This window comes from Salmo salar, chromosome ssa03 (genome assembly GCF_905237065.1).
Source record: "Salmo salar chromosome ssa03, Ssal_v3.1, whole genome shotgun sequence".
Lineage (NCBI taxonomy): Eukaryota > Metazoa > Chordata > Actinopteri > Salmoniformes > Salmonidae > Salmo > Salmo salar.
Window position 1 is genome coordinate 37,584,111 of NC_059444.1, and position 52,893 is coordinate 37,637,003.

At 43.2% G+C, this 52,893-nt stretch overlaps 2 protein-coding genes and 1 non-coding gene across 6 annotated transcripts; 1 reads left to right on the forward strand and 2 right to left on the reverse strand.

Moving 5' to 3' along the window:
* Window positions 1–9,473: 9,473 nt before the first annotated feature.
* Window positions 9,474–30,106, reverse strand: si:ch211-91p5.3 (uncharacterized). 3 transcript variants are annotated; one of them, XM_014191521.2, is made up of 13 exons: window positions 29,757–30,106; window positions 19,542–19,676; window positions 19,305–19,433; window positions 19,082–19,234; window positions 18,824–19,009; window positions 18,269–18,425; window positions 17,477–17,584; window positions 16,905–17,114; window positions 16,603–16,737; window positions 16,356–16,499; window positions 15,655–16,202; window positions 15,302–15,445; window positions 15,132–15,203 (listed from the first exon to the last, which is right to left on the reverse strand). In XM_014191521.2, exons 1-11 carry the CDS (start codon window positions 29,964–29,966, stop codon window positions 15,751–15,753), a joined length of 2,019 nt encoding a protein of 672 aa, XP_014046996.2. In that variant the 5' UTR covers window positions 29,967–30,106; the 3' UTR covers window positions 15,132–15,203; window positions 15,302–15,445; window positions 15,655–15,750. The 3 variants fall into 3 exon arrangements, with proteins under 3 accessions (XP_045570768.1, XP_014046996.2, XP_014047000.2); XM_014191525.2 differs by having other exon boundaries at window positions 29,744–30,106; XM_045714812.1 differs by lacking the exons at window positions 16,356–16,499; window positions 16,603–16,737; window positions 16,905–17,114; ... (5 more) ...; window positions 19,542–19,676; window positions 29,757–30,106 and adding exons at window positions 9,474–9,987; window positions 10,158–10,295; window positions 10,368–10,462; ... (3 more) ...; window positions 14,336–14,485; window positions 14,698–14,910 and having other exon boundaries at window positions 15,066–15,203; window positions 15,655–15,949.
* Window positions 30,107–34,453: 4,347 nt separating this feature from the next.
* LOC106600186 (uncharacterized protein CXorf38 homolog) lies at window positions 34,454–37,873 on the reverse strand. 2 transcript variants are annotated; one of them, XM_014191517.2, is made up of 6 exons: window positions 37,501–37,873; window positions 35,951–36,085; window positions 35,680–35,802; window positions 35,523–35,597; window positions 35,211–35,351; window positions 34,454–35,130 (listed from the first exon to the last, which is right to left on the reverse strand). In XM_014191517.2, the coding sequence occupies exons 1-6, from the start codon at window positions 37,702–37,704 to the stop codon at window positions 34,966–34,968; spliced, it is 843 nt and encodes a 280-aa protein (XP_014046992.2). In that variant the 5' UTR covers window positions 37,705–37,873; the 3' UTR covers window positions 34,454–34,965. The 2 variants fall into 2 exon arrangements, with proteins under 2 accessions (XP_014046992.2, XP_014046988.2); XM_014191513.2 differs by having other exon boundaries at window positions 35,448–35,597; window positions 37,501–37,872.
* Window positions 37,874–38,211: 338 nt separating this feature from the next.
* On the forward strand, window positions 38,212–38,323 carry trnal-caa (transfer RNA leucine (anticodon CAA)). The gene is made up of 2 exons: window positions 38,212–38,249; window positions 38,278–38,323. It is a non-coding gene; the product is annotated as a tRNA-Leu (tRNA).
* The last annotated feature ends 14,570 nt before the right edge of the window (window positions 38,324–52,893 follow it).

A 52,893-nucleotide genomic window follows, 5' to 3' on the forward strand; every position in this document is an offset into this window, starting at 1 on the left:
TCGAGTCGTACTACACCGGCTCTGATGCTCGTCGGATGTGGCAGGGCTTGCAAACCATTACAGACTACAAAGGGAAACACAGCTGAGATCTCCCAGTGACATGAGCCTACCAGATGAGCTAAACTACTTCTATGCTCGCTTCGAGGCAAATAACACTGAAACATGCATGAGAGCACCCGCTGTTCCGGAAGACTGTGTGATCACGCTCTCCACAGCTGATGTAAGACCTTTAAACAGGTCAACATTCACAACACCGCACGGCCAGACGGATTACCAGGACGTGTACTGCGAGCATGCGCTGACCAACTGGCAAGTGTCTTCACTGACATTTTCAACCTCTCCCTGTCCGAGTCTGTAATACCAACATGTTTTAAGCAGACCACCATAGTGCCTGTGCCTAAGAACACTAAGGTAACCTGCCTAAATGACTACCGACCCGTAGCACTCACGTCTGTAGCCATGAAGTGCCTTGAAAGGTTGGTCATGGCTCACATCAACCCCATTGTCCAAGAAACCCTAGACCCACTCCAATTTGCATACCGCCCCAACAGATCCACAGATGATGCAATCTCTATTGTACTCCACACTGCCCTTTCCCACCTGGACAAAAGGAACACCTATGTGAGAAGGCTATTCATTGACTATTGCTCAGAGTTCAACACCATAGTGCCCTCAAGGCTCATCAATAAGCTAAGAACCCTGGGACTATACACCTCCAACGGCAACTAGATCCTGGAATTCCTGATGGGCCGCCCCCCAGGTGGTAAGGGTAGGTAACAACACCTCTGCCACGCTAATCCTCAACACAGGGGCCCCTCAGGGGTGCTTGCTCAGTCCCCTCCTGTACTCCCTGTTCACTCATGACTGCACGACTCCAACACCATCATTAAGTTTGCCAATGACACAACAGGGGTAGGCCTGATCACCGACAACGACGAGCCAGCCTATAGGGAGGAGGTCAGAGACCTGGCCGTGTGGTGCCAGGACAACAACCTCTCCCTCAACATGATCAAGACAAAGGAGATGATTGTGGACTACAGGAAAAAGAGCACTGAGCACACCCCCATTCTCATCGACGTGGCTACAGTGGAGCAGGTTGAGAGCTTCATGTTCCTTGGTATCCACATCACCAACAAACTAATATGGTCCAAGTACACCAAGACAGTCGTGAAGAGGGCACGACAAAACCTATTCCCCCTCAGGAGACTGAAAAGATTTGTCATGGGTCCTCAGATCCTCAAAAGGTTCTACAGTTGCACCATTGAGAGCATCCTGACTGGTTTCATCACTGCCTGGTATGGAAACAGTTCGGCCACCAACCGCAAGGCACTACAGAGGGTAGTGCGAACAGCCCAGTACATCACTGGGGTCAAGCTTCCTGCCATCCAGGACCTCTATACCAGGCGGTGTCAAAGGAAGGCCCTAAAAATTGTCAAAGACTCCAGCCACCCTAGTCATAGACTGTTCTCTCTGCTACCGCATGGCACGCGATCCCGGAGCGCCAAGTCTAGGTCCAAGAGGCTTCTAAACAGCTTCTACCACCAAACCATGAGACTCCTGAACACCTAATCAAATTGCTACCCAGACTATTTGCATTGCCCACCACCCCCCCACCCCTCTTTTACACCACGGCTACTCTCTGTTGTTATCATCTTTGCATAGTCACTTTAATAACTACCTACATGTACAGTGAGGGGAAAAAAGTATTTGATCCCTTGCTGATTTGTACATTTGCCTACTGACAAAGAAATGATCAGTCTATAATTTTAATGGTAGGTTTATTTGAACAGTGAGAGACAGAATAACAACCAAAAAATCCAGAAAACCGCATGTCAAAAATGTTATAAATTGATTTGCATTTTAATGAGGGAAATAAGTATTTGACCCCCTCTCAATCATAAAGATTTCTGGCTCACAGGTGTCTTTTATACAGGTAAGGAGCTGGGATTAGGAGCACACTCTTAAAGGGAGTGCTCCTAATCTCAGCTTGTTACCTGTATAAAAGACACCTGTCCACAGAAGCAATCAATCAATCAGATTCCAAACTCTCCACCATGACCAAGACCAAAGAGCTCTCCAAGGATGTCAGGGACAAGATTGTAGACCTACACAAGGCTGGAATGGGCTAAAAGACCATCGCCAAGCAGCTTGGTGAGAAGGTGACAACAGTTGGTGAGATTATTCGCAAATGGAAGAAATACAAAAGAACTGTCAATCTCCCTCCGCCTGGGGCTCCATGCAAGATCTCACCTCGTGGAGTTGCAATGATCATGAGAACGGTGAGGAATCAGCCCAGAACTACACGGGAGGATCTTGTCAATGATTTCAAGGCAGCTGGGACCATAGTCACCAAGAAAATAATTGGTAACACACTACGCCGTGAAGGACTGAAATCCTGCAGTGCCCGCAAGGTCTCCCTGCTCAAGAAAGCACATATACACGCCCGTCTGAAGTTTGCCAATGAACATCTGAATGATTCAGAGGACAACTGGGTGAAAGTGTTGGGGTCAGATGAGACCAAAATGGAGCTCTTTGGCATAAACTCAACTCGCCATGTTTGGAGGAGGAGGAATGCTGTCTATGACCCCAAGAACACCATCCCCACCGTCAAACATGGAGGTGGAAACATTATGCTTTGGGGGTGTTTTTCTGCTAAGGGGACAGGACAACTTCACCGCATCAAAGGGACGATGGACGGGTCCATGTACCATCAAATCTTGGGTGAGAACCTCCTTCCCTCAGCCAGGGCATTGAAAATGGGTCGTGGATGGGTATTCCAGCATGACAATTACCCAAAACACACGGCCAAGGCAACAAATGAGTGGCTCAAGAAGAAGCACATTAAGGTCCTGGAGTGGCCTAGCCAGTCTCCAGACCTTAATCCCATAGAAAATCTGTGGAGGGAGCTGAAGGTTCGAGTTGCCAAACGTCAGCCTTGAAACCTTAATGACTTGGAGAAGATCTGCAAAGAGGAGTGGGACAAAATCCCTCCTGAGATGTGTGCAAACCTGGTGGCCAACTACAAGAAACGTCTGACCTCTGTGATTGCCAACAAGGGTTTGCCACTAAGTCATGTTCTGCAGAGGGGTCAAATACTTATTTCCCTCATTAAAATGCAAATAATTTTATAACATTCTTGACATGCGTTTTTCTGGATTTTTTGTTGTTGTTATTCTGTCTCTCACTGTTCAAATAAACCTACTATTAAAATTATAGACTGATCATTTCTTTGTCAGTGGGCAAACGTACAAAATCAGCAGGGGATCAAATAGTTTTTTCCCTCACTGTATATGTACCTCAACTAACTGGTGCACCCCTGTATATAGTCTTGCTATTGTTATTTTACTGCTGCTATTTAATTACTTGGTACTTTTATTTCTTATTCTTATCCGTATTTTTTTAAATTGCATGTTGGTTAGGGTCTCGTAAGTAAGCATTTCACTGTAAGGTCTGTTGTATTCGGCGCATGTGACTAATCAAATTTGATTTGATTAGTATGCGAGTGTGTGTATCCTTGTGTACAGTCATATACAGTGCATTCGGAAAGCATTCCGACCCCTTGACTTTTTACACATTTTGTACGTTACAGCCTTATTCTAAAATGGAATTAAATAAAAGAATGTCCCTCTCAATCTACGTACAATAGCCCATAATCAAAAATAGGTTTTAAGATATTTTTGCAAATGTATAATAAAAAAATGATCCCATTTACTTAAGTATTCAGAACCTTTACTCAGTACTTTGTTGAAGCACCTTTGGCAGCGATTACAGCCTCAAGTCTTCTTGGGTATGACGCTACAAGCTTGGCACACCTGTATTTGGGGAGTTTCTTGCATTCCTCTCTGCAGTTCCTCTCAAGCTCTGTCAGGTTGGGTGGGGAGTGTTGTTGCACAGCTATTTTCAGGTCTCTCCAGAGATGTTCAATCAGGTTCAAGTCCTGGCTCTGGCTGGGACACAAGGACATACAGAGACTTGTCCCAAAGCCAATCCTGCTTTGTCTTGGCTGTGTGCTTAAGGTCGTTGTCCTGTTGGAAGGTGAACCTTTGCCCCAGTCTGAGGTCCTGAGCGCACTGGAGCAGGATTTCATCAAGGATCTCTGTACTTTGCTTCATTCATCTTTGCCTCAATCCTGACTAGTCTCCCAGTCCCTGCCGCTGAAAACATCCCCACAGCATGATGCTGCCTCCACCATGCTAGGTTTAACTGATTGGCAAGGTGAAAAATCTATAAATGTGCCCTTGAGCAAGGCAATTAATCCTAATGGCTCCAGGGTTATTGATCATAATGGAGAGTGGGGTCATAGCCAGCCATTATGAACGGTAACCCTGGAGCCATAAGGGTTAAGTGCTTTGCTCAAAGGCACATCCATAGATGTTTCACCTTGTCGGCTCGGGGATTCAAACTAGCAACCCCTCTCAGTTACTGGCCCAACGCTCGGCTACCTGCTTAAACCCCATCATCGTTAACCCCTAGGCTTGTGGGCCGATCTGTAATGAGGATCCCCTTAACCTATCACAGGGCAAGATGCAGTCGTTACCCTTTTGTTAATACCTATCCAATCCTTTCAGAGAGTGGGATATGAAGATTATTTTTTTTAAACATTTCTAATTCTCACGTGTGAAATAGGACAAATATTAGTACCCACCAAATTATTACACACACACTTCAAAGCGTTCCTCCATCTGGAACCACAAACGTGCACTTTTGTAAACAACAATAGCATTGTCTCAAAGGCTCAATTAAATGCATATATATATATATATATATATATATATATATATATACACACACACACACACACACACACACACACACACACACACACAAAAATCGTCCCATCTCTGTTGAAAACATACAATTGTTAACTATATTACAAGCACTGTGTGTGTGTGTGGGACGACCTACCACTCCACAGCCTCTCGTCTCTAAGCTGTGTTTTGTCCAGGGGGTGTGTGGTCGGGGGTATGCTGTCAGCAAGGACTATCTGCAGACGTGGACTTAGTGATATGGAGGCTGTTATGTTTGCTGTATTGTGTTGCATTATGGGCTGCTACTTTATTGTGTACTTGTTGATTGTTAATGAAGTGCAGTTATTCTCACAAATGTACAGCTCATAACACTGACTATGAGGCCTTACACGGACTGCTATAACATGGGAGGTAATAGTGCATGTGTTTAGTGAGGAGTAATAGTTGAAGTTAATTTTCCATGTGTAATGAATACTTTTGAAATCATATTTATTCGTGTTCTCAGAATAATACAGTGACTCACCTGAAGTCTCCATCCTTCAGATTCATTCTGAAACTGTGGATTTACACTCGGTTTCAGTAGGGTCATATAAATCAAAAGGTAAAACAAACTGGTGACATTAAAACACACTCAAATGTTGAAAACACTCATTTTGAAAACTCATTCTGAAAGTGCTTTTAGTTCTAATTAGGTATTACTAATCATCTCAGTACAATAGTTCTTAGTCATTTTCAGCAAATGTATAGACCATGCCAAGAGTGTGCAAAGCTATCATCAAGGCAAAGGGTGGCTATTTTGAAGAATCTCAGATAAATAAAATATATTTTCATTTGTTTAACACTTTTTTTGGTTACTACATGATTCCATATGTGTTATTTCATAGTTTTGATGTCTTCACTATTATTCTGCAATGTAGAAAATAGTAAAAATAAAGAAAAACTCTTGAATGAATAGGTGTGTCCAAGCTTTTTAGATACTATAGAGATAACATGATTTGACATCATTTTATCTGTGGCCAATGACCTTGAGCCTTCTTGGATGGGCACTTCTAATGAAATTCTATGGCAGCACCCAAGGGGCTAGAATTTTAGAGCTCTACCCTTAGACTTGTCGGTGACCTAGTGTCCCCATGAGTGACAGAACACTGAGCCAATCACGGTGCAACGCTACGTATTTTCTGCTGGCTTGCCGTGCCCCACCATCGCAGAAAGCACTGAGCTAGGCTGAAACACCTGCATCTTGGAGCTGCCTTACTCAAGAAAACAAAAAAGAGACCATGTTTGTATACAGCTTTATTAACTGCCCTGAATGACGGGTCGCCACTGAACATGGAAGACAATGACCAAAAATATGGCTTAGTTTTCTTTATTTACTTACCCCACATAGGTTATTTCAAATTATTGTTTGGAAGATTTTTGAGTATTAAACCACTTGAGTTTTTCCCCTGTCATAACAGCATAATTATTCCCTGTATGTAAAGACAGACTTCGTGGCGGGCCAGACAGCGGAGCGAGGTGCTCAGTGTGCTATAGGCTTGGGACATAGCAGCAGCCGACCAAAGAGCGACACACAAGTGGTTTTGGAAAGAGAAAAAGATCCACCGCAATCAGATGCTATGCGAGAGATGGGCCTACCGCAGCTCAAGCATCTGTTTAGGGGTGGTGGGGGTTGGGGATGTGTCAAATTTAAAGGTCTCAAGAGCCTAAAGTGGCTGTCTAGTAGTAGACACACCTAGGACCACTACACACATCACAGCCAGGTGAGTAGCTATTTATAAAAAGGGAGAGGAGTTTCCTTCAAGCAATATTTAAGATCCATGTTCTTATTTTACTTCATTCTCTCTCAACCTTGGTATGAAAATATAACTACGCTACTATGGTCTTGAACACTCCCTCCCTCCTCATCTACCACCAGACACATAATATATATCCACTTCACTTCATCCCCACACACACACACTCCTATCGCACCCTTCCCTCTCTCCCTCTCCCTGTTTCACTCTGTGTGCCTTAACTGCCTGCATCTCATGGGAAACGGACTGTCAGCCTGAACAGGACGTCAACAAACCCAGGTCAGAGTGCAGTAACACCGCCGGCCTGGCATCAGATGGTATGTGTAATAGACAGTCACATTATAAGGTGCTGGTGCAGAAATAACAATAAATAGCAGCCTAGCAGAATAGTATTCCTGACGCCTGACTCCACTGGCCTCCTGTCTAGGAGTGTCTAAATTGGGATGAGGCAAATCAAACACCAACATACAGGTACCAGAGCTACAGGGAGAGAGACAGAAACAACTCTTGCTGCAGAGTTATTTATTTCAGGATGTGGTACAGATCCTATTACCAGTCTGTTCAACCTCTCTTTCGTATCGTCCGAGATCCCTAAAGATTGGAAAGCTGCCGCGGTCTTCCCCCTCTTCAAAGGGGGTGACACCCTAGACCCAAACTGTTACAGACCTATTTCCATCCTGCCCTGCCTATCCAAAGTCTTCGAAAGCCAAGTTAATAAACAGATCACTGACCATTTTGAATCCCACCGTACCTTCTCCGCTGTGCAATCCGGTTTCCGTGCCGGTCACGGGTGCACCTCAGCCACGCTCAAGGTACTAATTGATATCATAACCGCCATCGATAAAAGACAGTACTGTGCAGCCGTCTTCATCGACCTGGCCAAGGCTTTCGACTCTGTCAATCACCGTATTCTTATCGGCAGACTCAATAGCCTTGGTTTTTCTAACGACTGCCTCGCCTGGTTCACCAACTACTTTGCAGACAGAGTTCAGTGTGTCAAATCGGAGGGCATGTTGTCCGGACCTCTGGCAGTATCTATGGGGGTACCACAGGGTTCAATTCTCGGGCCGACTCTTTTCTCTGTATATATCAATGATGTCGCTCTTGCTGCGGACGATTTCCTGATCCACTTCTACGCAGACGACACCATTCTGTATACTTCTGGCCCTTCCTTGGACACAGTGCTAACTAACCTCCAAACGAGCTTTAATGCCATACAACACTCCTTCCGTGGCCTCCAACTGCTCTTAAACACTAGTAAAACCAAATGCATGCTTTTCAACCGTTCGCTGCCCGCCCGACTAGCATCACCACCCTGGACGGTTCCGACCTAGAATATGTGGACCACTACAAATACCTAGGTGTCTGGCTAGACTGTAAACTCTCCTTCCAGACTCATATTAAACATCTCCAATCCAAAATCAAATCTAGAATCGGCTTTCTATTTCGCAACAAAGCCTCCTTCACTCACGCCGCCAAACTTACCCTAGTAAAACTGACTATCCTACCGATCCTCGACTTCGGCGATGTCATCTACAAAATAGCTTCCAATACTCTACTCAGCAAACTGGATGCAGTCTATCACAGTGCCATCCGTTTTGTTACCAAATCACCTTATACCACCCACCACTGCGACCTGTATGCGCTAGTCGGCTGGCCCTCGCTACATATTCGTCGCCAGACCCACTGGCTCCAGGTCATCTATAAGACTATGCTTGGTAAAACTCCACCTTATCTCAGTTCACTGGTCACGATAACAACACCCACCCGTAGCACACGTTCCAGCAGGTATATCTCACTGATCATCCCCAAAGCCAACACCTCATTTGGCCGCCTTTCATTCCAGTTCTCTGCTGCCAGTGACTGGAACGAATTGCAAAAATCGCTGAAGTTGGAGACATTTATTTCCCTTACCAACTTTAAACATCAGCTATCTGAGCAACTAACCGATCGCTGCAGCTGTTCATAGCCCATCTGTACATTGCCCACCCAATCTACCTACCTCATCCCCATACTGTTTTTATTTTATTGACTTTTCTGCTCTTTTTGCACACCAGTATCTCTACATGCACATCATATGCTCATTTATCACTCCAGTGTTAATCTGCTAAATTGTAATTATTTGCTCCTATGGCCTATTTATTGCCTACCTCCTCATGCCTTTTGCACACACTGTATATAGACTTTCTTTTTTTCTACTGTATCATTGACTTGTTTATTGTGTTATTGGCTTGTTTGTTTGCTCCATGTGTAACTCTGTGTTGTCTGTGTCACACTGCTTTGCTTTATCTTGGCCAGGTTGCAGTTGTAAATGAGAACTTGTTCTCAACTTGCCTACCTGGTTAAATAAAGGTGAAATCAATTTTTTTAAATAAATAAATAAACAGAGACTGTCTGTCTGGCCATGCAATGGGTTTGGAAGTGGTTTCTGGCTCTATACCCTCATTCAACACGCACACCAATGTATCCTGTGATAGTGTGGTTACGAGGAGCTCTGGTGTCCACTGGGTAAAGTATTAGATGACTGTTTCAGCTGAAAAGGAAGTTGGCATCGACTATCATGACTATGAACATGAGTCAAAAATGATTTAGGCAATGTAAAGTTAAGACGGAAAGGTAACAAAGATGAAGTGATGCCATTTTTTAAAAATGTTTATTGACAAGTGGTCAGACTCTCTTCATAAGATGTTGAGACCAATGACTTTAGAGTACTTACATTCAGGCTGAAACCTCAACATGCTGGTGTATAATGCTTCAACCAACCCACTCCAGGATTCCATATAATTCTCCCGACATTACTCACACTCAGTCAACCATACAAAATACTTTGACCAGTGACAGCTGAACGATTACACCAGTGTTCCCCATTACCCCCTGTTCACACCAGTAAGACCAGTAATTTCAGAGACAGATGAGACAGACAAGTACATCATTCAAAGTAGTGGATGGTATTTTTTATTATCAGAGAGGAGCCTTTTCATTTAGTGTTAAAATACTTAGGTAATTATTCCAGAGTAAAAAGTACTACAACTGGGTTGCACACAAGTGCATTCATTATGTTACTAGACAGTATAAAAACTAAAAGAGCTGCTAAATGTTGGATCATTTCATATCAGGACCATAACCGGTGGTAAAAACAGTGCATGCAAAGAGTGAATTATAGAGTATTAAAGCCATACTATTACAGACAGACACATCTGTCACCAACACCACTAGCACTGATGAAACACAGAGGAAAAGAAAGAGGGAACACTTGGAAGAGAGATATCCAGACTGGGAAATAGAGGACATTTTGTCATTTCATGCAGGAGCCAAGGGTAAGTAAACGATCTTTTATGATAGATCAGTGGGCCCTCAGTTGGTGCTTCCATCACAAAGGTATTTGACCCGCCTCTGCAGTTCATCGATTAATTTCTTCTTAGCTTTCTCCCGGCTGGCTTGCCACTCTTCAGAAGGACAGAGAGAACAGCCAATCAGAAAATAGCCTGAGAGCGAGAGTGTGTGTGCCCCCTACAGGGGACCAGTATGAAAATATATGCATTTACTACTGTAAGTCACTCTGGATAAGAGCATCTGCTAAATCACTGAAACGTAAATGTGTGTGTCAGAAGCCTACCTTTGTAGGAGCAGATGAGAGGGGCAGAGAAGGTGACTTTTGTCCCAAACTTGTCATTAGTGTACTCAAATCCAGGTTTCTCCAGACCTCTCTTCGCAAACCACTCATCTAGAACGTTCCTCACCGAGGCTGTGGAGTCTGTGGAGGGATTCACAATATCAACGCTAGCGTGCGTGCGTGCGTGCGTGCGTGCGTGCGTGTGGTACTGACCCATCTCATCCTCCCCTAGTAGGCCCAGTAAGCGCTGGCTGAGTTGGGCTCTGGTAGCTTTCTTACTGTCCTGTCCTTCAGTCTCCATGCTGTACCTGCCAATCCGATCACAATCATGCACCGCCATCAGGCAGTTACTACTACTCACTACAAACAAGTCCATTATATAATTGTGTGGTAAAGGGAGAGTTCACTCAAAATACACATTTTCAACATATAAAAAAGAAAAACACTGAGGGACTATTCATTAAACATTAAATTCATTGATATTTAGAAATTAAAGTTATATAGATTGTTATCAGTCTTTACCCCGAGAACCTAAGCTGGGCAGAGATTCTGTACTGAGTTTCTGAAAGGGCGGAGTTCGCAGATGTAAGGGCTGTCCCCTTCAACAGAGTGCTGAGCCTTCGCTTCGCATCCTCAGTGCTGCTGGGTGGGGCCACAGGACCACAGTAGCCAATGAAAGGAGCAAGACGAGACAGCGCCCTCTGGTAGGCCGACTGACATGCTGCAGCCTCACTGGAACCTGTCAATCAAATCTGCCTTTAGCAATGTGATAGTTCATTCAGTACATTCATTTACTAACATTATCCTGCACTACGCTCTCATACAGTGCAATCGGAATGTTTTCAGACCCCTTGATTTTTTCCCCACGTTGTTACGTTACAGCCTTATTCTAAAATGGATTGAATAGTTTTTTCCCCCCTCATCAATCTACCCACAATACCCCATAATGACAAAGCAAAAACAGGTTTTTAGAAATGTTTGAAAATGTATAAAATAAAAAAAATTGAAATATCACATTTACATAAGTATTCAGAACCTTTACTCAGTACTTTAAAGCACCTTGAGTCTTCTTGGCCCACCTGTATTTTGGGAGAATCTCCCATTCTTCTCCGCAGATCCTCTCAAGCTCTGTCAGGTTGGATGGGAGCGTCACTGCACAGCTATTTTCACGTTTCTCCAGAGATGTTAGATCGGGTTCAAGTCCGGGCTCTGGCTGGGCCACTCAAAGACATACAGAGACTTGTACAGAAGCCACTCCTGCGTTGTCTTGGCTGTGTGCTTAGGGTCATTGTCCTGTTGGAAGGTGAACCTTCACCTCAGTCTGATGTCCTGAGCGCTCTGGAGAAGGTTTTCATCAAGGATCTCTCTGTACTTTGCTCCGTTTATCTTTCCCTCGATCCTGACTGGTCTCCCAGTCCCTGCCGCTGAAAAACATCCCTACAGCATGATGCTGCCACCTCCATGCTTCACCAAAGGGATGGTGCCAGGTTTCCTCCAGACATGACGCTTGGCATTCAGGACAAAGACTTCAATCTTGGTTTCATCAGACCAGAGAATCTTGTTTCTCATGGTCTGAGAGTCCTTTTGGTGCCTTTTGGCAAACTCCAAGTGGGCTGTCATGTGACTTTTACTGAGGAGTGGCTTCCATCTGGCCACTCTACCATAAAGGTCTGATTGGTGGTGCTGCAGAGATGGTTGTCCTTCTGGAAGGTTCTCTCATCTCCACAGAGGAACTCTGGAGCTCTGTCAGAGTGACCATCGGGTTCTTGGTCACTTCCCTGACCAAGGCCCTTCTCCCCCGATTGCTCAGTTTGGCCGGGCAGCCAGCTCAAGGAAGAGTCTTGGTGGTTCCAAACTTCTGCCATTTAAGAATGATGGAGTCCACTGTGTTCCTGGGGAACTTCAATGCTGCAGTAATTTTTTTTGGTACCCTTCCCCAGATCTGTGACTCGACACAATACGGTTTCGGAGCTCTACGGACAATTCCTTCGACCTCATGACCTGGTTTTTGCTCTGACATGCACTGTCAACTGTGGGACCTTATATAGACAGGTGTTCCAAATTATGTCCAATCAATTGAATTTACCACAGGTGGACTACAATCAAGTTGTAGAAACATCTCAAGGATGATCAATGGAAACAGGATGCACCTGAGCTCAATTTCGAGTCTCATAGCAAAGGGTCTGAATACTTATGTAAATAAGGTATTTCTGTTTTTTTTATTTTTAATAAATTAGCAAACATGTCTAAAAGCCTGTTTTAGCTTCATCATTATGGGGTATTGTGTGGAGATTGAGGATTTATTTTTATTTAATCCTTTTTAGAATAAGGCTGTAACGTAACAAAATGTTGGAAAAAAGGAAGGGGTCTGAATACTTTCCGAATGCACGGTATATGATAAATAAATCCATTCCAGCTAATCGTGGTCTTATATACCCTCTCCACGGTAAGTGAAGACACAGGTGATGTCTTTGAGATTGCAGCAGAACCTTCCCTTCTCTGGTTCTGCTACTTCCTCCACAGGCAACGGGAACGACCGCTGCAGAAAAAAAGTCTTTACCATCGCCGTGGACTTATTCTCATCTACAGAGAGGAGAGAGAGACGGGAGGAGAGGAAGAACGAGAAGGAGTGTGAAGACAGGAGAGGAGGATGGTGAGATAGGTATTATGTAGTGTAACCATGTATTGAGGAGTGGTGTTTAAAACATTTTTTTTAATAACGATCTGTGGCTCAGCTCTGGCTGATTAATTGATTGAATGACTGATTGATTGCTCACCGGTGCCAGGCTGGCAGATATCCCCTGCTGTACCCAGACTGTGGCAGGCCCAGCGGATAGCCTCTTTCTTAGAGCTAAACAGGGTCTGGTTCCGGAAGGCGTGGCGGTCTAGTCGAACCTCCACCATCCACTCACACAACTGCTCCACAGACACATCCTCACACACCACACACGGGGGCTGCAGACTCCACAGTGCCAGACACCGCCGGATTTCTGAAACACACACACACACACACGCGCTAAGTAAAAGGTACTGAATAAAAGATTACTGCTAATTGACTGAAATTGAGGCTTAGAATCATTCAGAAAGAGGGTCGGTCCAGTGGTAGGAACCTAAATTATTTTCCAATCGTTTCATTTTGAACCACCATTTTTTTTTGTTCCGTCCCACTGTTCCGACCAGATAAATAAAGTTCTGAACTGGTTCGGACCCCAAAAAAGTACTGGTTAATATCGTTCCTGTCGGTTCCTTTTTAAACTTTTTTACATTTAGCTCGACATTAAATTACCACCAATCATGCAGTGCGGATAGAGCAGCTTGCTATGGAGCGGGCGAGCTATTGTTCAGTGAGTTGTTTACGTGTGTGATGGAAAGACAAGTGTAGGGCCGTGAGATGCAACTGACATTTCGTGAGTGGGGAGAGAGCGGGTGAGGGTGGAGGAGGAGGCTTGCCTTGAAGCGCTGGGCATCTTGATATAACAGGCATTATCTGAATTAGGCCCACGGTATTACACCTACGGAGAAGCGGTTTCTATGGAGGAACTTTGAATGTTCTTTAACTTCAGAGTTGGCTTAACGTTAGACCAGAGATAGCTAGCTGACATGCTTGTGTGTGCAGACCGTCACCAGAATAAAAAATGTGTATTTTTGTAGTTAATAAATACAACGTGAAATGTGATAACTATAGACTCCCCAAAAAGTTAATCCATTCTTCTCTAATTCAAAATCTCTCTCTCCATCATGCTTGTAATGTCAGTAAGCTACAGCTATTCTTCGGAGGGGGAAGGGCAGGTAGCCTACACACACACACACACACACACACACACACACACACACACACACACACACACACACACACACACACACACACACACACACACACACACACACACACACACACACACACACACACACACACACACAAAGATGTTCAGCTGGCAGGCAGACACTGGAAGAAGTTTCTGAATGACAGAGGGAGTGCTTTGCATAGGTGCTTTGTTGCTTTCTTTGTGGGACTGAACATTTTTTTGGTCTGGAATATAAAATAACGTTACAGTTGCTTTCAAAATAACGGTTCTGTTCCGGAACAGTATAGATCAGTTTCGTTCCAGGTTCTGATTCTTTTCCTTGAAAAATGACATTTTCCGGTTCTTTGAGCAGAGTAACAAAGAGAGGACAGTCACCTTCCATCTCTCCCCCTGCAGATCTCTTAGGCGGAGGCGGGCCGGAATCTTCAGGTGTTGTCTCCATGGTAACTGCATCACTAACTGACAACTTGTCACCCTGTAGAGTAGCGCCAACAGCAGCAGCTTCCCCGGTCATCTGACTTGCAGCTGTGGGGAGAGAGAGAGCAAGAGATAGATAGAAGTCAGGAGAGAGAGCGACAGACACAGACATAGAGAAAGACACAGAGAGAAGACAATGTATTAGTAATGGAATAAGTGCTGTGTTACTTTTTAGCCTCTGACCACAGCAGAGGCAGCAGCAGCAGTTCCCCATCACCTGACCTGCAGCTGTGGGGAGATAGAAAGAGGTCCAGACTAACCGGCTCCGGTTCTGATCTTGTTAGCCTCAGTATTCTTGTACTCTGGCTTGGCTCCTCCTCCATGCTTGGCCAGCAACTCCTGGAGTTTACCCTTGTAGTTCGGACCCGCTCCGCCGATGTCTCCGCCCAAAACCCCACTCAGGACCCCATTCAGACGCCTCAGGGCCTCCTTAGCTGCACAATGCTCTGCCTGCTGCTTTTTGGGGGCCGCCTCTTAGAGAGAGAGAGAGAGGGGTGAGGGGGTTACAGGTGATTGTGAGACATCGATCATGTCATGTCCTGGAAAAACTGCAATTACCCTTTATAACCAATGTTTACATCTCATCAGATGTGCCATTGTAATGACATTTGTGTATAAAAAAAGTAACCTGTGCTGTGGAAGGTGAGCTCGCCTACGATTCTTAGAGTGCATCTGTGCTTTCTCTCCATTGTTGTTACACAGTCCTCCACTGGGGGGCCACACTTTGCCCGTCTGAAGAACTCCAGAACACTCTGCTTCTCACCACCTGCAAGGGCAGCACTGAGTTCAGGCTGAGTCACAACAACACCCACTAACCAATTAAGTAGGATGAAGTTGTCCCCCCATATCTAAAGTGTAGTGTACCTGCTGTAGGTGGCGGATCCAGGGACAGGGCCTGGAGCAGACTGCAGTAGGCTGCCTGTAGCGCCTCCTCTCGAGTGGAGGCCTCCTGTGGGGCGAGGTCCTTCTGCACACGTACCGCCACACACATAACGAACCCCTGGCCATCTGAAAAATGGAGGACAGATAAAAGGACCTCACCTTTTTTCATACGTTCTTGTTTTCATTGACTTAAATGTCACACCTCTTTAAAGTGTGTTCTTTCAACAGTGTTGACTGTTGTCTTATTTTTTGTTGTTGTTTCTTCTTCTAGGTACAAAGTTGTCTGTTAATATGAACTTGACAATAAATCTGTGTTTTAATGCGATTCTGTGTACCTGAAGAGACGCTGCTCTCCTCTGGGAGGGTGGGCGTGGCTTGGTGGGGGTCTGACTCTGAGGCCCCTCCCCCCCTGGGTCTCCATGGTAATTGTGCTATTTATGGGAACTGTATGCATGGCAACCATGGTGACTGTGGTAGCCATGGGGTCCATAGTAACTAAGGTTTCCATGAGTGACACTGGGACCACCTGACTCTCGGGGGGGCTGCACGCTAGGTATCATGGGAGCTGGTGGGAGGTGAGGGCAGCCCTCACCTTCGCTTGACCCCACTCCTTTCTCCTTCTTCCCTATCCCCCCCCCACTTGTCACCCCACGACTCTCCTCCACTCCCCCTCCTCTCTCAGTGACCTCCCCCGCTCCCCTTCCTCTGTCTGTGACGTCATACGCAGGCTTGTCCAGTTGTGGGGTCTGAGCCTCCAGCAGCTCTTTCAGGGTGCTCACGTAGTTCCCTCCCACCACTTCCTTACTGCCGAGGACTCTGGACAGCCGCTGGAGGGCCACTTTAGCTGCCTGCTGATATGCCTGTTTCTTTTTGCTGGAACCCTCTGGAGTAAACCAGAAACCATATTTTAAACATTATACAATACTTACAGTATATGTCTATATACATTTGACATACACACAATATATTTACATTCAATACACCATGAAACATAACATTGTAAAGTATCCATATGGCCTACTGAATGTGGTGTTACCTGGGACATAGAAGGTGATTGGTCCAGTGAATTGAAGAGTGCATTGGTAGCTCTTCCCCTCTGCATCAGATTGGACGGCCTCCTCTGGGGGTGGGACATCCCGCGTCTGACAGTGCTCCAGGACCACATCCTTATAGGAGGAAGCTGAGGTACAAGAGAAGAGTTTCCATGACAACAAGCATTTTAATGGACATAAGTGAAAACAGTAAAGGTAGATGTACATTACTGTACTGTAGGGGTCTTTAACCTGATTCTGGTAAATCCAACAGGAGAGCTAGTTTCTTGTAGGCAGACTGAACAGCCTCTGTCTTCCCAGAATGCCCCTCTCCAGAGGTGATGTCAGTTTTAAGGACCACAGTGACACTACCAAAGAACACAGGGCCTAAAGACAGAGTTACATGGTAGAGATTCATCAATCAGACACTGATACCGATGTAGGACTATTGGTCATTTGAGAAACAAAACATGATGATATTAGATTTTAACAGATACCATTGATACAATATTTTAACCCATACCATACATTTCATTGGCTGAGGAATACAGCACCTGTGCATGAGAGGCTTTGTGGTTGGTCCGTCTGGCTACTGGATGCCTCTCCCTCCTCTGTGTCATTGGTTAGCTCACTCGGGCTAGCACTGTCCTTGGCTAGCTGGCTCAGGGCCAGTTTAGCCACTTCCTGGTGCGCTGTCTTCAACTTTGGGCACACCTGAACACCTTCAAATGTCTGACCTCTCACCTTCACACAACCCCTGTAACCTGGACAAACCCATTTTGAGAGAAGCCAGAGGGTCAGTCTTCACAGAGACACAGCTGCATGCTTCTCCAACGTTTTCACATAATAACAAATCATTTATACACAACATATTACTTTACAATCAACACATTTTTATAGAGCTGTTTTCTGATATTATAAAGCTATTACATATAATATCAGAAAACAACCCAGCATAACCCACCATAAGACATCTTCTTTACACCACAGATATGGATAAGGGCCAGGAGTTTTTCCTGACCATGTAACCTAGCCAGGATAGTCTGGATGACCGTTATGGGCTACATTTTGGGCATCCTAAGGAAGAACTCCAGGGCCCAGGGCTAGGGTTAAGGTTCTGACCTACCGAGGGCTTCCTTTATCTCTGAGAAGACAGGCTCAGACCACCCTTGCCTCCTGGCCTCCTCATACAGATGGTTCTTATATCTGAGGATGTCAGTACTGAATTCAGGATCTGAAAAACACACAGCTGCCATAGGTCAATATTTTCTGTCTGTGAAATTATGTAAATAAGGTGAACACTTAAAGTTGTACACTAGATTAAATTGCAGTCTAAGGCACTGCATCTCAGTGCTAGAGGCGTCACTACAGACCCTGGTTCGATTCCAGGCTGTATCACAACCGGATGGGATTGGGAGTCCCATAGGGCGACACACAATTGCCCAGCGTCGTCGGGTTAGGGTTTGGCCGGGGTAGGCCGTCATTGTAAATAACAATTTGTTCTTAACTGCCTAGTTTAAATAAAGGTTAGATAAAAATGTGAATATTTTAAGTAATTTTAACCCTCAAGTCTCTCTCTCTGAGTAGGGCTGGATTCCTCACTCACTCACTCAGATTCCGTTGCAAAATGTTTAGTCTGTTACAAAACTTTTTGCAATGGAAACCGTTACCTCCAAATGAAAAATGAGTGTTTCTATTGGACAAATTAAGGTAGGTCCCTTCCCGTTTGGTTCCATTTACTCTGTTTGCTTGTCTGTTTCTTAGAGTAAACGGTTTACGTTAAATCTTTTTGCAACAGACAAAGCGCTTTTGCAATGGAATTCGACTAATGAATACAGCCCTGCTCTCTCTCTGGAAAACAAATACCATGAGTGGGATTGAATCCATCTCTCTCTCTATGTTCCTCTTCCTCACTCACCGTGTGTGCGTGTGTTCCTCTCCAGTGTGTCCACTCTGACGGTGAGTGTGTCCACTCTTTCCTGCACCTCTCTCAGTCTCTCCCACTGTGGCGCCAGGCTCACCTGCAGGTCATTGTTCCCCTCCAGAAACACCCTCACACACTGCAACTCCTCCAGCTGGGGGTACACACACACACACACACACAAACACATTTGAGGTGCCTTACAGTGTGTGTGTGTGTGTGTGTGTGTGTGTGTGTGTGTGTGTGTGTGTGTGTGTGTGTGTGTGTGTGTGTGTGGGTTCTTCTATCCTAAAATTCCAAAAAGTCCTCACAAGGATAGTAAAACAATTCTCCCTCGTGGGGACATTTCCCACGTCCCCATGAGGACAAAGGCTATTTTAAGCTTAGGGTTAGAATTAGGGTTAGAATTAGGGTCAGGTTTAGAGTTATAAATTAGGTTTAGGGTTACGGGTTAAAGTTAGGGAGAAAAAAAGGATTTTGAATGGAAATACATTTTTGGTCCCCACGAGGATAGAATAACATGACGTGTGTGTGTTTGTGTGTGTGTCTTACAGTAAGGGCTGTCTCTCTGTCCTCTTCATAGCGTTGGGACAAACACTCCAACTTTTCCTTCAGTATCTGTTGTTCCAGACTCAGAAAGTTATGGCGTTTCAGTATGCCCTCTGCATCCTCATCTGCCGCAAGTGCAATCTCCTTCCCAACCCAGTTCACGATAAAACTGAAGTCTGTATTCTGGAGCTGGGACAAAGATACCGGTCAGGTTCCCAATGTAAAAGTGAGGTATGGACTTAATAGCACACGCACACACACCTGTTCGATCTCCTCTGCCAGCTCACTGAATTCGGTGGAGTGTGTTTTCAGAGCCTGACCCAGGTCTTTGATTCGCCCTAGGTAAGATTCTAAATCCATCTTCTCCACCCGGAAGTCAGCCGAGTGCATCACCTGGTTCCTCACGTTGGTCACCTGCACACATACACAACGTCATACTTATACACAGGTAAATGTGCACATTTGTGAGTGTGAGAAAGTTTACCTGTGTGATAAGATTTTTGGACTTCACAAACTTGGCAAAGTGGCTGCAGTGGGTCATGAGATTGAGGAAGGCTGAGATGTCAAATTGGTCCACAGCGGTGTGGTCCATATTTCCACGGGGCATGTAGACCTAAACACACACACACTCACACACAATGACATACCAACTACCAAGGCAGGATGTAACACACTTATGATAAATACAGCCAGAGCATTACTCCAGATGTAGGTACTTTACCTTGGCTACCTCCCATTTCTTCGTTGGCCACAGGTATGGCTTGGAGTTATTCCAGTACACCTGTCCGCCTTTAGATGAATGGTTCACCCAGATCTCATCTCTCCATGGCTCACACACTTTACACACTGGAGGAACCTTACACAGGAACAACTATAGAATTACTTTTGTGCTTTTAATATCAAGATAACCTTTTGAATTCGAGAATAAATTATTATCGCAAACACAAATAATGATATTGAACGCAAACATTAACCCAAAAGTATTGAGAGCAAAATAAATAATATAGCAAGAAAATCACTTTGAAAGGTAAGAACAAAATAATTGTAAATGAATAAAAAATATATATAATCTGTGAAACACTTTCAATGATTACGCAATTGCGATTAAACACCTCTGACTGCAATTTTTTACTATATTTGGTTACATTATCCGGCCCTTTGCTTCACTACCTTTTTTTTAGTTTGCAAAGTTTTGGCATGTTCATTCCGGGTAGGCGGGGTTTGGAGGGAGGAGGTATATGATGTGTCTCTATTGGTCAACTGGTTTTGGAGTGACAGTTCATCCTCATTTAAAAGAAACTGATGGCCTGTACAGCTCACTGAGGTACAGTTGAAGTCGGAAGTTTACATACACCATAGCCAAATACGTTTAAACTCAGTTTTTCACAATACCTGACATTTAATCCAAGTAAAAATGCCCTGTCTTAGGTCAGTAAGGATCACCACTTTATTTTAAGAATGTGAAATGTCAGAATAATAGTAGAGAATGATTTATTTCAGCTTTTATTTCTTTCATCACATTCCCAGCGGGTCAGAAGTTTACATACACTCAATTAGTATTTGGTAGCATTAACTTTAAATTGTTTAACTTGGGTCAATGTTTCGGGTAGCCTTCCACAAGCTTCCCACAATAAATTTGGTAAATTTTGGCCCATTCCTCCTGACAGAGCTGGTGTAACTGAGTCAGGTTTGTAGGCCTCCTTACTCGCACACGCTTTTTCAGTTCTGCCCACAAATTTTCTATAGGATTGAGGTCAGGACTTTGTGATGGCCACTCCAATACCCTGACTGTGTTGTCCTTAAGCCATTTTGCCACAACTTTGGAAGTATGTTTGGGGTCACTGTTCATTTGGAAGACCCATTTGGAAGACCCAAGCTTTAAATTCCTGACTGATGTCTTGAGATGTTGCTTCAATATATCCACATAATTTTCCTACCTCATGATGCCATCTATTTTGTCAAGTGCACTAGTCCCTCCTGCAGCAAAGCACCCCCACAACATGATGCTGCCACCCCTGTGCTTCACGGTTGGGATGGTGTTCTTCGGCTTGCAAGCCTCCCCCTTTTTCCTCCAAACATAATGATGGTCATTATGGCCAAACAGTTCTATTTCTGTTTCATCAGACCAGAGGACATTTCTCCAAAAAGTATCATCTTTGTCCCCATGTGCAGTTGCAAACCATAGTCTGGCTTTTTTATGGCGGTTTTGGAGCAGTGGCTTTTTCCTTGCAGTGCGGCCTTTCAGGTTATGTTGATATAGGACTAATTTTACTGTGGATACAGATACTTTTGTACCTGTTTCCTCCAGCATCTTCACAAGGTCCTTTGCTGTTGTTCTGGGATTGATTTGCACTTTTCTCACCAAAGTACGTTCATCTCTAGGAGGCAGAACACGTCTCCTTTCTGAGCGGTATGATGGCTGTGTGGTCCCATGGTGTTTACACTTGCATACTATTGTTTGTACAGATGAACGTGGTACCTTCAGGCATTTGGAAATTGCTCCCAAGGATGAACCAGACTTGTTGATTTCTTTTGATTTTCCCATGATGTCAAGCAAAGAGTTTGAAGGTAGGCCTTGAAATACATCCACAGGTAAACCTCCAATTGATTCAAATGATGTCAATTAGCCTATCAGAAGCCATGACATCATTTTCTGGAATTTTCCAAGCTGTTTAAAGGCACAGTCAACTTAGTGTAAGTAAACTTCTGACCCACTGGAATTGTGATACAGTGAATTATAAGTGAATTAATCTGTCTGTAAAATTTTTGGGGGAAAATTACTTGTGTCATGCACAAAGTAGATGTCCTAACCGACTTGCCAAAACTATAGTTTGTTAACAAGAAATTTGCGGAGTGGTTGAAAAACGAATTTTCATGACTCCAACCTAAGTGTATGTAAACTTCCGACTTCAACTGTATGTTAATGCTGGCAATGCTGAGAGGCAACAGTGTCTTCTGTTAACTAGCCAGCTAGTGTATAAAAAGCTTGACTGGTTCTTTATTTATTTAACTTTTCCATTTCATGAAAAGGCTCAGTGGCTACTAGCTAGCTAGTAGCCACTGAGCCTGACTAGTTTAACAAAATAACGTCACCTTTACAACAAGGAAGACATCGGGAAACACCCTTTGGTAAGTGTCTTTTGGGTCCTGTAATTTCACATTTAGAAGATGTATTGAAACAATTAGCTAGCATGGTTATATCATTTCTATCATAGCCAACGAGCAAGATATGGAGCACTGAAGTAACTGAGGTAACTGAAATAACTCTAGTGGTATGTGGCTATTCAAGAACAAAGGCACTACAAGCCCTTCTCATGAACTCCAGTGCTGTATGGCCTTGGGTTCGAGAGCAAGGGCAGCTTTTCATTACAGTGTGATTGTACTATAGACAATTTTGTTTTGCATTTGTTTCTTTTTTTGTGGCCCGGCTCTCACTGGCTGTGTGTGTGTGTGTATGTGTATGTGTATGTGTGTGTGTGTGTGTGTGTGTGTGTGTCCATAAGAATACGGTAAGCAAAGCATAACCATGGTAGCAATTAAAAGGGAACAGTTTGGAGATTATGGGAAAATTATTAGACTAAAGGTGAGGACATGACGCTTCACCTGACAAGACTGAATTCAAGACTTTACGTGCATTTTACATTTACTGTACTTTTTTACCGCATTTGTTGATAACAAAATCTGAAAATACTCTAAATACATTCAGTAACATGCCAAGAATATTGTAGGGTTCTATTGCCAACATGACTAGCTAAATTTTAAAAAATGGCCTTACAGTGTTAGGCTTTCACTACGAAATTCACAGAATCAGATGGTAATTTTGGTGCGCATGGAATGAAGTCATGAGTGCATTCAGATGTGTGGTCCACTGTAAATTTCCTTCACAACACAGCAAGCATAGGCTCATTGTGTTCAGGACAGCCCCAGGGTATGACGTCATGTCATGTTGTAACTGTACATCAAACATAGTGATTATAAACACTGACACTGTATATGACATGAGTTTTATGATGTGGAAATGTGAAGTGTACATTTGGATTCACGGGTGTTTGGCTTGCTCGTATGACATAAAAGTGGTATTTATTATAAATCCTCAACGTCACATCTTTCAAAATACATAGTCCTCGTAATTTATGGCATTTCCCTCACTCAGACCCACAAAAACATTGCAGAAGTTGGCCAATTAGCGGGAGGGATGGGGAAACTTTTTTTGCCGTGCGTGCTGCTCAAGTTCCTCACGGTTGTCAGTCAAAACCCAATACAGCGCTATGAAGTGGAGGCCCTGAGCTCTGATGTCATGTGTAGTATGTTACTGTACAGCCACTGCGTCCCAATTTATGTGCTTATCAATGTCCATATCTGCCATTTTCAACCAGTATATGGGTACAAGTGTAAAGGGCTACGCCCAAGAGGGAGATTGTATGAATGCATACTTCGGCTTAAGGGTATAGGGTCGGCTTGCGTCCTGATTCTTCACCCTTTCTACCAAAGTGTGCACGAGTTCAGTGTTCCTCATTCTTGGCCCTGAAGGGCAGCAGTGTTTAAATTGTCATCCCTACCTGTGCTATAACACCAAATTGAACTACAATAAGACCATACTTGAGGAAATGTAATGAATTTATAGTTGGTTGTGACAACATTGACTAAACCAGAGCATACAGTTACCATGAACAATAAATATTTTTTTAATTATTGAATTATGACTAGTGCACTTATCGTTAGTTGTACATTGATAATCTGTGTTAAGTTTCCACTCATGTTAACCTTTTTGCATAATTCCTGTTCCTTTTCCACGGGTAGTTAGGCTGATGATCTGCCTCCGTAGCTGAGAGAAGCCGAAGAGGAACATCACTTCGTTCCCAACAATACTAAACATTTCAAACTGTACCGATGAGAATGAGTAGGGCAGACTTATCCATTGTCGCTGAACTGTGTTGAGTCCAGTTTACAGTACCAATTTGTTACCAGCCACATGTTCAATAAGGTATTCTGCAAATACAATTACAATACAGAGATGTTCTTGCTCTTTAGTTAAGTTCTGCCAATCATATGTTGGAAACCATTATCAAGGAAAACGAGTTGAACACTTTGTGGAAATTGCACAATTCTTGAACATTCTTCTAAGGACAATGTGTCTATCACAGGTCTAAATGTACAGTAAGGGGTATATCCTTAATAAAATAATTTGTGATGGTTAATTGTGCAGACTGATTGCGACGGCGTGGACATGACAAATCAATCAACTACTGTAATTAAACACTGTTATCGGCTTTATGCCTCTGATTTTCCAGTCGACATTAGTAAAGAAAAACTCTCTGTGGTAATGCCCATGTCTTGCAGCTTTAACAGTATTGAGTCAAATAACAGCTTTGTCAACTGTCTCGCCAAGGGCTAACTCCAAGATTATCGTAATGAGTGCGCTGAGAGTCGGGAAGCAAGTACAGGGAGTGTGTTTTAATAAATAAATACAAAACAATAAACAGGAAACACAAACAACGCGCCGACGTGAAAACAGAGTCGATAACACCTGAGGATAGAACCAAGGGGAGTGACAGATATAGGGAAGCTAATCAAGGAGGTGATGGAGTCCAGGTGAGTGTCATGAGGCGCTGGTGCGCTTGACGACGTTGACAGGTGTGCGGGATAATCAGCAGCCTGATGACCTAGAGGCCGGAGAGGGAGTATACGTGACAAATATGTTTATTACTATGGCTCTTCAAATTTGATAAGTACATAAGGAGCTATCGTCACTGGCCATATATGTAGATTGAGGTGTTTAGAAAAAGTTGGTTTTGGCTTTGGTCATGTTGCACTGCAGCCACCTACAAATGACATTTACATTTACATTTACATTTAAGTCATTTAGCAAATGACCACAGTCGTGTGTGAATCAACTTGCTAGCTAGCTTCTTAACCTTTTAGCTACCTAACATAGTTAGGAGCTGAAGATAAGTTAGATGTGTATTGTATCCCCTGAATTCTGGTATTAGCAATCAAGCTACTTTATAGAGTAACACACAAGTTTCTAGTAAGTTATCCGGTTTGCATGGTAGCTAAAGTTCAGTGTGTTTCCATTGCATTTTCTACTCTACCCATAGTTTTTCACAAAAATGAAATAGCAAATGTGCCTAGTCTGGTTTAAGCACATATGCTCTAGCCAACAGCTGGCAGATACAGGGTGGGTAGGCTATGAGGGTAGGGTAGGCTCAGGGTTGCCAGGTCAAGTTCAAATTTCTAGCCCAATGACACCTTAACCTACTTACCATGCCTGAAAACTAGCCCAAAAATGTTTTGTTTTTTTCGCAGCAGGAGAACAGTTGCCACATTTATCCAATAAACCCTTTTCTATAATGTTAGAGCGAATTAAGAAGGAATATCTGCGGAATTTATAACGATGTAAGCTAAGAAGCAAACTTCAGTTTTCCATCAAAATAAGAATTATTGTGAGTTTAAGAATATGTCGCAAGAGAAAGGCTAATTCGCCCTTATTAAATTCGCCAGATCATTTTCCATCAATGGATGTCGATTTAACTTGTTTTGACTGCTATGATTAAGCAATAAGGCCCGAGGAGGTGAGGTACATGGCCAATATTTCACAACTAAGGGCTGTTCTTAGGACACAGCCCTTAGCCGTAGTATAATGGCCATATACCACAAACCCCTGAAGTTCCTTATTGCTATTATAAACTGGTTAAACATATTTAGAACAGTAAAAAAAATGTTTTGTCATACCGTGGTACACGGTCTGATATACCACAGCTTTCAACCAATCAGCATTCAGTTTATAATTGTAATTAAATCCCTTTTGCACATGTGCATAACTTGATAAAACCGACAGGAGAGTTAGAGGGATGAAAGTTGGACAGAGGATCTGGAAATCTCTGAAAAATAATCACTTGAACGAACTTAAAAAAGAGAATGTTAGGCTATTTTCTGGCAATTGTGCCATTATGTGTTAGATGTTAAGACTACAAACCGTTATAAAATGGCCTGTTTGTGAGATTGACTCGTTATTTCAATAGGCATAGGCTACTGACTAAAATCTGGGTTTATAATTTCAATTCAACTTTGCCATGGTTTGCTGAGCAAGATGCAGGTAGCCTATAGGCCCTGACAGGCCAACATGCCGAAGTCCACGATGAAACTGACATTAAATGTGGAGAATGATACATTTGCGATAGAGCTGTCACCATGATAACAATTGATCATTTCTAATTGAATTAGCCTAACATGGCCATTAACAATTGCCTAATAACACAAGGCTACAACAACAAATTGAAGTTATAGGCCATTTATTAAAATCTGTTTGTCAGCTCCAGGTAGACTACACAAGTGGCACAAATTGATTTGCAATGACTTCAGTGATATCATGTTGAACATCTCATTCCAAAATCATGGGCATTAACATGGAGTTGGTGCCCCCATTGCTGCTATAACAGCCTCCACTCTTCTGGGAAGACATTCCATTAGATGTTGGAACATTGCTGCGGGGACTTGCTTCCATTCAGCCACAAGAACATGTGTGAGGTCGGGCACTGATGTTGGGCGGTTAGGCCTGGCTCGCAGTCGGCGCTCCAATTTATCCCAAAGTTGTTCGATGGGGTTGAGGTTAGAGCTCTGAAGGCCAGTCAAGTTCTTCCACACAGATCGACAAACCATTTCAGTATGGACCTCGCTTTGTGCACAGGGGCATTGTCATGCTGAAACAGGAAAGGACCTTCCCCAAACGGTTGCCAAAAAGTTGGAAGTACAGAATCATCTAGAATGTCGCGTTAAGATTTACCTTCATTGGAACTAAGAGTCCTAGCCCGAACCATGAAAAACAGCCCCAGAACATTATTCCTCCTCCACCAAACTTTACAGTTGGCACTTTGCAGTCAGGCAGGTATTGTTCTCCTGGCTTACGCCAAACCCTGGTTCCCGACTAACAGTTCTTGTGCTGACGTTGCTTCCAGATGCAGTTTGGAACTCTGTAGTAAGTGTTGAAACCGATTTTTATGCACTACGCGTTCCCAGCACCGTTGTAGCTCCTAGATGTTTCCACTTCACAATAACAGCACTTACAGTTACCTGGGGCAGCTCTAGCTGAGCAGAAATGTGACGAACTGACTTGTTGGAAAGGTGGCATCCTATGACGGTAACACATTCAAAGTCACTGAGCTCTTCAGTAAAGCCATTATCCTGCCAATGTTTGTCTACGGAGATTGCATGGCTGTGTGCTCGATTTTATGCAACGGGTGTGGTTGAAATAGCCAAATCCACTAATTTGAAGGAGTGTCCACATACACTATATACATAAAAGTATTTATAGTATCAAACGGTAGGCTACAGTAACCTACAATGGCATAGAAATTAATAGACTACATGATGGCCAACAAATGCAAATGTATCATTCTCCACATTTAATGTCAGGTTTATTGTGGACTTTTTCCCATAACAGAAGCACCCATAAATTCAATTTCAAATTTCCACTCACGCAGTGCTCGAGACCCAAGAACTAAGTGTAGTAGAGTTAAAATGGTTATTCCAGCAAACTTCAAATTATTAGAATAGTACACAACGCAGAACAGAACAATCAGGTTGAGGGTCAGTGGCCAAAAGCCCGCGAACAGGAATATTCCAAGTTCAGACAGAAGGGGGGAGTCAGATCGCCAGGAACTTTACTTTTGGTTTCTAATTTTAATTGTTGCGCTACTGGTGATGCCTGTTGATGTTAGGTAGGCAGCTACAGTAGCTGAATGATGTTAACATCTTCAGGTTTTGTTTCATTAAATGTATTTTATTTTATCTGGGTGCTTACGTCACCTACTAACACCCTGGTACTACCCATAGCTCCCGCTCTCCTCAGTCTGAGAAAACACTGAGAGAGAAAGGTACGGGTTGCAGAATCCTCATTGTTAGAAGTCCGTAACGTGAAATAAATAAAACGTCCCAAGGTTAATGCTGTAGATATTGTTATAAGGGGATGTGAGACTATCGAAACACGTAACTTTCAGAGTTTTATTGTTGTTATTAATATATTTACAGAGTGCTAAAAGTGTTGCTAGCTAGCATGCCTTTCTTTCTGTGATGCAGACGGCTAGCTGAGCGGCCAACTAGTGATGGTGTTGCATTATGGGGGATGTAGTTTTTGCCTTCTAAGGCGATTTTACGTTGTAACTTGTTTGTGTTGCAGTGGTTTTGTACATGAGTTGTTGTATTTTGCTACTATCAACACTGAAAGCACCTAGCAATGTATTGGGGATGTGAGACAGGATATGCGTTTGACCTTTCTTCATGCTCCTGTGTAGAACAACTTGTCAGGTGGTGCATTGGAGACTGATGTGTTCCTGTCCTGTCTTTTCACAATACAATTGCAGGTATGGTTCTATTGTCTAAGAATTAAGATTATACATTCTTTGTATTAAGGACTGGTTATTATTTTATACTATACATTATGGCTTTATGTATGAGTGTGATTGTGAGAGTCTGAGAAAACACAGAGAGAAAGAACAACTTGTCAGGTGGTGCATTGGAGACTGATGTGTTCCTGTCCTGTCTTTTCACAATACTATTGCAGATCAACATAAAAGCCTAAAAGACAGCCGTGGTGTCACTCTTCATTTCTTGGTTCTCCTGTGGTGCATAAGAAACCCGCTACATAAGCATGCGTAAAACCCTTTGCTTGATAAAGTTTTCCATAAGAAAAGTCGACGTTTCAAATGCAGTTTACTTTAAACAACCTCTGAGCGAATTTATCTAAAGCGTACTAGTGAGCCTAAAGTCGTTTTCCAAGTAGTTGTCCAGTGCTTTGTCGCAGTTATATCAGTTATAGCTCATTAATAGGTTTTATGGAAATGGGGTTGTAAAATAGGTGTCTCCATAATGACAATCTAAATAGCCAACCTACAACTGGTAAAAAGTTGTCACGACGTGTGCGTGCTGCTGTCTCCGTGACTCAGCAGCAGCACTCTAAATACACACACACACCCTTCCTGCCATCCCCACCACTCACTCAGTAACAGTCTGCTCACTGCTTGATCATCTGCAGCAACGGGTTACAACAATTTACAGAAAACCGCAGACATGGCAACCCCGGGTAGACTAGTCTACAGGGGGTTAGGGATCAGGGGGCATGTGTTGATCAGTGAGATTAATATGGATAAACGCGAGAATATTTGTACTTGTCAAAAGGAAATCAAGCATCGATCGTCAAGTCACCAGAATCGAAACCTCGATATATATATTGGAAATACGCATCACGATCACCGTGCACTTTCACCACCCTGTGAGGATACCTTTTCATCTGTAGCCTAATAAACTGCAGTTTCCCCGAGTGGTAGTGGAAGGACCACACAACATATCATCACGTGACTGCAAATTTACTTCAGTAGGATGGCTATTATATCAATAGTTACGCATAAAGGCGTTTCCACCGCCATTTCTCGCATAATTCATTTTACCGACACAGAGATCCCACCATTTTCGAACAAACACATTATCTGTCGGCATTTATAAAATTGTACGGAAACTTCCTGTTGCCATCACAACTGTGCGATTTATTTTATACGGTATGACTTCACTCCATACAAACTGTGGATGGAAACGTGCTTACTGAAGAAAAAGTATCCATTAATTTACAAGTCACTTGTTCTTGCCTTTAAAAAAAAGATTTCCTTGCGATATTATTTATTTTTCCCCTCAATACTTTTAATGTTTTGCCCTCAATATGATTATTTTGGTTTGCAATACTAAGAATTTGGTTCTCGAATTCAAAAGGTTTGTTTGATATTACAATCGCAAAAGTAATTCCATAAAACAACAGTTGTAGCCTGTTAAGTGAGAGGCTTCAAGCAGTGAAACTCATGACATCAGTGCATGGGCAGAACATATTTTACAAGTAGGGACGGAAACTCATATCATGCGAGTTACATTTTAACTCACATATTTTAATCACCTGCTTTGGCCTGGGAGTCCATTTCTTCAGGTTACATCCAGTTTTACATACATCGCCTCCTGTGTTCACTTTGTTTCGGAGGTGATCGTGGTAAGTCTCGGTTTCGTTTTCCAGGAACCCTCCTAGTCGCGTTTTAAGACAATTCAGACCCATGGTCGTTTTAATCCAGTTTTTATAGTCGTCATCCTGAAACCGTCTGAATGAGTCCATGGTGAAACAAATGCCGTATTGTTGTGCTGGATAATAATTCCTTCGGTACCACCCGATTCGATCAGTCCCGTAACTGTTGACCGGGACACTGTGCGCCTGACAGTTCTGCTGCAGTCTCCACAGACTGCAGCAGAACTGTCAGGCGCACAGTGTCCCGGTTCAACCAATGAGCAGCGTTCTCGCCACCGTCATAACGTGTACGTAGATCGATTCCTGTACATGTCTTTTGGGGAAAGTTCTCTCACCTCCAAGATACATATTTCACCCGTTTATACCATATACTTTGCTTCCATTTATTACATTCAGTACAGTCCATAGACTTAGATTAAATAAAGATTAAATAAAAAAAATCTGTGTTCCCCAACTGGCGTCCCAGGGGTGGTTTTATCCCCCCATTGTATTTTCTTTGCATTTTCATTGTTGGACATCATTTTTTTTATTTCTTTTTTTTAACACTGGGAAATCAGCTCCAAGTGATTTTAAACTAGGAAATCTGTTCACAAGTATTTCCACGCATAATAGCGAGACACGTGATCATATAAGCAAGGTTTGAAATTATGTTTTAGTCAAATACTATATCCGTTTGGACTTCTTGCGGTTAATTTGCTGTCTACTAATTATTTGTAATCATGTGCCGACTCCCCGACCATCCACTCAATACATTTTTTTTTTTTTTTTTTAAACGGCCCGCGTCTGAATCTAGTTGATGATCCCTTACTTAGACGTTACATCATTGTATCTGTCCCATTATAGACCTATGAGCGCATGGGCAGTGCCATTGAGGCCATCTCCATTTTCTTCTTCTACTTCTATGAGTTGGCAAACAAACTGAGTGCATATGGTCACCTGTAGTCTGGCCGGTATACCGTATTTTACTATATACCAGTATTGACGCACGGACCGGTATGGGTTTTTACTTTACCTTCTATAACGGTATTTGAAGGTTTTGCTTGTTCAATGTGATACGCCTTGTGTAATGTTCATTTTTATAGTTTACTCCGCTAATTGAGTCATCTTTCTCTCCTCACTCTGCCGCTTTCCACACAGACCTAGTCCCGCCCCTTCACTCAAGGACCGTATGTTGTATTTTGACCATGAGACACTTGGTCAATGTAGCACATGCAACAATGAGATTGACTATGATGCTGTTTCCACTTTACTTTATATATATATATATATATATATATATATATATACACACACACATATATATACACATATATATACACACATATATACACACACACACACACACACATATATATGTACATATACATACACACATATATACATGTACATATACATACATACATATACATATATTTTCCAATTTAAAAAAAGCATTAAAAAAGACAGCAATACAAACATTCATTGTACTGTTGAATGAGATGGCCAATTTAGAGGACAAAACTTAACTCACACATACACAAAATAAAACAAAATCCTATTAGGTGGTACATGTATAAGAAGACAGCATATAGTCATTACAAGCAGTGTAGTTAAGCCAAAAATAAATATTGAGTGGAGTACAGCACAGAGTAGCAGCAGATCATCAACCCAGTTATGAAGCGGGACTAGACCATTTATCCAGTATCGGCTGCCATATTTTGTAAAACAATGGACTTGTATTGGAGGAATTGTATCGTATCTTTTCCATATGTACTACATTCCCTAAATCCCGTAACCACATTTCAAAGGTAGGTACAGTCTCCAATTTCCAAAATTGCAATAGGAAATTGGCTAATAGGGTACAAAGAGAGATAGCCTTCCCCTCCTGGTTATTCCCATCAACTGTACCAAACAGAGCGATCAATGGGTCTGGGGCTACAACTCTATCGAAGGCTTTAGATAAGTAATCAAAAATGAGAGCCCAGTAAGCATGAAACTTAGGACGTGTCCAAAATAAGTGGGTCAACGTCCCCTCATCCTGCTCGCACCTATCACACAGTGGTGAGGTGTCCGGGAATATTTTATGCAGTTTCACTTTTGAGTAACGTAACCTGTGTATCACCTTAAACTGTACAAGGTTGTGTCTGATATTCACTGAACTGTGGTTTATATTCCTGAGAGCTTCTACCTAGTCCTCATCTGAGATTTCTGAACCAAGTTATTGTTCCCAAGCCCTTTTAGTGTCTGTGGATACCTCTATGTGGGCCTGTAGCACATCATACAGTCTAGAGACTGACCCTTTTGAATGGGGTTTGACAAGGATCATGCTATCTAATGTAGGATTATTTGTCTTAACACCACACTGTGGGATATGTGACCTTAAGAAATTCCTGATTTGGAGGTATCTAAAAAAATGTGTTGTTGGCATGTTGAACTTTCCCTGTAATTGTTGAAAGGAAGCTAACTGACCATCAATGTATAAATTACCATTTGTTGTGAGCCCCTTCTCCCTCCACTGTGAAAACACCATATCATCCAACGCAGGGTGGAAAGCATGATTCAGGCAAATCGGCCGTCAATGTATGTTAAGAAAATTCTTCATCTGTTTCCAGATTCTAAGAGTATGACAAATTACTGGATTAGAGTCATAAGTGGCTTTTTTTCACAAATGGACTTTTAACAAGTCCAGGGAGTGAGGAACGTTGACAGGAGGCCTGCTCAATCAAAAGCCATATCATTCTGTTGCATCCCAGGTAAACTTTCCCTCCAGAAAGACACAATGTTCAGATTAGCAGCCCAATAATACAGTTTAAAGTGAGGAAGGCCAAAGCCCCCCTCTATCTTGTACTTGCATAAATGCTTCTTTGAAATTCTGGCTGCCTTGTTATCCCATAAAAATTGAATTACTATTGAATCCAGTTTCTTAAAATAGGTTTGTGGTATGAAATTGGGTAGACATTGGAAGAGGTAAAGAAACCTGGGGAGGACAACCATTTTAATAGCGTTTATATGACCAACCAAGGAGATAGGCAGAGTTTTCCAAAAATCTAAATGGGGTAGATTGCAGAAATTGCATATCCACAGGCCGTGATATCGGCATCAATTCGCTTTTTTGGCAGTTTCTTGTAGCCAGAGAAGGAGCCAAATGTATTTTTCAAGTTAAGTAAAGGGGAATAGAAGTTTTAGGCTTGGATAAAAACAAAAGAACATTGTCTGCATATAGGGACATTTTGTGCTGCGTGTCTTTTATTTTAACAGAACCTATATCAGCACATGCCCGAATGCGAGTAGCAAGGGGTTCCATGGCTATAGCGAAGAGAGCAGGCGAAATAGGGCACCCCTGTCAGCAGCCCTTGAACAGGCGGATTGACTGCGACATTTCCTGATTGGTTACCACGGACGCCATTGCGTGTGCATAAATAATTCTTATCCAATTAATAAATTCCTTTCCAAACCCAAAATGCTCCAGAACCGACATCATATACTTCCACTCAATCTGATCAAATGCCTTCTCTGCGTCAAGAGCCATTACCACTGCCTCAACTTTATGATCATGATAATTACGTTGAAAAGGCGTCTCAAATTGTAGTATATATGTCAGCCTGGGATAAAAACCTGTCTGGTCAGGGTGTATGATGTCAGAAATATATATTTTTCCAATCGGTTTGCCAATATCTTTGTCAACACCTTATTTGGGGGAGTAACGACACGGGGCGATAAGACGACATCTCCATGGAATCTCTATCATGTTTTTTTCAAGATCAGTGCTATTGTAGCCTCACAGTGAATGCGGGAGTTTGGCATTTTCTTTGGATCGTTTAAACATTCGCAACATAAGTGGAGCTAGACTGGAGCAGTACTTCTTATAGAATTCTATGACAGATCCATCGGGCCCAGGGGCCTTGTTGTTTGTAAATTGTGCTATCGCTGTGTTAATTTCCTCTAAAGTTATCCCAGCATGGAGTGCAGCAGCTGCCCCCCTGTCTAGTTTAGGAAGTTCACATTCCACTTTACTTCTTAATATAAATCCACAAGCATTCTATAATTACACTATTAGTTTGTGTTTCTTACATCTGTAAACAGCTAGTTTATTTTCTTAGCAAGTTGTGGCTAAGTCGTGTTAGCCGCTAATGCTAATCGCTAGTCAGCTGGCTAGCCAATAAATGTACTGAGACAGCGCAAATGTAGCTGGCTATACAGCCTGATACCAGTGATGGTGTAGGCCTAAATAAGCATGTTTGTGCAACAGTATCTTCTAAATCAAAGAGGAATAGGCGAAGCATGAATATGTTCGCTACATGAAAAAAAAACATTTAATGTAGCCAAAGATTATAGGGTCCCGTAGGATACACTGATATACACTGGTTGCTACCCTGTCACAATAACTCCTCCCTGGCATTTTCATGTCAAACACTGTATTCAAAGTGTCCACTCATATTCTAACTATAGAATTATGATAATTATATTTTCATGATTCCATCAGTTCACCCAAGTGTTCTGATCTAAATCGCAAGTCAAATCACAATTGCAACATTTGGTAAAAAAATGTTTGCCAATATCGTGCAAGTGTGGAAATGATCTCAAACGAGTGCAGGACATTTATGAAAATTATTTGGGATTGAAGTTTAATATAACAGTATAAAAACAATCAGAACAGAGAAAGACCCATTGAAATCAATTAGAATGTATGTGTTGCCACCCTAGGGTCACACACTACTCACAAAGCAAATTCAGAACATTTATTACTCAAACTATTAAATACCATGATATGATATTTTGTCCATATAGCCCAGCCCTACTGTAGCGAATTGTTTGAACAGGTACAATGCCGATTTAATGCCACCTGCAATTATGGAATGTTTGCTCACTAGTATAATTCATTGGCTGATCCCTCCTGATGACCCAAATGGAATCATGTGATCCTTCCTTAACCCATAGGAAGTCCCACCCAGTTGACTACTTAAATTGTGAAAGTCCTCAATGGCTCTGCCCATGCCAAAACTGGCTTTTGGGCACTAGAGTCATCTATCTCTTCTGGTTTAGTCCTCACCTCTGCTCTCCTCCTCCTGCTCTCTTCCCCTCTCCTCTGATGAGTCAGTAGGTTAACTGGTTACTCAGGTGTCTCCACTTCATTCCCTCCCCCTTCTCTCGCCCCTCCTCCCCTTCTCCTCTGTGTCTCCATTGATGTGATGGTCTGGAGTTCAGAGGAGAACTGGTCACTCAAGTCTCTGTTGGCCAGGAGGAAATCCCTCAGTCTCAGCAACTCCTCAGTGTCCTACAGAATACAGCAGGCAGTCAGACAGACAGAGTCAATCAGTCAGACAACTAAATGGTTAGAATTGTGGTTAGAAGTACCTGTGTGTCTGTAAGCAGCTCCTGCAGCCTCTCTCTCAGTAAGTCCATTTCCCATTGGCTGATAGGCTCCAACCCCTCCGGCACGGAACCGTCCACTTGGTCCACACCAGGAACTAACACCGACAAATCAACAGCCAGCATCTGGACAGAAAAACACACACACCGCATTTCCGCTCCATAGATCAGAGGCGATACAACACACAGATCTGAGAGCTGATAACACATACACACACACACCTCTAGTATCTGTTGTCCGGCTGTTGCCACTTCTGGTATGTGTGTGAATTGCTGTAGGAGCTGCTGTATGCTGACCTGGTAGCGCCTCATCCACTGGTCACACACTCGCATCTCACAGGAGTGCATCAGCTCGTTCCTACACCTGATAACCTAAGACGAGACGCATACACGTTCATAACACACACACAAACACAGGTGACATGTGTGTTCATACTGTGTGTGTTTGTTTTACCTCTCTGACACAGTGCTGGTCTACGTAGTTGAAGTGGGAGCAGAAGTTGAGGAGGTTGAGCAGTGCGGACGCGTCACACAGCGCCGCCCCCTTAACCCCAGCTTGACCCCGCGGCATGTAGGCCTGAGGGAGACAAAGGAAGAAATAAAGAGAGAGGGGAGAGAGAAGTAGTCAATTATCTAATATAACAGATGAAAGTAAGCCAAGTACAATTTCGATAACAGACCCAATAAATCAGTAATATTTTAGTTTGCACACACACACACACTACCTTGGCCAGTTCCCAGTGGTCCTGGTACCAGAGTGGGGGTCTGCAATTCCCCCAGTTCACCATCCCCCTGGGGTTTGTGTGGTGCCTCAGGATCACGGTCCTCCACTCTGCACACACCACACACACAGAGTACAGCTGTGGAACACATACGAGAAAGAATCATTCAATCACACGGCATCATGACAGGTCTCTACTGGAGTAGTCTCTAGTGACCACGAATCCAACTCTCATTTTGTTCACTCGACCAGAGAGGAAGAGGCAAAGCGAGAGGGGTTTACTCCCGTCTAAATCTGTCCACGATAAGCACTGATGAGACCGGCTGCCTTCCCGCCTTTGGGTCAACGACTTCCATTGTTCGAGCAGTCACTCGACTATCTTGTCAATATAGTAGAAAATCTGACTCAACACAAGAGCCGGATAATAAGGGTGGGAAAGTGTCTTGGAAGTGCTAAAGATGGTCGAAGCAGATTCCAGGAGTGGTAGAGCACGTCACCTAAACGTGTAGAAGATGGAAAGGAGGAGGAAAATCAGTGTTACTGATGTTTGAAGAACAGTATCTGCCTATTCATGGGAAGCTGGGATACATAAGATGCACAGTGAGAGTGTTTGTGAATAAACCCTTGTAGTGTCGCAAAAAGGTATGGTCATGTATCAAGTGTGTGTCAACAGAAGCAATATATTGGTGATGATCTACGGCGTTGCAATTGTGGTGGAAATCACCTTGCTGAATTCCTGGAGTGCCCTGCTAGGGTGAAGGAGTTTGAAGGAGCACAGATCCGGGCTGTACAGGTCTCCTACATGGAGGCGCAGGAAATTGTTGGAGTGAGTGGTGCTGAGGAAGCTATGGCAGTGGATGCCCAGCAGCCAGTTCAGATTCAGAATGTTGTTCATGTGTTGAAGGATACCGACACAATGATAGTGAAGGTCGATTGTGGCATTTATTGCACAAGTGATTAATTGTACTTCCCAAACGAAGAAAAAAGTCCAAGAAGCTGGGCAACATTGTATCTGCAGCTTCAAGTTTTGGGGTATTCAGGAATTAACAACTGAAATACTGACTGAAGATGATCCCCCTCCCAGGCCCCTCAGCCTGTGTAGTGGTGTGAATTGGATTGGACTATGACTGGAGTGAGAGCGTTACATTTTTTGTCTGATATTGTTTTTCTTATTCCTTTGCGCAATGGTTTTACTTTTTTTTCCTTCAGTTCATTACCAGTACGGTTGGCGACAGCATGCACATTAAAGTAGCGCGAACACCATTATATCAGAAAAGAGTACGCGAGAGCCAGGGGCGAATTGATTACGCCGATTCTTTTACAAAAAGAATCGGATGCAAACGGAACGAAACGGAAGAGACCTACCTGAATTTGTTTTCCGCTTTGCAACTGTCGAACTAATAAATACACTCCTAACGTCCAGGCTACTACTGGAGTAAATTGACACATGATCTAGCTAGCCCATAATCATTTTCCTCTTTAAATGATTCAGGTTATTTGGGGAGGGGTTAAACTCAACTGACATTATGCCAGCAGACAACTTTTGACTCTCACCTGATTCCCTTTGGATCTGCACCCGCTCCGACACGGCCGCCGCAGACCTGGGTTCCTAGTGACTAGATTTCTGTGGAAGGATCTCATCTCAGTATCCGTGAAAGGGTGCAACCCCTCCCGCAGTTTGAGGAGACAGTACCCCGCTTTGAGCCAGTTCTTATACCCGCCATCGTTCAGACGAGCGCTCAACTCTTCGTGTACCATGTAAAAATTAAAACAAACACCAACATAAAGAAGAGCTAGATCTTAAAACAAACGGAAGAGTATGCCGACTATATCTCTGGAACACCATATAAGAAAAGGTCAACAAAGAAACAAAAGTGCGTATCATCCGTGATGTCAAGTTTCCGCGTTTGTCTCGAATCGAACCCCGCCCATTTTCTGTCAGTGCAGTATGGGGATTGTAGTAAGCTAGCTAGACTTTTCCAGCTGCCGTCGGTCTGTCCTGAAACAGCGAAACTGTCTGTATAGCCCAAATATGATTTATTAAAGTGATAACGACAATACAGGTAAAATAATCGAAATTATGAATTAGAAAATCTAAAGATGTATCTATAACTATAGGCTAAGGCCATACATTATTAGTACCCTAACTGCCTTGCCTACATAAATCCAACATGTAGCTTACCTACATAGCAATACTCACCTATACAAGTCAGACTTTAGGTCACATAATACTAAAAGCTATAAGAAACTTATTAAAGTACAGTTGTCAGGATGGCCGAGCGGTCTAAGGCGCCAGACTCAAGGTGAAAATCCTTCCTGGGTAAAGGGGTATTCTGGTCTCCGAATGGAGGCGCGGGTTCGAATCCCGCTTCTGACAATGTTTTTCCCTAACAAAATAGGAATGAAAGAGTCTACTCACTGGATTCTCTCAAGTTGTGAAAAGAAAACACATGATCATTTTACATTTTACCATTGCCGCGTTTTAAATGCGCTCATCTAGGCTATTTCCCGAGTGATCGAGACAGATCAGCGACATTTCAATTCGGAGGAAAAGAGTGTGTGAGTGTTTTCGTCCATGAGGTGGCGCCATCATCATACCAAACGCCAGAGGCAACCCTGCATGGACGAGTTTTACTGCTGGCTGAAAGGACAAGTTTTACTGGTCACCCTCCTAGAGATTTATTTACAGGGTATCCACATAACCAAGGTGTGGTTGTGTGTGTGTGTGTAAGAAATATATACCAAGATGTGCATTATAAGAAACGTGTGGCCTAACCCTGTAGTTAGAGGACAGAAAACAACCCACACACCTAATTTAAGGACCAGTGGAAACACTTTCTTAGAATTATAGGACCCAACTTCAAACAGATTGATACAACAAAGAGCAATTATGAAAATGAAAATACATTTTGTGTTGTATCAAATAATGTCATCTTTACATGAACATTTAATTAGTCTTTTAGGATGCTCACCGAAAAACAAATATCCCTCTATCTTTGTAATTGGATCTCTACGGATTCGATTAAAGTTAAAGTAGATTAGACACCCTGGAGTGTGTGTATGTGTGTGTGTGTGTGTGCACGCGCTTGCGTCTGTACTTCCCTGCGAGTGTAAGTGCATAAATGTGGCCTGCTTAGTGAATTGAGAGGGACACAACAATGATGTGCGTGTGATCCCAGCAGGGGGTTGTTTTAAGCAGAGGGAGATCAAAGAGACATTAGTATTCTGAAATAAATCATACGCCCAGGTCTCACTGTGAGAGTCCCCAAACCCCCTACACACACACACACACAGGCGATCGCGCACACAAACAGGGAAGTCCACGCACACACACACACACACACACACACACACACACACACGAAGCACATACTCAAGCACACACAAGGATACACGCACACAAGCCTGCATACTTTTACTCGGCTCAACACACTGTCTCTCTCTTCAAAAGTCTGCCCTCCCTTTACCCCCATGGGGCTTCATAACAATCTGCTCACTGGCTCTGTTTCCTTTGTTACCCTCTCACTGTTTCTCACGTCGGCACAAATGCAGTTTCCACCCACTTTCAGCAAATAAGCACTAAAACGCTTCGTCAGAGAAAATGGTTCTTCATTTGTCAGAGAGAAAGTCAGAAACGCCAACTACATGGTTTGACATGTTTATCCTCAGGGAAGCCTCACCGTCTTTCTCTGTCTCTGTTTTTCAGTCTGCTACCTCTGGATGGGATGGTTTAATTATATGTCATTGTCTTTACTTTGTGGTTTTACTGAAATGTTAGTGTTTCACTTTCTAAGGACTTACTGACTTCCTTGTTGTTAGTTTGATTAAATAGTCATTCAAGGGATGGGTATATTATTCCTCGAAGACTGTCACCTGGAGATCGAAAAGAAGGAGAGAAAAGGGAAAGGGAGATGGAGAGCGACAGAGAGGGAAGAAAGACACTGGAATCAATTTCAAATCAAATCCCGTTTGTCACATGCACCCGAATACAACAGGTGTAGACCTTACTGTGAAATGCTTACTTACAAGCCCTTAACCAACAATGCAGTTCAAGAAATAGAGTTAAGAAAATACATAACAATAACGAGGCTATATATAGGGGGTACCGGTACCGAGTCAATGTGAGGTGGTACAGGTTAGTCAAGGTAATTTGTAACGTGACTATGCATGGATGATAAACAGTAAGTAGCAGCAGTGTAAAAACAAAGGGGCGAGGGGGCTTAATGTAAATAGTCCGGGTGGATTAATTGTTCAGCAGTCGTATGGCTTGGGGGTAGAAGCTGTTAAGGAGCATTTTGGTCCCAGACTTGGCACTCCGGTACCGCTTACCGTGCGGTAGCAGAGAGAACAGTCGATGACTTGGGTGACTGTAGTTTTCCTCTGACACCGCCTAGTATATAGGTCTTGGGTGTCATGAAGCTTGGCCCCAGTGGTGTACTGGGCTGTATGCGCTACCCTCTGTAGGGCCTTACGGTCAGATACCGAGCAGTTGCCATACCAGGCGGTGAGCAAACCAGTCAGGATGCTCTTGATGGTGCAGCTGTAGAACTTTTAGAGAATCTAGGGACCCATGCCAAGTCTCCTGAGAGGGAAAAGGTGTTGTCGTACCCGCCTACCACTGTTGTGTCGTCAGCAAACTTAATGATGGTGTTGGAGTTGTGCTTGGCAATGCAGTCGTGGGTGAACAGGGAGTACAGAAGTGGACTAAGCATGCACCCCTGATGGGCCCCAGTGTTGAGGATCAGCGTGGCAGATGTGTTGTTGCCTACCCTTACAACCTGGGGGCAGCCCATCAGGAAGTTCAGGTTCAAGTTGCAGAGGGAGTTTAGTCCCAGGGTCCTTATCTTAGTGATGAGCTTTGTGGGCAATATGGTGTTGAATGCTGAGCTGTAGTCAATGAACAGCATTCTCACATAGGTATTCCTTTTGTCCAGGTGGGAAAAGGCAGTGTGGAGTGCGATTGAGATTGCATCATCTGTGGATCTGTTGGGGCTGTATGTGAATTGGAGTGGGTCTAGGGTTTCCAGCATGATGGTGTTGATGTGAGCCATGACCAGCCTTTCAAAGCACTTCAAGACTACTGATGTGAGTGCTACGGGGCGGTAATCATTTAGGCAGGTTACCTTCGCTTTCTTGGGCACAGGGACTATGGTGGTCTGCTTGAAACATGGAGGTATTACAGACTCGGTCAGGCAGAGGTTGAAAATATCAGTGAAGACACTTGCCAGTTGGTCCATGCATCCTTTGAGTATACGTCCTGGTAATCCGTTTAGCCCCACGTCTTTGTGAATGTTGACCTGTTTAAAGGTCTTGCTCACATCGGCTACAGAGAGCGTGATCACACAGTCGTCCGGAACAGCTGGTGCTCTCATGCATGCTTCAGTGTTGCTTGCCACAAAGCGAGCATAAAAGGCATTTAGCTCGTCTGGGAGTCTTTGTAGTCCGTAATATTTTTCAAGCCCTGCCATGTCCGACGAGCGTCAGAGCCGGTGTAGTGGGATTCAATTCTTCGTTCTTTCATATGTAGAATTAGAATGAGTGTAAAATGTTGTTTTATGACTTGAGCATGTGTGTGGGACTGAGAAGACTTAGGGTGAGAATAGTTCTTAAATGACGCTGGTGACACAGAGAGCAAACAGCATATGCCCCAGTGTCTACAGGAACAATCGCAAGCAGTTGTCAATACAGTTATCATCACTCCCACAAAGGATACGGTGACACATACATAGGCACACGTCTGAAGGCATTCAGTGTTTTAGAAAAACAATCAGATCCATGAAAGGTAAACACTCTGATCCTGACAGTAACTCAAACATGTGATTATGAGGTTGTGTGCATGTGTGCGATTGTGTAATTGTCTGTGAGTGTCTGTGTTCCCACACGTGTATCTGCATATGTGTGTGTGTGTACTTTGATAGCCACCCACATGAATATGCAGATGTATTTCAGGGAGCGTATCTGCTCGGCATTAAGCCCACTCTCCACTGCTGACCCAATTTCACACCGCATATTTTGTGTGTGTGTGTGTGTGTGTGTGTGTGTGTGTGTGTGTGTGTGTGTGTGTGTGTGTGTGTGTGTGTGTGTGTGTGTGTGTGTGTGTGTGTGTGTGTATATATGTATGCTTCTATGACTGTTATTGCATTTTACCACCCTAAAGCAGTGAGTGATGGAGACTCAACCAGACAGGCATGCATGCGTGCGTGCGTGTGTGTGTGCGTGTGTGTGTGTGTTACCTCTCCTGTGTGTGAGTTCATGTAAAACAAACAGGTCATTAAAGTAGTTTTCTCCCCACCCAGAGTGTCACAGTGGGAAACATGTTACATTACTCACATGTTATGCCTGGAGGTTTAATACTGACCTGCGATTCAATCATCACACACTCTGTCAGCACCCTGAGAAGCATCACACACACACATACAAACAAACACGCGAGCACACACATGCACACACACACACACGCTGAGAGAGAGAGAGAGAGGTTAGTCAGTGACCCGTGAGGTGAGAACACATTTTGAACTGAAGGTGAGACATTTGGCGAGAGGAATCTTTTAGTGGCCGACCAAAGATTCTGACATTTGGAACTGTGGTGTGTGTGTGAGAGAGAGATATACAGTGCATTCGGAAATTATTCAGACACCTTGACTTTTTCCACATTTTGTTACGTTTAAGCCTTATTCTACAACGTATAAAATAACATTTTCCCCTCATCAATCTAAACACAATACCCCGTAATGACAAAGTGAAAAAATTGTTTTAGACATTTTTGCTGATTTATTAAAAATAAAAATCAGAAATACTGTATTTACATAAGTAGCCAGACCCTTTGCTATGAGACTCGAAATTGTGCTCAGGTGCATCCTGTTTCCATTGATTATCCTTGAGATGTTTCTTCAACTTGATTGGAGTCCACCTGTGGTAAATTCAATTGATTGGACATGATTTGGAAAGGCACACACCTGTCTATATACGGTCCCACAGTTGACAGTGGCCCCCATTGTGTCATACAGTTAAAGGTTAAATACAGTGGGGGGAAAAAGTATTTCATCCCCTGCTGATTTTGTACGTTTGCTCACTTACAAAGAAATTATCAATCTATAATTTTAATGGTAGGTTTATTTGAACCGTGAGAGACAGAATAACAACCAAAAAAATCCAGAAATACGCATGTCAAAAATGTTATAAAATGATTAGCATTTTAATGAGGGAAATAAGTATTTGACCCCTCTGCAAAACATGACGTAGTACTTGGTGGCAAAACTCTTGTTGGCAATCACAGAGGTCAGACGTTTCTTGTAGTTGGCCACCAGGTTTGCACACATCTCAGGAGGGATTTTGTCCCACTCCTCTTTGCAGATCTTCTCCAAGTCATTAAGGTTTCGAGGCTGACGTTTGGAAACTCGAACCTTCAGCTCCCTTCACATATTTTCTATGGAATTAAGGCCTGGAGACTGGCTAGGCCACTCCAGGACCTTAATGTGCTTCTTCTTGAGCCACTCCTTTGTTGCCTTGGCCGTGTGATTTGGGTCATTGTCATGCTGAAATACCCATCCACGACCCATTTTCAATGCCCTGGCTGAGGGAAGGAGGTTCTCACCCAAGATTTGACGGTACATGGCCCCGTCCATCGTCCCTTTGATGCGGTGAAGTTGTCCTGTCCCCTTAACAGAAAAACACCCCCAAAGCATAATGTTTCCACCTCCATGTTTGACGGTGGGGATGGTATTCTTGGGGTCATAGGCAGCATTCCTCCTCCTCCAAACACGGCGAGTTGAGTTGATGCCAAAGAGCTCCATTTTGGTCTCATCTGACCACAACCCTTTCACCAGTTGTCCTCTGAGTCATTTAGATGTTCATTGGCAAACTTCAGACGGGCATGTGTAGGTTTTCTTGAGCAGGGGGACCTTGCGGGCGCTGCAGGATTTCAGTCCTTCACGGCGTAGTGTGTTACCAATTGTTTTCTTGGTGACTATGGTCCCAGCTGCCTTGAAATCATTGACAAGATCCTCCCGTGTAGTTCTGGGCTGATTCCTCACCGTTCTCATGATCATTGCAACTCCACGAGGTGAGATCTTGCATGGAGCCCCAGGCCGAGGGATATTGACAGTTCTTTTGTGTTTCTTCCATTTGCGAATAATCGCACCAAATGTTGTCACCTTCTCACCAAGCTGCTTGGCGATGGTCTTGTAGCCCATTCCAGCCTTGTGTAGGTCTACAATCTTGTCCCTGACATCCTTGGAGAGCTCTTTGGTCTTGGCCATGGTGGAGAGTTTGGAATCTGATTGATTGATTGCTTCTGTGGACAGGTGTCTTTTTTACAGGTAACGAGCTGCGGTTAGGAGCACTCCCTTTAAGAGTGTGCTCCTAATCTCAGCTCGTTATCTGTATAAAAGACACCTGTGAGCCAGAAATCTTTCTGATTGAGAGGGGGTCAAATACTTATTTCCCTCATTAAAATGCTAATCAATTTATAACATTTTTGACATGCGTTTTTCTGGATACTTTTGTTGTTATTCTGTCTCTCACTGTTCAAATAAACCTACCATTAAAATTATAGACTGATCCTTTCTTTGTCAGTGGGCAAACGTACAAAATCAGCAGGGGATCAAATACTTTTCCCCCCACTGTACTTTTTATTTTTTACAGGATTATGTCAAGAAACATATCTGGGGAAGGGTACAAAAAATGCCTGCAGCATTTAAGATCCCCAGGAACACAGTGGCCTCCATCATTATTAAATAGAAGAAGTTTGGAACCACCAACACTTCCTAGATCTGGCCAAACTGAGCAATCGAGAGGGAAGGGAGGTGACCAAGAACCCAATGGTCACTCTGACAGAGCTCCAGAGTTCCTCTGTGGAGGTGGGAGAACCTTCCAGAAGGACAACCATCACTGCAGCACTCCACCAATCAGGCCTTTACGGTAGAGTGGCCAGACGGAAGGCACTCCTCAGTAAAAGGCATATGATAGCCCACTTGGAGTTTGCAAAAAGACACCTAAAGTACTCAGACCATGAGAAACAAGATTCTCTGGTCTGATGAAACCAAGATTGAACTCTTTGCGAGAATGCCAAGCGTCATGTCTGGAGGGAACCTGGCACCATCCCTCCAGTGAAGCATGGTGGTGGCAGGATCATGCTGTGGGGATGTTTTTTAGTGCCAGGGACTGGGAGACTAGTCAGGATCGAGGAAAGGATGACCGGAGCAAAGTACAGAGAGATCTTTGATAAAAATCTGCTCCAGAGCGCTCGGGACCTCAGACTGGGGAGAAGATTCACCTTCCAACAGGACAACGACCCTAAGCACACAGTCAAGACAACACAGGAGTGGCATCGGGACAAGTCTCTGAATGTCCTTGAGTGACCCAGCCACAGCCCGGACTTGAACCCGATCAAACATTTCTGGAGAGACCTGAACATAGCTGTGCAGCGACGCTCCCCATCCAACCTGACAGAGCTTGAGAGGATCTGCAGAGAGGAATGGAAGAAACTCCCCAAATACAGGTGTGCCAAGCTTGTAGTGTCATACCCAAGAAGACACAAGGCTGTAATCGCTGCCAAAGGCGCTTCAAAAAGTATTGAGTAAAGGGTCTGAATACTTATGTAAAGATGATATTTCCGTTTTTTTGTTGTTGGATAAATTAGCTAACATTTCTAAAAACTTGTTTTTGTTTCGTCATTATGGGGTATTGTGTGTAGATTGATGAGGGGGAAAAAACAATTGAATACATTTTAGAATAAGGCTGTAACATTACAAAATGTTGAAAAAGTCAAGGGGTCTGAATACTTTCCTAATGCACTGTATATATAGAGATTTTTTTTTCTTCCCCGGTGCATTTCCATAGAATTTTGATAAATACTATTTTCATTAAATAAATATAAATCGCTACATTTTTGGTGATTAAGCTTGCTTCTCCCAGTGATGATACAGGTGACATACTACAGAGGGAGCAGCTCATTGGATAAACACTAGATGGCGATAACGAGAGGGAAACTGCATGGCAGGGTTGGGAAAGGATTAGTTCAATGTTTTAACCATGGTTGGGGAGTAACGGATAACATGTAATATAAAACATGTAATGTAAAACATGTAAAACTGTAATCCACTACGTTACCAGAAAAAACATTGTAATCAGATTACAGATACTTTTTGAAAAACTAGATGATTACTTCGAGGATTACTTTTAAATTCAGAACGGATGTTTGAGGAAAAAAATCTTTGACACTATGTTTTCTCCAATGACATTCAAATCAGCATTGAAAAAACGGGAAAGTTTAAGTTGGTTCCACCTGAGCGAGTCTGACCATAAATCAGAGACCGCTATGATGACACACCAAATGTGTTTGATGGATCGAGGAAAAGAGCAGGAATAGGCTTTTGTAGGATACAGCCCAAGCTATGTCTTCCAATGGTGCGACTGCTGTCGGCATCCAAAGATTATCCAACTTGAATAAACGCTTGGAGGTAAGGATAACACCAGTGGTGTTGTCTACGGCGATACGGATATCACTTATTATGATATCGACATACCGCATTGATGTGAATCACACTGCTGCTCTCTCTTTTAGTTATTTGCGCTATACGGATTGTGGTTGTTGTGGATGGCTGTTCACAAATCTAAATGTGTGTTTGAACCCAATAATGGTTGAATTCAAGAAGTTTAAGCTGCCTATCAATCATTGTTTTTGAAACCATTGTTTTATCATGCTGATAAGAAAAACATCCATAGACCTAATGGACACATGCTCAAACTCGCACACTTTTGATAGACTTAAAGGGACAATCTGTAGTTGCTACATCCATTTTTTAATATATATAGATATATACAGTACCAGTCAAATGTTTGGACACACCTACTCATTCCAGGGTTTTTCTTTATTTTTACTATTTTCTACATTATAGAGTAATAGCGAAGACATCAAAACTATGAAATAAGAAGTGTTAAACTTACATATGTTATATTTAAGATTCTTCAACGTCACCACCCTTTGCCTTGATGACAGCTTTGCACACTCTTGGCATTCTCTCAACCAGCTTCATGCGGTAGTCACCTGGAATGCATTTCAATTAACAGGTGTGACTTGTTAAAAGTTAATTTGTTGAATTTCTTTACTTCTTAATGTGTTTGAGCCAATGAGTTGTGTTGTGACAAGGTAGCGGTGGTATACAGAAGATAGCCCTATTTGGTAAAAGAACAGCTCAAATAAGCAAAGAGAAAAGGCAGTCCGTCATTACTTTAAGACATGAAGGTCAGTCAATACGGAAAATGTCAAGAACTTTGAAAGTTTCTTCAAGTGCAGTCGCAAAAACCATCAAGTGTTATGATGAAACTGGCTCTCATGAGGACCACCACAGGAAAGTTCATTAGCGTTACCAGCCTCAGAAATTTCAACCCAAATAAATGCTTTACAGAGTTCAAGTAACAGATACATCCCAACATCAACTGTTCAGAGGAGACTGCATCAATCAGGCCTTCATGGTCGAATTGCTGCAAAGAAACCACTGCTGAAGGACACCAATAAGAAGAGACTTGCTTGGGCCAAGAAACATGAGCAATGGACGTTAGACCGGTGGAAATCTATCCTTTGGTCTGATGAGTCCAAATTTGAGATTTTTGGTTCCAACTGCTGTGTCTTTGTGAGAAGCAGAGTAGGTGAACGGATTATCTCCACATATGTGGTTCCCACAGTGAAGCATGGAGGTGGAGGTGTGATGGTTTGGAGGTTCTTTGCTGGTGACACTGTCTGTGAATTATTTATAATTCAAGGCACACTTACCCAGCATGGCTACCACAGCATTCTGCAGTGATATGCCATCCCATCTGGTTCCGCTTAGTGGGACTATCATTTGTTTTTCAACAGGACAATGACCCAAAATAGACCTCCAGGCTGTGTAAGGGCTATTTGATCTAGAAGGAGAGTGATGGAGTGCTGCATCAGATGACCTGGCCTCCACAACCCAATTGAGATGGTTTGGGATGAGTTGGACCTCAGAGTGAAGGAAAAGCAGCCAAGAAGTGCTCAGCATATGTAGGAACTCCTTCAAGATGGTTGGAAAATCATTCCTCATGAAGCTGGTTGAGCGAATGCCAAAAGCTGTCATGAAGAAAAAGGGTGGCTACTTTGAAGAATCTAAAATATATTTGTTTAACACTTTTTTGGTTACTACATGATTCCATGTGTTATTACATAGTTTTGATGTCTTCACTGTTATTCTACAATGTAGAAAATAGTAAAAAAAAAGAAAAACCATGGAATGAGCAGGTGTTGTCCAAACTTCTGATTGGCACTGTATACCCATTGATTCTTGACGAATATCATTTATAAATGTCTCATGAGCTTAGTTCAACTGTCACACTCCATGAGGACCCAAAATATAAACTTGTTTTTCTCCAATGTTTGTGAACATTGTAAATGTCAACAAACGCTGTATAGCCTCATAACATGGTTAAAACAATAATGTTGATATCATGGATGGTCAGTCCTTGCATCCATAGCTCTGTCTATTAATCTGAGGGTGGTTACATTTCTCCAGGCCGATCCCTCAAATTTTACCAAAACAGAGGCTGGGCGGCCATTTTGTTATTGTTTCATCTGTGGATTAAACAATCGACTGATAGCAATTGCAGCATACGTCATTCATTTTTCACATGTAAATAGCACTTTTCAGTAGTGCTCAAAGCATGCCATTCCATGAGCGCAGCATTTATTTTTCAAATCAGAGCCCAATCAGTCCTCCATGACAACAAAATCCTAAATAACAGAGAAGGGTTGGCTAATAAGTCGGTAGTTTTGGGGTCATGCTCAAGTAAAACAATTTGGCTAATCTACACTATCATATTTCCAAGTCCTATTCTTGAAGATCAAGGGGTTTAATATTTATTGGAATGACTTTGCTTTTTAATGTAAAGATATAATTTAATCGTATTATTATATGTAGTAGAAAGCGATGGGTTAGAAGAAGCCTACATTACCAACCCATAAAGTACTATTTAACATCCATATATGGCCAGCTATGTAAACTTTAACATTGATTTATCCTGCAACAGATGTTGTTCAATTGGTAACATACATTTTTGTCTTCTTCTAATGCCTCTTAAGGGGAAAGTAATCTAAAAGTAACTTTACTGATAAAAAATGTGGACAGGTAGCTAGTAACTGTAACGGATTACATTTAGAAAGTAACCTACCCAACCCTGGTTTTAACCATTGGTTTTAACATATTGTTCTTTCTCTGGTGTCCGTACATGTATTTCATGTGGATTCTCTAGCTCTGTCTTCCCCTAAATCCCTCTGACTTTCTCCAAATCCCTCCGTTTCTAACCCCCCCCCCGCACCCAGTCCCTGTCTCTCTCTCTGTAGCTCTGCCAGTTGATTGGTGTAGGAGCCCCAGGTGACCCTCTACATGCCCAGACCCATGCCCAGGCCAGAATACTCACACACACACACACACACACACACACACACACACACACACACACACACACGGTCCCATGGATGTTTACAGGGTCCTAGTTCGGGGGATTAGAGAAGCAGAGACAATGCCAATCTGCTAGCCAGCATGTTTACAAGGAGCCTCAGTGAGTGGGTCTCTCTTCCTCTCTCTGTTCTCTCTATTCTCCTTTGATCTCAGTGACGAGTGTTTCTCTGCTCCTCTGCTACATCAGACCTGCATCCATCTCAGCCAGTCTGTGTGTACAGATAATAATGCAATAACAATGTTCGGAATGGAGTGAATGGAATGGCATCAAACATGGATGTGGTTGATACCATTCCATTTACTCCATTCCAGCCGTTACACTCCATTCCAGCCATTATTATGAGCCGTCCACCCCTCAGCCGCCTCCGCTGGTGTGCACTCAGAGACCTTACCCCACATGTCACATTAGATCCAGCAGAACACCTCTGTCCCGGCCCCCTCTCTCAAGGGCACCTCTCTACCCTTTCTTTCTTTCTTTCTTTCTTTCTTTCTTTCTTTCTTTCTTTCTTTCTTTCTTTCTTTCTTTCTTTCTTTCTTTCTTTCTTTCTTTCTCTCTCTCTCTCTCTCTCTCTCTCCCTCTATCTTTGTCCGCCTTCCTTTATCTCTGACAGTACAGAGTGGTGGAGATGGACGCTGACGTTCAGTACAGTAAAAGGGTTTGAGAGCAGGAAAGTGTGTGTATGTGTGTGTACGTGTCTGCATGTGTGTGCCTGTGTCTGTGCATGCTTCTGTACACTGAGTATACCAAACGTTAGGAACACCTTCCTAATATTGAGTTGCACCCCCCCAACTGCCGTTGCCCTCAGAACAGCCTCAATTCGTTGGAGCATGGACTCTACAAGGTGTCGAAATCGTTCCACAGGGATGCTGGCCCATATTGACCCCAATGCTTCCCACAGTTGTGTCAAGTTGACTGGATGTCCTTTGGGTGGTGGACCATTCTTGATACACACAGGAAACTGTTGAGAGTGAAAAACACAGCAGCGTTGCAGTTCTTGACACAAACCGGCGCACCTGGTACCTACTACCAAACCAAAGGCACTTCAATCTTTTGTCTTGCCCATTCGCCCTCTGAATGGCACACACTGTACACAATCCATGTCTTAAAAATCCTTCTTTAACCTAACCCTTCATCTACACTGATTGAAGTGGATTGAACAAGTGACATCAATAAGGGATCATAGCTTTCACCTGGATTCCCCTGGTCAGTCTATGTCATGGAAAGAGCAGATGTTCTTAATGTTTTGTACACTCACTCAGTGTTTGTGTCATCATGGATTTGTCCTATTGTCTGAGCCCATGTTTCCGAACAACATTTTGACGGTCAGGTACTCTCATTCTTTATAATTATGATAATTGGATAATCATTTAATAATCTGTTAATCAGTCCTAAATGGCTATTTGGGTTAAATTTGATAAACCGCTTTAGTGGCCACTCATCTATCCAGATTAAACCTGGATTATTAAAAACCTCAGGACAATAACATAACTAAATGGACCGGATTAGGAATTACAGAGAGAAAGTCCAGTTTTCGTGTGTGTGTGAGTGAGTGAGTGAGTGAGTGAGTGAGTGAGTGAGTGAGTGAGTGAGTGAGTGAGTGAGTGAGTGAGTGAGTGAGTGAGTGAGTGTGTGTTGAGCCGAAGCACAGGACCAGCAGGGTTAAACCGACCCTCTCTAACACCTCTCACTTTTCTTCTCTTTTGCTGGCCTAGTGTTCTTTTATCCCTTTATTCCTCATTGGAGTGTTCTCTCTGTTCTGGTTCTTCCGACAGAGCTCTTCTGCTAAACTAAACCCTCTCTTCAATTCACTTCAAGGGCCTCTGCTTTAGAAAACCTCCCTCTCTCCTTCCCCCCTCTCCTCCCTCCACCCTCCCTCTGTCTATTCTTTAGCCCAGGGTGGGTAGTGAGTTTAATGAATTCTCTTTTCTCTCTCAAGCGAGGCGCTGAAAGCTGATTTCTGATTACAAGGTGAGAGAGGGGGTTATTTTTGGGGTTGAAGTTTCAACGTCAAATTGGGTGGTTAGGACTGGGGTCACTGATGTGATGAGTCCACAGGAATAGGATGAAGTTGGCGTAGACACTGACCCTGGGTCAGTTATGCGTTTTCACTCTCTAATAAGGTTGGGATTGAGGGGGGGTGAATCTGATCCTGGAGCTGTGCTTACCCATAACTACTGAAGCAGACCCACAGGTACACAGCTGTTAGACGCCCCATCACAGTAGATAGACCGGTGATGGATCAGCTCTGAGCCCTTGTGAAATCCTGTTTCTCCTTAGTTCTGACTGGATATAGAAATGCATTAGCTGGTTTATGAGGTGGGATTGTTTAATCAAATAATAGTGTTAGTGGGTTAAAAAACACATTCCATAATGCATTGTCTCCCATCAGGGCGTGATTATCTGCTTCCTGATTAGAGCGGGCACTACTCTGGGACACCTATTAAATAATTAAACAGATGTGGCAGTGACGAGGGGACAATGTTCCCGAGGTGTGTAAGATGAAGACACACCCACACACACTAACTCTGACCCCTGTGTTTTTCCCCCTATGCGGTATGGTTAAAGAGCTGCTAATCTCTCCAGTTGACCTCAGGAGGTGTGTGTGTGTGTGTGTGTGTGTGTGTGTGTGTGTGTGTGTGTGTGTGTGTGTGTGTGTGTGTGTGTGTGTGTGTGTGTGTGGAAAAGCCAGAGGAGATCTCTCAGGCCCTCGGTGTTCTGCTCTTATAGGGGCACAGTCTGACAACACATTACACAGCAGTGTGTGTGTGTGTGTGTGTGTGTGTGTGTGTGTGTGTGTGTGTGTGTGTGTGTGTGTGTGTGTGTGTGTGTGTGTGTGTGTGTGTGTGTGTGTGTGTGTGTGTGTGTGTGTGTATGCGTTTATGTATTTTCTCCACCTTATTTATTATGCTGAAGTCACATGGACTAATTAGTCCCTAGGAGAAGCCCAGGGCCATTTGTAAAATCCCAGTGATTAAAAAACAAGTCCAAATCCACCCCTCTGTCTGAATTTCGAAGTGGACCTGGCTGCTGTCTGAACCAGACGCATGTTATTTATCTTTTACACGTGTTGGGCAGGTGAGAAAAATACCCACACCGCATACAGGAACCACTTCCACAAGTCTGTGGTGTGTGTGTGTGTGTGTGTGTGTGTGTGTGTGTGTGTGTGTGTGTGTGTGCGTATGCAGTCCTATGTGTGTTAGAAAGCTGCGTTACCCATGGAAGAGTAGTTTAATATTTCAACTTGCCCTCTAAAGTTAGGATACCCCAGGCTACCTCCTGTCAGACAGAACAAACACACAAGTACGCGCACACACACACACACACACACACACACACACACACACACACACACACACACACACACACACACACACACACACACACACGGACAGACACACACACACACACACGTGTGCATACGCGTACACACACGTACGCACGAAGCCTTAAGGACCCGCGACCTGTCAGAAA

Coding starts and splice junctions, on each gene's coding strand:
- si:ch211-91p5.3 (XM_014191521.2), bottom strand. CDS start 29,966: ATGGACTCATTCAGACGGTTTCAGGATGACGACTATAAAAACTGGATT. Junction 19,434..19,541: donor AGAAATGGGAGGTAGCCAAG/GTAAAGTACCTA, acceptor GTGTGTGTTTAG/GTCTACATGCCCCGTGGAAA. Junction 16,203..16,355: donor AATCACCTTCTATGTCCCAG/GTAACACCACAT, acceptor GGTTTACTCCAG/AGGGTTCCAGCAAAAAGAAA.
- LOC106600186 (XM_014191513.2), bottom strand. CDS start 37,704: ATGGTACACGAAGAGTTGAGCGCTCGTCTGAACGATGGCGGGTATAAG. Junction 35,598..35,679: donor ACCAGCACTGTGTCAGAGAG/GTAAAACAAACA, acceptor GTCTCGTCTTAG/GTTATCAGGTGTAGGAACGA. Junction 35,352..35,447: donor CCGGACAACAGATACTAGAG/GTGTGTGTGTGT, acceptor TTTTCTGTCCAG/ATGCTGGCTGTTGATTTGTC.